The sequence below is a fragment of the Heterodontus francisci genome, chromosome 29, assembly GCF_036365525.1.
Source record: "Heterodontus francisci isolate sHetFra1 chromosome 29, sHetFra1.hap1, whole genome shotgun sequence".
In the NCBI taxonomy this organism is placed as follows: Eukaryota; Metazoa; Chordata; class Chondrichthyes; order Heterodontiformes; family Heterodontidae; genus Heterodontus; species Heterodontus francisci.
In genome coordinates this window covers 41287269-41359357 of record NC_090399.1, presented here as the reverse complement: position 1 = coordinate 41359357, position 72089 = coordinate 41287269, and the positions used below count along the sequence as shown (strand labels likewise).

At 45.7% G+C, this 72089-nt stretch overlaps 1 protein-coding gene across 1 annotated transcript; it reads right to left on the bottom strand.

Annotated features, from left to right (window-relative positions):
- Nucleotides 1-51971: 51971 nt before the first annotated feature.
- Nucleotides 51972-59717, bottom strand: LOC137346019 (probable G-protein coupled receptor 139). Its single transcript, XM_068009317.1, has 2 exons — nucleotides 59618-59717; nucleotides 51972-53813 (listed from the first exon to the last, which is right to left on the bottom strand). The coding sequence occupies exons 1-2, from the start codon at nucleotides 59682-59684 to the stop codon at nucleotides 52903-52905; spliced, it is 978 nt and encodes a 325-aa protein (XP_067865418.1). The 5' UTR covers nucleotides 59685-59717; the 3' UTR covers nucleotides 51972-52902.
- Between the last annotated feature and the right edge of the window lie 12372 nt (nucleotides 59718-72089).

The following is a 72089-nucleotide window of genomic DNA, read 5'->3' as shown; positions in this document are numbered from 1 at the left end:
TCTGACTGTGGGGGAGGAGTCTTGTTACTCTCCCCTTTGTTCTCTGGGGCACTCCTCCGTGTAGGTATTTGTGCAGACTTGGCTGTACTATCCGGTGGCACTTCAACTAGGTGAGGCATCACACTCATGGTTTCTCTACCCCCTAGAGGTCTCTCTTTGTTTCTACAAGTTCCTGAAAATGCTGTTAGCAACTCTGGTGGGGTGCTTCTAGAGTCTGCATTTACATAGGAGGATGTGGGGTCTAACTTTTCACATTTTTAGGGGCTGGTTGAGCAGACAGTAGGGGTTTACATCTGGGATTCTTCCCGGACTTCCTCTAATGTGAGTTCTTGGTCACTTTTTCCCCTTCTCTTTCTAAACTTTTTCCAGCCATGTGCCTGCCTGTCCTCTTTGTTCTTGGCGGGGATCACTTACAGTTCAGCAACACTCTGCTGGAGGATCCTCCTAACCCCAGTACTGGACTTCGGGGTGCAGGTTTCACTGCAGGTTGCGGTTTCCCCTCAACGTGGCACACTTGGCAACTCTTGCAATATTCCACCACACTTTTGTGGAGTTTTGGTCAGTCAAACGGCTGTCTTATGTGGGCTTTGGTCTTCGTACACTGGCATATACAGCTATTGTATTCTCGTGGCCCCTTCTTAATATTTCTTCTCAGTACCTCTGTGGCACCACTAACTGGTGAACTACTGTCCACTCCTTGCCCTCAGGTCTGTGAGGAGGACTCCATTTCCTCATCAATACCACATTCTTTAAATAGTAGCAATCAGGGACTCCCTCTGCTTCACTTTCAGACTGGGCAGCCTGTGCTAACTCTCGCAATACTGTGTCGACAAGTTAAGCCTCACCTAGGTAAAATCCATTAAATTAATTCCTTGGGTCTCCTAACTTTCCAAAGAAAGTCTTGGACAGGCAGACCTCATGGTTATTGGCCTGCAGTGCCAATGCAGTCTCCTCTGGGGGAGCTGGTTTGATCATGGCCAGATCCATGGGAATCCATTCAGGGACACATTCAGAGAAACTGCAGGGGACTGTCTCCTGCTACCGCCCTGTCCCTCTGACCTCCTGCAGTCTTTCTTTCGCTACTGGGGGTCTACCATCTTCATCCCCACCAGATCATCACCTAGGAGCAGGTCAACCCCATCCACAGACAAACTAGGGACAATCCCTACGGTCACTGGTCCCAAAACTAGGTCGCAATCTAGGTGTGCCCGGTATACAGGGACAGGCATACACTGCCCTCCAATGCCTTTCATCACCATTTTGGTTTCACTGCACTCTCTGGGGCAAAGGTCAGGCCTTTTCCTAGTAAAAGGAATCTGGTGGCCCCTGTGTCCCTGAGAATTACTATGGGATTGCTTGCCCCACTCGAGGCATATGGGGTTACTTTCCCTTCAAATACAAAATGCTGATAACCTTCAGGAATCCTATTAATTTTTCCTGCACTGGCCGTAGTAAGCTTCCTGGGTTGAACTCTTATTGCAGTTAAAGCTGCAGCTTGTTCTGTGTGTTCCATCAGGGTCCCATCTGCACTGAGCGGGTGTGCCTTGATTAACCCTACCGGTTTTCCCTTTAGTTTCCAGCAGTCAGCTTTTAAATGCCCTGCCTTATTGCAATGGAAGAACACAGGTCTCTGGGTCTCACAATTGCTCACAGCACCTTCCTTTTTGGCTGGAGGAGGTATCCCTGTGTCTCCTGCTTTCCTTTCTCTTCCAGGCCTGCCTGGGCAGAGATCACCGTCCCACCCTTTGTCTTTTTTGTATTTGCGGGGGTGATTGGGAGAGGTTCTCTGCTGGGAAACTGACTCATAAACTAAAGCAAAGCCATCGGCCAGAACAGCCGCTTGCCGGGCTCCCTGAACCCACTGCTCCTCTCACATGGGTCTTTATTGAAAAAGGGAGAGAGTTTTTAAAGTCCTCTAACAGGATTACTTCTCTGAGAGTCTCATAGCTGAGCTGCATTTTAAAGCCCTCAGTCACTGGTCAAAAGCCAGCTGCTTACTTCTTTCTAACTCCAGATAGGTTTGATGGGCTTGCTTTTTGAGGGTTCTAAACTGTTAGTGATAGGCTTCGGGTACTAATTCATATGCCCTGAGGATAGCATTTTTGATCAGTTCATAATTTGATGAAGTCTCATCTGGCAACAGAGAATAAACCTCATGGGCTTTTCCGGTTTGTTTGCTTTGCAATAAGAGACACCATATTTCAGCTGGTCATTTTAGCTGCCTTGCCAGTTTCTCAAACGACACCAAAAAATGCTTCCACATCTTTCTCATTGAAGTTTGGAGTTAATTGAGATACTTTTACCAAACTCGTTTCCAGCCCTGAATTGCACTCCTCAATATTGGCCATGCTTTCACTCTAGTCGCCCTCTAGTTAACTCAAGCCACCTCAGCTCTCTTTGGATACTTTCCGGAATATTCTTTCTCTCTCTCTCTCTCTCTCTCCTGCCTTTCTTTCTCTTCACGTTCCTTTTGGAAGGCTCTTTTTTTCTCCCTCTCCTGCCTCTCTCTGTTTCCTGACTCTCTCTTTTTCCTCTAATTCAAGTTTCCTTTGTTCCAATTGTAACTTTGGTAGCAGTACCCTGTCAGGGTCTACTTCCAACACTGCTTCTGCTGCTTCAGATTCAAGGGAAAAATGGTGGCCACTAGCTTTAGGAGTTCAGACTTCCTAGCTCACCTGCAGTGATCCCACGTTGCTCAGCCATTTTCCTCAAGTCCTCCATAGACAGTGCTTTTATTTTATCCCAAGTTACTTCACCCTGGCTTGGAGAGCTGCTAGTTTCAGTTGCAGACATGTTAGTAATAAATCACACACAACCACAAGAAAACCTGTTTTAAAACCTAGCTCTTTTTGATTGGGTACGATTTGGCTTCCCACTTCCAATTTCACTTGTTTGTCTGTGGGTAAAATTCCAGATGCAAGCACCCAAATTTCTGTTATGTACAGGTGAGAAAGGTGTCGAGGGGTCTTTTACTATCTTCATCTGGTCTTATTGTGACATGGTTTAATTTTAAACACACTGGGTTTTGAGCTCCCCCTTTGTGAATCCTTGTTCACAGCTTTCCAATTATAAGACAAAGAAATGAGCATAAAAAGGCTTTCTTCATGTAAAGAAGAAAAATGAAATTTAGTAAACCTTAAACTTAAACTCTAATACTGTTAACGCCTATGGATATATGATGTGCCCACACTAGCATGCACACACAATACATGCACGTAAATATGGAGACAAAAAAAAGCAGAAGAAAAAATAAAGTAAAAAGTTTGATGCTATCTCTGAAGAGGGGTTTTTACTGTGCTTCAAGTTCGCTGTAATACTTGATTCCAGGTAGTCTTGCTTTTGGTTGGGGCCCTGTATTCTTCTTAAACCATGTTCACTGAGGAGACTTTTCTCTCTTAGTGTTCGTATGTCTTCAATGGCTTCCGATGCCAGTGTGAGCGCGATGACAGCAGTCAGAAGGGAGGTCTTATCAGTCCAGGAGAAAAGTGCTTTCTGATTCCAAATACTGTTTTCTCAAATTTAAAACTCTCAATTCAAACCGCTTCAAGAACCAGTTAGTCGTGTGACTAAAACTGGTCTGACCACTTCTCCTGTGTACTGGGGAAGCAACAAAAGGGTCCCCATTGTTCCAACACTGTCTGTTACTATGCAAATGTTTCTCTGGTCAGGGGCTTGCAATTTTTAAGTTTTAATGTTCATGTGGCGAAATCATGCATGCCTCAGTCTTGCCGGGTGGAGGGTTTGCCTGACACCATGTATTAATGGGAGTATCTGTTACTGTGGAATTGTACTGAGTGTGGGTCACTAACCGAAGTGGAACACCTGATCCCAGTGACCATGTATTACAGGGAGGATCTGTTATTGTGGAATTATACTGAGTGTGGGGCACTAATCGGAGTGGAAGACCTGTTCCCAGTGACCATGTATTACTGGGAGTATCTGTCACTGTGGAATTGTATTGCATGCAATTGTACAACCCAGTTCTATTTTGAAATCACTGTTTCATGTATCTGATATCTCCATTGCATGAAGCTACCTCTGTGTTTTAACAATGTAATTGATTGCAAAGTGGTGTTTGCTGATGTTTGGTAATAAGTGTGTAAAGTGAAATGTATTGATATTGCTCTGCCTCCTATTGAACTGCTCCAACAGAAACAGATGTTAACAACTTACTGACAGTTAAACAGCAGGACAGCACTGTTACAGCATCTTAATCCTCTGTATAATGACGTTTCTTACACTTAAAATCCTCAGAACATAATGTCTATCTCTTTCCTACGTTTTAGAGTTTGTCTGGATGCAATGCATCCAAACCAGAGCGTTTACCATCTCTTTTATTATCAAATATCTCCCCACTTTCTCGCTTAAATGTCTGTTACTGACAGGATTGAGAAAAAACTGAAACCCCAGTTCCTTTCCCTTTACTTTCGTAATCAGTGTGTTTTTGACAAGAAAGTTGCTGTGCTTTTTAACCCTCCATTGTTGGCCAACTTGAATAATCAGCAGCACGCTTTTTGTAGGTTCATATAAACAGGATTAATTTTATTCACATGTGCACCCAGAAACTCTAACGCAATGTCACTCACTCACCACACACACACCCGAGAAAGAAAGTCGTTTTAGAGGATAATGCACTTTTACAAATTGCCAACAAAGAAATAGTTTGTAAGTCATGTGATTTATCTCATCTTGGGGAAAAGGGATGCGTTATGGTCCTGGTGATAAAGGTGTTGTTAATCCTGAAATGCAGTTATGTGGATTTGATAGCCGGAGTAGTAAATCAAAGTTATTGCCAGATTTTCTCGATGAGGTGGATTTTCAGCAGGTCATGAAGTTAGTTTCTTGTAGTCTCATCACTCAAGGTCAGTTTTCTGGACTGGTGAACTTGAAAAGGAACAGGCTTGGAGACCTTAGAATAATACAGCCTCTAGTTTTAAGGTATAGGTGCTCTGCCTCTGTTGTTGTCTCTCCAGCTGCTGTTTTCAGAATGACCAGTTTCTCCCTGCTGCTTGGAATAATAAGATTCATTATTTGTGATGAGTTTCAGTCAGGTGACCACCTGATCAATGCTTCCATTGTCCACCCAGAATGATTTGAAGGTCGAAGCCATTTCTACACAATGGGGTTGGATGGTGACCATTTCACACCTACTTATGATTTAACTGTTTTCTTATTGCTCTCTTTGTTAGGTTTTGAGCTCGGAGACAGTGAGTTCATAGATATTGAGTTTTGGGTCAGACCACAAACAATCGGAGGTGTGAAGTCCACAAATGGTTTTGTCTTTGTTATGTCCATTAAAGGGAGGCACTCCACCCATGGCCATTCAATTAGGAACTTTCCGGAGGATGGAGATAACTCCGAGTCTGGGCTGAAATTGCAAAAGTCACCTGACCTTTGGCAGCCATCTTGTGTAGCCTTGTTATGTCCATTGTGGTTCATTAGAAGGAAAATTAAGTTCCAGAAGGTTCTATGCAGAATCCAGTTCATGTTTAAAGTTGTGAATAGGCCATACCTTTACTGGACATGACACACCTCCACCACATAGAAAAGCAATGGAATATCTTTTTCTTTTACATTGCTTTCCCGGTAAAGCAAGAAAAATACAAACACACTTTCTGTACACACATTACAAAATCCACACCAGGAACTGTCAGTGAGGAACATCCCGGTTGGTCACTGGACACTTCTTTAAACTCCCTGTGCAGGCTGGTTATGTCTTTCTTCTGGTCGTCAGATAAATAGGTCACCATGGTGTTTAAACGCTCCAACATATTGTCTTTTCCAGTCTTACCGTCGGGACTTCAACCTGTGAGTTTTCTAGTCCTTTTTCCTCGTCTATCCCGCCCTTGCTGACACTGCTGTCCTCTTCTACCTTCTGACAAACACTGACTGGTTGGCTGGGTTCTTGGCTATAATATCTTTCTAACATGTACAGGTGGTTCAACGAGTGTTTCTATCTCCAGTCTGGGGTATGAATCAGATAATTTACCTCATTGATCCTTTTGATCACACTGTACGGGACACTAAACTTTGCACCAAGACCTGATCTCCTGGCTGGGGAGTTTCTGTCTCAGTCTGTCTGTTTACCTGCTTCTTCATGATTTGCTGTGAATCTTTTAAATGCTCTTTGGCCACAGACAGGCGTTAAAGAACCATTATAGAAACGTGGACAGGTATCTAATAGTGAGACCTCCTCTCGTAGCTCCAGAAATGTATCTTTTACTGCCTTCAGAAGGCCTCGCACCTCATGTCCATAAATTAATTGGAATGGGCTGAAGCCTGTGGATTCATTAAGTGAATCTCTTGTGGTGAACATCAAGGATCCTAATCCCTTATCCCAATCATGAGGATATTCAAGGCAGTATGTTCAGATCATGGTTCTGAGGGTCTGATGATACCGTTCTAACACTCCTTAGGTCTATGGTTGGGAGGCTGAGGATTTTAACTGTATTATACCTCGGTAGTGGACAACCTCTTGGAACACACGGGACATGAAATTCATTCCCTGATCCGATTGGATCTCTCTTGGCAGGCCATACAGGGTAAAGAACTGGATCAGACCCTCAATCACATCTTTGGTTGTGATTTAGTTGAGGGCGGGGGGCGGCCTCAGGGTATCAGGTGACCAGGTCCATTATAGTGAGTAGGGACTGATACCCTGACCTGGTTCTGGGTGAGGATCCTGCACAGTCTATCAGGATTCTGTTAAAGGGTTCACTAAACACTAGTATGGGTTTTATTGGGGCAGGTTTCATTGTGGACTGTGGCTTTCCCACAGACTAATAAGTGTGACAGGTCTTGCAGAATTCGGCCACATCAGACCGGAGCTGAGGCCAGTAAAAATGGCTGCTTATTCGGGCTGGGGTCTTGTGCCCCCGTCGCCCACCCCCTCCTTGTCCAGCCATTCGAAGGACACGGACAATTTGTTAGATTTCCTTACAGTACTCTGGAGGCACTACAATCTGGTGGAGCACTGTCCACTCCTCTTCTACCAGTCTCCGAGGGAATCTCCACATTGGCATTACTATCCCGTCTCCCAGGTAATAGCATTCTGGGACCTGGATGGATTCTTGCCTCAGAGCAGGCAGTCTGTGCTTATCGACTTTAGGGTAGGGTCTGCCTGCTGAGTCTTAGCTAAGGAGGCCCGGCTGAGCACCTCCCCACCTTCATTCAGGTTCCCAAAGAAGCTCTCAGACAGCCAGACCTCTGGCTGATCTAACCGAGTTCCTGGCTTCTCATTATTTAAACTTGCCTGCCTGGTTTGGGATTGGCTCAGTACACAGTCTGGGAAGATCCCCAGGACTTCCTCCTGTAACTGCTCTGTTTCTCTCTTCTCACTGGTCTTGGATTATGGGGTATGTTACCACCTTACTGCCAGTCTAATTATTACGCAGCAGGAACTTTATCTCAGCCACCCACAGCTCAGGGACAATCCCTAAAGTGACTGGTCCAGAGACTAGGTCACATTGTAAATGAACCCAAAAGAGGGGAATGGACATGTATCCTCCTCCAATCCCATTGATTAGGGTCTTGACATTCGTGGAGCTTTCTGGGAGAAGTGTCAAGTCTTTTTCCAACAGCAGGGAATGAGTGGCCCTGATATCCCTGAGCAGTAAGATGGACTTGCTCATTTCCATAGGGGGATATGGGGATACTGTTCCCTGGAGGACCAAACTTCAGTAACTTTCAGGGATTTTGTCCAGTTCTACCATGCACAGAGCAGTACTGATAGAGGGGTCAATTTTGGGAGTTAGGGCCACAATCTGATCTGCTACACCACCCACAGGTGTATCCTTCTCATGACTGCTTTTGTGGATCCCTATTAAGCTGACGGGCTTCCCCTTGAGTTTCCAGCAGTCTGAGCCTGTGTATCCTGTTTTACTGCAATGGGAACACACAGGTCCTCAGGTGCCAGTCCTGCTCCCTGTGCCTTCTCTTCTAGCTTGCGGGGGGAACATCTCACACCCTCATTCCTAGTTTCTTTCCCCTGGCTACCCCATCTCCTATCGTATTCCTCTTTTCTGTCTTTTCTGAATTTCTGGGGGTTATTAGGTAAAGGTTTGCCTGTGCTCCTGGGTCTATGCGGAAGCTCGTAATCAGCAGTCAGGGTTGTAGTATTCCTGGCTGTTCGAACCCTCTGCTCTTCCACATGAGTCTTCAGGTTGTGCGGAAGACAGATTTTGAAATCCGAACAGGATTTTTTTTTATTTGTTCATGGATGTGGGCGTCGCTGGCGAGGCCAGCATTTATTGCCCATCCCTAATTACCCTTGAACTGAGTGTCTTGCGACACCATCTCAGAGGGCATTTAAGAGTCAACCACATTGCTGTGGATCTGCAGTGATGTGTAGGCCAGACCAGGTTACCTCTCTTAATCCCTAGTGGTTAATTTTGAACTCTCGCACCCACTGATAACTTTTGATGATATGCTTCTGGTGTTAATTCATAAACTCTCAGGATAGTATTTTTCATTTGCAGCTGATCAAATCTTCTATTGTCCACCCAGAATGATTTGAAGGTTGAAGCCATTTCTACACAATGAGGATGGATGGTAACCATTCACATCTACTTGTGATTTAACTGTTTTCTTACAGCTCTCTTTGTTACATATCGAGCTCGGAGACAGTGGGAGACAGTGGGCTGCATTTTACCAGCTCACCGCCGGTCTTGAGTGCAGCGGTTCATTAACATACTCGTGATGCGCAGACCCATGATGTGCCGCCCACCCCACCAAAAGATGTGGAGGGGGTGGGATTTCCAGTACTGTGATTGGCGTTGGGTTATATGATAAACAGGTGCTGGGGCCTATTTAAAAGGCAGCCAGTCCCGCATTAATTTTAAAACCTAAAAAAAAACAACTTGCAGCCGGAAGTTCGAGCAGTTACATTGCGGAACAACCTGTGCATTTAAAGGACCAGACAAAAATACAAAACTGGCAGAGGGGCGCTCCAGGGTGGCCCCACAGTTCAGCGAAGCCTCCGTACTCACTCTCTTCCAGGCTGTGCGGGCAAGGTGGGAGGTCCTTTTCCCCAGCGATGGTAAGAAGAGGCCCTCCCGCCCGAACAAGGCAGCCTGGCTGGAGGCGGCAGAAGAGGTCAGTAGCCATGAGGTCATCCGGTGTGACTGGTTTCAGCATGGATAGAGGATGAATGAACTTCTCCACTCCGCAAAAGTAAGTGGCACCTTGTATCGTGGCTCCACTGAGCCTGGCTGTCCCCACACAAAGTGACACATGTGTACCACTGCCATGACAAAGACAGTGAGTTTGGGCAGGGAGGAATGACGTGATATAAATGGATGAATGTATTGTCATGCCCGGCCCCCACCTGCCAAGAAAGGGGCACATTGATTTTCTCATGAACATTGATTTTAAACTGTTACTGGAGTTTAAAGAGGACTTGTTGAACAGATCAGTCAAAGAACAAAGAACAAAGAACAGTACAGCACAGGAACAGGCCATTCGGCCCTCCAAGCCTGCGCCGATCTTGATGCCTGCCTAAATTAACACCTTCTGCACTTCCGGGGACCGTATCCCTCTATTCCCTTGCTATTCATACATTTGTCAAGATGTCCCTTAAACGTCGCTATCGTATCTGCTTCCACCACCTCCCCTGGCAGCAAGTTCCAGGCACTCACCACACTGTGTAAAAAACTTGCTTCGCACATCCACTCTAAACTTTGCCCCTCGCACCTTAAACCTATGTCCCCTAGTAACTGACTCTTCCACCCTGGGAAAAAGCTTCTGACTATCCACTCTGTCCATGCCGCTCATAACTTTGTAAACCTCTATCATGTCGCCTCTCCACCTCTGTCGTTCCAGTGACAACAATCCGAGTTTTTCCAACCTCTCCTCATAGCTAATGCCCTCCAGACCAGGCAACATCCTGGTAAACCTCCTCTGTACCCTCTGCAAAGCCTCCACGTCCTTCTGGTAGTGTGGCGACCAGAATTTCACGCAATATTCTAAGTGTGGCCTAACTAAGGTTCTGTACAGCTGCAGCATGACTTGACAATTTTTATACTCTATGCCCCGACTGATGAAGGCAAGCATGCCTTATGCCTTCTTAACTACCTTATCCACCTGCATTGCCACTTTCAGTGACCTGTGGACCTGTACACCCAGATCTCTCTGCCTGTCAATACTCCTAAGGGATCTGCCAGTTCCTGTAAACTTCCCACCTGCATTAGACCTTCCAAAATGCATTACCTCACATTTGTCCGGATTAAACTCCATCTGCCATTTCTCCGCCCAAGTCTCCAACCGATCTACATCCTGCTGTATCCTCTGACAATCCTCATCATTATCCGCAACTCCACCAAACTTTGTGTCGTCCGCAAACTTACTAATCAGACCAGCTACATTTTCCTCCAAATCATTTATATATACTACAAACAGCAAAGGTCCCAGCACTGATCCCTGCGGAACAGCACTAGTCACATCCCTCCATTCAGAAAAACACCCATCCACTGCTACCCTCTATCTTCTATGACCGAGTCAGTTCTGTATCCATCTTGCCAGCTCACCTCTGCTCCCGTGTGCCTTCACCTTTTGTACCAGTCTGCCATGCGGGACCTTGTCAAAGGCTTTCTAAAGTCCATATAGATAACATCCACTGCCCTTCCTTCATCAATGATCTTCGTCACTTCCTCAAAAAACTCAATTAAATTAGTAAGACACGACCTTCCCTTCACAAAACCATGCTGTCTCTCGCTAATACGTTCGTTTGTTTCCAAATGGGAGTAAATCCCGTCCCGAATAATCCTCTCTAATAGTTTCCCTACCACTGACGTAAGGCTCACCGGCCTATAATTTCCTGGATTATCCTTGCCACCCTTCTTAAACAATGGCACAACATTGGCTATTCTCCAGTCCTCTGGGACCTCACCTGTAGCCAATGAGGATGTAAAGATTTCTGTCAAGGCCCCAGCAATTTCTTCCCTTGCCTCCCTCAGTATTCTAGGATAGATCCCATCAGGCCCTGGGGACTTATCTACCTTAATGCTTTGCAAGACACCCAACACCTCCTCCTTTTTGATAATGAGATGACTGAGACTATCTGCACTCCCTTCCCTCGGCTCATCATCCACCAAGTCCTTCTCTTTGGTGAATACTGATGCAAAGTACTCATTTAGCACCTCGCCCATTTCCTCTGGCTCCACACATAGACTCCCATCTCTGTCCTTGAGTGGGCCAACCCTTTCCCTGGTTACCCTCTTGCTCTTTATATACGTATAAAAAGCCTTGGGATTTTCCTTAATCCAGTTTGCCAATGACTTTTCATGACCCATTTTAGCCCTCCTAATTCCTTGCTTAAGTCGTGGCTGGAAAATACTAACAGACAGTGTTTGGAAGGACAAAGCTGTCATTTTCTGACATTCAACCCACAATGGACTTTTGATCACCAGACGTTGAAGGTGGGGGAGCTCGCATTCCAGGTTGACTAAGATGACCGAATACACAAACGAACACGGTCAAACCAGCTCGTCATATGACTAACCAGCTGGGCAACCTGAGTTTTTAAAATTTTTACAAATGGTTTGGACAGAAAGCTGTTTGCTCCTGGACTGGGAGATCTCTCTCCTGTTTGCTTCCATCTCTTTCTCACAAGCCTCTGAATCCACTGACAACACATGAACCCCAAGAGAGAAAAGCCTCCTATGGAGAACAAGGTTTAAGGAGAATACTGGACCCCAATGAAAAGCCAGATCTACCTACATTCAAGGACTCTAGAGTGAGCTTGAAGAACCGCAACAACTCTTCAGATATCGCATCAAACTTTTCCAGTTTAATTTTCTTCTCTTTTCTGCCCCTAATTGCATGTGTGTATTGCGTATGCATGCTAGTGTGGTGCGTGGCATGTATCCATAGGTGTTAACCGAATTAGAGTTTATGTTTAATAAATTTCAACTTTTCTTCTTTAAACCCAAGAATGCCTGTTTGTGCTGGTTTCTTTGCCTTATAATTGGAAAGCGGTGAACAAGGATTCACCAAGGGGGAGCTAAAAACATGGTGTGTTTTAAATTAAACCCTTTTACATTAAGACCAGGTGAAGGCTGAAAGGGAACCCTAGACCTCTTTCTCACCTGATCGTAACAGAAATTTGGGTGCCATTGTCCGGAATTGACCCACAGGCAAGCCAGTGAAATTGGAAGTGGGAAGTCAAATTGTTCCCAATCAAAAAAGAGCATGATTTTAGTAGTGGTTTTCTCGTGGTTGTGTGTGCTTGAATACTAACATGTCTGTGACTGAAGCTAGTAGCTCTCCAAGCCAGGGTGAAGTAACTTGGGATAAGTTAAAAACACTGTCGATGGATGAGTTAAGGAAAATGGCTGAGCAGTGTGGGATCACTGTACATGGCAAGGAGAGGAAGTCTGAAATCCTAAGGCTAGTGGTAAACTATTTCTCCCTTGAATCTGAAGAAACTGAAACAGGGTTAGAAGCAGACCCAGACAGGGTACTGCCAGGAAAGATAAAACTGGAACAAAATAAATTTGAATTAGAAGACAGGGAAAGAGAAAGAGAGAGACAGGAAAGGGAGAAAGAGAGACCTTTCCAGAAGGAACGTGAAGAAAAAGAGAGGAAAGAAAGAAAGACAGGAGAAGGAACGAGAGAGAGAGGAGAGAGAGAGTGAAAGAATATTCCAGAAAGAATGTGAAGAAAGAGAGCTGAAGTGGCTTGAGTTAACTCAGGGACGAAAGAGTAACCCCAGTGAAAGCATGGCCAAGATGGTGGAGTGCAATTCAGAGAGGGTCCAGAATTGTTAAAACTAGCTCAATTAATTCCAAAATTCAATGAGGAAGATGTCGAAGTATTTTTGGGTCCTTTGAGAAACTGGCAAGGCAATTAAAATGACCAGCTGAGACCTGGCCTCTTTTATTGCAAAGCAAGCTAACTGAAAAAGTCCATGAGGTTTATTCCCTATTGCTAGATGAGAGTTCATCAAATTATGAACTGACAAAAAAAGTACCCGAAGCCTATCGCCAAAAGCAAACTAATCAAACTTATCTGGAGTTTGAAAGAAGTAAGCAGCTGGCTACTGACCAGTGGCTGATCGCTCTTAAAATACAGCTCAGCTACGAGAATCTCAGAGAATTAATTCTGTTAGAGGAATTTAAACACTCTTGCACTCTCGATAAAGACCTATGTAGAGGAACGGCGGGTTCAGAGAGCCCGGCAAGTGGCTGTTCTGGCTGTTGAATTTGCTTTAATTTATAAGTTCTTTTCACCCCCACAAATCCGAAAAGGACAAAGGGTGGGAAGATGATATCTGTCCAAGCAGTCCTGGGAGAGAAAGGAAAGCAGGAGACACAGGGGCCACTCCTGTAGCCAAAAAGGAAGTGCTGTAAGCAAGAGTGAGACCCGGAGACCTGTGTGCTTCCATTGTAATAAAGCAGGGCATTTAAAAGCTGACTGCTGGAAACTAAAGGGAAAACCTGTAGGATTAATCAGGGCACACCCACTCAGTGAAGAAGGAACCCCGATGGAAAGCACAGCAGAACAAGCTGTGGCTTTAACTACAGTAAGAGTGAGGTACAGGAAGGTTAGGGCTGCAAGTGCAGGAAAATGTAATAGGATTCCTGAAGGTTATCAAGGGTTTGTGTCCGAAGGGAAAGTAACCCCATATCCCTCGAGTAGGGCAAGCAAGCCCATAGTGATTCTCAGGGACACAGGGGTCACTAGATCCCTTTTACTGGGAAAAGGACTGACCTTTCCCCCAGAGACTGCAGTGGACACTAAAATGGTGGTGAATGGTATTGGAGGGCATTGTATGCCTGTACCAGTACACTGTGTACACCTGGAGTGCGACCTAGTTTTGGGACCAGTGACCGTAGAGATTGCCCTTAGTTTGCCTGTGGATGGGGTTGACTTGCTCCTAAGTAATGATCTGGCGGGTGTGGAGGTGGTAGCCCACCCCCCTCCCCCCACCAGTAGTGAAGAAAAGAACACAGCACGTCAGAGAGACAGGGCAGTGGCAGGAGACGGAACCCTGCAGTTTCCCTGAATGTGTAGTGAATCTGGCCATGAGCAAACCAGCTCCCCCAGAGGAGACTGAATTAGCACTGTCGACAGATGACCATGAGGTCTGTCTGTCTGAGACTTTCTTTGGAAAGTTAGGAGTCCCAGGGAATGAATTAAATGGATTTTCCCTAGTTGAGGCTCAGCGAGCTGACCCAGTATCGCAAGAGTTAGCACAGGCTGCCCAGTCTGAAAATGAAGCAGAGGGAGTCCCTGATTGATACTATTTAAAGAATAAGGTACTGATGAGGAAATGGAGTTCTCCTCACAGATCTGAGAGCAAGGAATGGGCAGTAGTTCACCAGTAAGTGGTAACGGAGAGAAATATTAAGAAGGGCTCATGAGACTACAGAGGCTGCACATGCCGGTATATTAAAGACCAAATCCTGCATAAGACAACAGCTGGACTGGCCAAAACTCCACAAAGATGTGGTGAAGCACTGCAGGAGTTGGCAGATGTGCCAAGTTGAGGGAAAATGCCAACCTTAAGTGAAACCTGCACCCCTAAGTTCTGATGAAGAGTCACTGACCTGAAACGTTAACTCTACTTTTCTCTCCACAAATGCTGCCTGACCTGCTGAGTATTTCCAGCATTTCTTGTTTCTTTAACCCCTAAATCCTGTACTAGTGTTAGGAGGACACTCCAGCAGAGGGCTGGTGAACTGTAAGGGACCCCAGCAGAGAACAAAAATGAACAGGCAGGCACAAGGCTGGCAAGAGGTTAGACAGAGGAGGGGGAAAAAGTGACCAAGAGGAAATCCGGGAGGAATCCCAGATGAAAACCCCTTCTGTCTGGTCAGCCAAATCTGGAAAATGTGGAAAATTAGACCTCAAATCCTCCTAAGTAAATGCAGACACTAGAAGCACCCCACCAGAGTTGCTAACAGCATTTACAGGGTGCTGCAGAGACAAAGAAAGACCTCTGGGGGGGTGGGGGGCACAGAGAAACAATGTGGATGATGCCTCGCCTAGTCCAAGTGCCACAAATACCTGCAGGCAGGAGTGTCCTCTGGGACAAAGGGGAGATTAACAAAGAATCCTCCCCCAAAGTCAGAAAAAAAGCCAACCACTCATCTGCTGAAGTCCAAAGCCTTTGCATGACTCAGCAAAGCACTGAAAGAGAGTTCAGGATAGACCCACCCACTACTGACTCTTTCAAAATAAAATTACCTCAGCAGGAACAAAGACACTACGCAGCCATGGAAATGGGCAAACGGAAGAGAAACCTCCCAAAAATAAAAGAGCCACATGTTTATTGGGATGCCAAAAAGGGGGCAATAGCACTGGCACCACGAGAAGACAGTTTTAATAAGTTTTGGGATTTATGAATGAATGGGAATGAATGAGAGAAATGTGTGGGTTTTTCTGTATCTTACATTTCTCGACCCTTTTAACGAAATGTGCTTTTCTCAAATTGCATTTCATTCCACTGGGTGTGGAGTTGTTGTGCTCGGCCCCCACCTGCCAAGAACAGGGCACATTGATTTTGTTATGAACATTGATTTTAAACTGTTACTGGAGTTAAGCAGTACTTATTGAACAGATCAGCCATGGCTGGAAAAGACATTTGCATATTAACAAATGGTGTCTGGAAGGACAAAGCAGCCATTCCCTGACATTCAACCCACAATGGACTTTTGATCACCAGACGTTGAAGGTGGAGAAGCTCGCATTCCAAGTTGACTGCTAAGATGGCAGAATACACAAACAGACATGGTCAAACCAGCTAGTCACATGACTAACCTGCTGGGCAACCTGAGTTTTTGGAATTTGTAAAATGGTTTGGGAAGAAAGCTGATTGTTCTCGGACTGAGAGGTCTCTCTCCTGTCTGCTCCCATCTCTTTCTCACAAGCCTCTGAATCCACTGAAGACACATGATCCCCAAGAGAGAAAAGTCTCCGACAGCAAACAAGGTTTAAGAAGAATACTGGGCCCCAACGAAAAGCCAGATCTACCTACAATCAAGGACTCTAAAGTGAACTCGAAGAACCGTAACAACAACTCTTCAGATATTGCCTCAAACCTTTCCACTATTTTACTTCTGTTCTCTTCTGTCTCTATTTGCATGTCTGATCACGTATGCATGCTCGTGTGGGGTGCGGTGTGTATCCATACGTGTTAACCGAATTATAGTTTAAGTTTATGTTTAATAAATTTCAACTTTTGGCTTGAAACCTAAGAAAGCCTGTTTGTGCTGGTTTCTTTGCCTTATAATTGGAAAGCGGTGAACAGGGAGTCACCAAGGGGGAGCTAAAAACATGGTGTGTTTAAAATTGAACCCTGATACCATAAGACCAGGTGAAAGCTGAAAGGGAAACCTAGACCTCTTTTTCACCTGGTCATAACAGAATGAAAGAACTCACCCTTGTCTGCTGCTCAGAGCATGGCATCTACATGGGTGGCTCACTCAGTAGTGCACACCGAGCATCAGCCATGTGACATGTGTCATCTTGTTGAGCTATCGTTCTTAATATCTACCTCCTTGCTCCATCATCCAGGGAGCAGAGTCCAATAGATGGCAGGGGTATGATTGAGGGGTGGTGGGGTCCTGCTTGGGGGTGGTGAGGTCTGATGCTTGGCAATGCAGTTTGATCCTCGGGCATGGTGGTGTGAGATCCCGGGGAGTGGTGGTGTGAGATCCCGGGGAGTGGTGGTGTGAGATCCCGGGTAGTAGTGGTGTGAGATCCCGGGTAGTAGTGGTGTGTGATCCCGGGGAGTGGTGGTGTGAGAACCCGGGGAGTAGTGGTGTGTGATCCCGGGGAGTGGTGGGGTGAGATCCCGGGGAGAGGTGGTGTGAGATCCCGGGGAGTAGTGGTGTGACATCCCACGGAGTGGTGGAGTGAGATCCCGGGGAGAGGTGGTGTGAGATCCCGGGGAGTAGTGGTGTGAGATCCCGGGAAGTGGTGGAGTGAGATCCCGGGGAGTAGTGGGGTGAGATCCCGGGGAGTAGTGGTGTGAGATCCCGGGGAGTAGTGGTGTGTCATCCTGGGGAGTGGTGGGGTGAGATCCCAGGGAGAGGAGGTGTGAGATCCCGGGGAGTGGTGGAGTGAGATCCCGGGAAGTCGTGGGGTGAGATCCCGGGGAGTAGTGGTGTGTGATCCCGGGGAGTAGTGGTGTGAGATCCCGGGGAGTGGTGGAGTGAGATCCCGGGAAGTCGTGGGGTGAGATCCCGGGGAGTAGTGGTGTGTGATCCCGGGGAGTAGTGGTGTGAGATCCCGGGGAGTGGTGGTGTGTGATCCCGGGAAGTGGTGGGGTGAGATCCCGGGGAGTAGTGGTGTGAGATTCCGGGGTGTAGTGGTGTGAGATCCCGGGGAGTGGTGGAGTGAGATCCCGGGAAGTGGTGGGGTGAGATCCCGGGGAGTGGTGGAGTGAGATCCCGGGAAGTGGTGATGTGAGATACCGGAGAGTGGCGGGGTGAGATCCCGGGGAGTAGTGGTGTGTGATCCTGGGAAGTGGTGGGGTGAGATCCCGGGGAGTGGTGGAGTGAGATCCCAGGAAGTGGTGATGTGAGATACCGGAGAGTGGCGGGGTGAGATCCCGGGGAGTAGTGGTGTGAGATCCCGGGAAGTGGTGATGTGAGATACCGGAGAGTGGCGGGGTGAGATCCCGGGGAGTAGTGGTGTGAGATACCAGGGTGGGGAGAGTCCAATGCTGGGGGTGCAGTTTGATCCCGGGCAGTGATGGGGTCCTATGGTGCGGAATGTAGGGTGTGGTTCCAGGGTGGGGGGAATGATCCCAATGTAGCAGTCCGTCCCAGAGGTGGGGCTGTTCCAATCGCCAATCCCAGGAGTCTTTGTATGTGATTTGGGGTACAACAGGGAAACACAGCCGGACAGAGTAAAACCTGTAAAACAGATTAAATCAGAGACTTTCAGCCGATTCAAATATTTAAATTACCAACCCGCCTCCTGGGAGCGGTTGTCGGTCCGTCCCCTTTCCCAGCTCAATTGAATCCGGAAGTGAGTGGGTCAGAGGTCGTTTGGGGTCGGGGTTGAGATTTTAAAATTTTAACCTCTGACCTGCCGCCTGTTTTTGTTGCTAAAATCCTGCCCTTACTGTCTGGGTCAGACATGGAGAATGTTTGATCAGTAATTTTCATTCTCTTTTCCCTTCTCTCTCTTGCAGTTAATTTACTGGCGATTGTGATCCTGTCCCGGGGAAAGTGCGGCCTCTCCAACTGCACCACTTGCTACCTGGTGGCCATGGCAACGGTGGATCTACTGGTCATTATCATTAATGTCATATTGTTCAATTTCAAATATTTTTTCCCGGTGGACTTCCTGGACATCACCCCTGTGTGTAGTGTTCACAATGTACTGATTCAGATATCCAGAGATTGTTCTGTCTGGTTCACCATCATTTTCACCTTTGATCGATTTGTGGCCATTTGTTGCCAGAAGCTGAAAACAAAATATTGCACCGAGAAAATTGCGGCTGTGGTTCTAGCAACAACCTGCATTCTGCCTTGTTCAAAAAACATCCCCATCTACTTTACATACGAACCTGGAGAGATAATCGACAATGTACCGTGGTTCTGTGTTACAAAGCCAGGCTATTATACAGAGCCCGGATGGATGGGTTTTGACAGGTTCGATACAGTTTTAACCCCGTTGCTCCCATTTGCTTTAATTCTGTTGCTCAATGCTCTGACAGTCAGACACATTTTAGTGGCCAGTCGAGTCCGTAAGGGACTGAGGGGTCAGAGCAAGGGAGAGAATCGCAGTGACCCAGAGATGGAGAGCAGAAGGAATTCTGTGATTTTACTCTTTACCATATCCGGCAACTTCATACTTCTGTGGTTGGTGTATGTTTTATATTACTTGAGAGTCGCATATCACTTCGATTCTGATTCTAATTATACATTTAAAGAAGTCGGATGGATGCTTTCGAATTTAAGTTGCTGCACAAACACATTTATTTATGTGGTGACTCAGTCCAAGTTCAGAGAGCAGGTCAAGATCGCGGTGAAATATCCAGTTAAAGCAATTATTCAATTAATCAACAAACAAAGCATCTGAGAGCAGCCCAGCGGCAGGTCCCAGTGTTTCCAGTCCATGAATGGAATATTTATCCCCAGACTTCCATCAACTGAATGACAGCAGGAATCGCTGGGAATGTGAAAATACCCCCAGCGGCGGAGTGGGGGCTAGAAGAGACTAACACCACCCCTTGCAGGACAGGAGGGGAAACAGCAGCCACAGTCTCTCCATTGGTTCAATTCTCAGCTCCTCACATTTTCAAAAGCAAAATGCAACAGATGGTGGAAATCTTCTCGTTTGAATTGATTTTATTCTGGAGACACTTTATTGAGTCCGTCTCCTTTCTTTTCCCCCCACCTGGTCCTACCATCTCCCCTTCTCCCTCACTTTCTGTGTTGTGTTGTGGGGGGTTTGCATCAGGAAAAGCTCTGCCGAGTGACTAGGATAGGATGTCAGGACCCAGGGCAAGGGAGTGGGGTCGGGCTCGGCACATGGGCCTCAGCTCCACGATGCTCGGCTGAACAAGGCCGAGACCCTTCCTGGCTCTCACGTTAGCTAATATTATTAACAGTTTCCTCTCCTCAGGTTCTGTCCCTCTTTTTAGTTCATTCATGGGATGTGGGCATCACTGGCAAGGCCAGTATTTATTGCCCATCCCTAATTGCCCTGGAGAAGGTGGTGGTGAGCTGCATTCTTGAACTGCTACAGTCCTTGGGGTGTTTGTACAACCACAGTGCAATTAGGAAGGGAGTTACAAGATTTTGACCCAGTGACAGTGAAGGAACGGCGATATAGTTCTAAGTCAGGATGGTGTGAGGCTTGTGGAGGTTCTTGCAGGTGGTGGTATTCCCATGCATTTACAAATTGGACGGTCTACACCTGGGCCGGACTGGAACCGATGTCCTTGGGGGTGCTTTTGCTAACGCTGTTGGGGAGGGTTTAAACTAATGTGGCAGGGGGATGGGGACCAAATGAGGTCAGTGGAGAGTAAGGATGTAGTAACTAAAGCCTGTAAGGAACTAGATAATGAAGTCAGCATGACTAAGGGAAAGAGTAGGCAGGGAGCAGATGATGAAAGCAAAGGGACTGGTGGTCTGAGGTGTATTTGTTTTAATGCAAGAAGTGTAGTAGGTAAGGCAGATGAACTTAAGGCTTGGATTAGTACCTAGGAGTATGATGTTATTGCTATTACTGAGACTTGGTTAAGGGAAGGGCATGATTGGCAACTAAATATCCCAGGATACCGATGCTTCAGGTGGGATAGAGAGGGAGGTAAAAGGGGTGGAGGAGTTGCATTACTGGTCAAAGAGGATATCACAGCTGTGCTGAAGGAAGGCACTATGGAGGACTCAAGCTGTGAGGCAATATGGGCAGAACTCAGAAATAGGAAGAGTGCGGTAACAATGTTGGGGCTGTACTACAGGTCTCCCAACAGCGAGCGTGAGATAGAGGTACAAATATGTAAACAGATTATGGAAAGATGTAGGAGCAACAGGGTGGTGGTGATAGGAGATTTTAATTTTCCCAACATTGACTGGGATTCACTTAATGTTAGAGGTCTAGATGGAGCAGAATTTGTAAGGAGCATCCAGGAGGGTTTTCTAGAGCAGTATGTAAATAGTCCAACTCGGGAAGGGGCCATACTGGACCTGGTGTTGGGAAATGAGCCAGGCCAGGTGGTTGACGTTTCAGTAGGGGACTACTTTGGGAATAGTGATCACAATTCCGTAAGTTTTAGATTACTCATGGACAAAGACGAGAGTGGTCCGAAAGGAAGAGTGCTAAATTGGGGGAAGGCCAACTATACCAAAATTCGGCAGGAGCTGGGGAATGTAGATTGGGAGCAGCTGTTTGAAGGTAAATCCACTTTTGATATGTGGGAGGCTTTTAAAGAGAGGTTGATTAGCGTGCAGGAGAGACATGTTCCTGTGAAAATGAGGGGTAGAAATGGCAAGATTAGGGAACCATGGATGACAGGTGAAATTGTGAGACTAGCTAAGAGGAAAAAGGAAGCACACATAAGGTCTAGGCGGCTGAAGAAAGACGAAGCTTTGAAAGAATATCGGGATTGTAGGCGCAATCTGAAACGAGGAATTAAGAGGGCTAAAAGGGGTCATGAAATATCTTTAGAAAACAGGGTTAAGGAAAATCCCAAAGACTTTTATTCATATATCAGGAGCAAGAGGGTAACTAGAGAAAGGATTGGCCCACTCAAGGACAAAGGAGGAATGTTATGCTTGGACTCAGAGAAAATGGGTGAGATTCTAAACGAGTACTTTGCATCGGTATTCACCGAGGAGAGGGACATGACGGATGTTGAGGTTAGGGACAGATGTTTGATTACTCTAGGTCAAGTCGGCATAAGGAGGGAGGAAGTGTTGGGTATTCTAAAAGGCATTAAGGTGGACAAGTCCCCAGGTCCGGATGGGATCTATCCCAGGTTACTGTGGGAAGCGAGAGAGGAAATAGTTGGGGCCTTAACATATATCTTTGCAACATCCTTAAACACGGGTGAGGATCCTGAGGACTGGAGAATTGCTAATGTTGTCCCCTTGCTTAAGAAGGGTAGCAGGGAAAATACAGGTAATTATAGACCGGTGAGCCTGACGTCAGTGGTAGGGAAGCTGCTGGAGAAGATACTGAGGGATAGGACCTATTCCCATCTGGAAGAAAATGGGCTTATCAGTGATAGGCAACATGGTTTTGTGCAGGGAAGGTCATGTCTTACCAACTTAATAGAATTCTTTGAGGAAGTGACAAAGTTGATTGATGAGGGAAGGGCTGTAGATGTCATATACATGGACTTCAGTAAGGCGTTTGATAAGGTTCCCCATGGTTGGCTGATGGAGAAAGTGAAGGCGCATGGGGTCCAAGGTGTACTAGCTAGATGGATAAAGAACTGGCTGGGCAACAGGAGACAGAGAGTAGCAGTGGAAGGGAGTTTCTCAAAATGGAGACGTGTGACCAGTGGTGTTCCACAGGGATTTGTGCTGGGACCACTGTTGTTTGTGATATACATAAATGATTTGGAGGAAAGTATAGGTGGTCTGATTAGCAAGTTTGCAGACGACACTAAGATTGGTGGAGTAGCAGATACTGAAGGGGACTGTCAGAGAATACAGCAGAATATAGATAGACTGGAGAGTTGGTCAGAGAAATGGCAGATGGAGTTCAATCAGGGCAAATGCGAGGTGATGCATTTTGGAAGATCCAATTCAAGAGTGAACCATACAGTAAATGGAAAAGTCCTGGGGAAAATTGATGTACAGAGAGATTTGGGTGTTCAGGTCCATTGTTCCCTGAAGGTGGCAACGCAAATCAATAGAGCGGTCAAGAAGGCATACGGCATGCTTTCCTTCATCGGACGGGGTATTGAGTACAAGAGTTGGCAGGTCATGTTACAGTTGTATAGGACTTTGGTTCGGCCACATTTGGAATACTACGTGCAGTTCTGGTCGCCACATTACCAAAAGGATGTGGATGCTTTGGAGAGGGTGCAGAGGAGGTTCACCAGGATGTTGCCTGGTATGGAGGGCGCTAGCTATGAAGAGAGGTTGAGTAGATTAGGATTATTTTCATTAGAAAGACGGAGGTTGAGGGGGGACCTGATTGAGGTGCACAAAATCATGAGAGGTATAGACAGGGTGGATAGCAAGAAGCTTTTTCCCCCAGAGTGGGGGATTCAATTACAAGGGGACACGAGTTCAAAGTGAAAGGGGAAAAGTTTAGGGGGGATAGCGTGGAAAGTTCTTTACGCAGAGGGTAGTGGGTGCATGGAACGTATTACCAGCGGAGGTGGTAGACGCGGGCACGATAGCGTCTTTTAAGATGTATCTGGACAGATACATGAATGGGCAGGAAGTAAAGAGATACAGACCCTTAGAAAATAGGCGACAGGTTTAGATAGAGGATTTGGATCGGCGTAGGCTTGGAGGGCCGAAGGGCCTGTTCCTGTGCTGTAATTTTCTTTGTTCTTGGTTCTTTATTTGCTGCCCTTGTCCTTCTAGGTGGTAGAGGTTGTGTGTTTGGAAGGTGCTGTCGAAGGAGCCTTGGTGCATTGCTGCAATGCATCTTGTATATGGTACACAGTGCTGCCACTGTGTGTCAGTGGTGGAGGGAGTGAATGTTTGTAGATGGGGTGCCAATCAAGTGAGATGCTTTGTCCTGGATGGTTTCGAGCTTCTTGAGTGTTGTTGGAGCTGCAGCCATCCAGCCAAGTGGAGAGTATTCCATCACACTCCTGACTTGTGCCTTGTAGATGGTGGACAGGCATTGTGGAGACAGGAGGTGAGTTGCTCACTGCCGAATTCCCAGCCTCTGACCTGCTCTTGTAATCGCAGCACAGAGCTGGCTTGTCCAGTTCAATTTCTGGTCAATGGTGTTACCTAGGATGTTGATAGTGAGGGATTCAGCGATGTTAATGCCATTGAACTTAAAGGGGAGATGATTAGATTTTCTCTTATTGAGATGACCATTGCCTGGCACTTGCATGGCTTGAATGTTACTTGCCACTTATGAGCCCAAGCCTGGATATTGTCCAGATCTTGCTGCATATGGACATGGGCTGCTTCAGTACCTGAAGAGTCACAAATGTTGCTGAATATTGTGCAATCATCAGTGAGCATCTCCATTTCTGACCTTATGATGGAGGGAAGGTCAATGACGAAGCAGCTGGAATGGTTAGGCCGAGGACACTATCCTAAGGAACTCCTGCGGTGATGTCCTGGGACTGAGATGATTGACCTCCAACAACCACAGCCATCTCTCTTTGTGCTAGGTATGACTCCAAGCAGTGGAGAGTTTTCCCCCAGATTCCAACTGACTCCAGTTTTGCTCGTACTCCTTGATGCCAAACTCGGTCAAATACTGCTTTGATGTGAAGGGCAATCACTCTAGCCTCACCTCTGGAGTTCAGCTCTTTTGTCCAAGTTTGGATCAAGGATATCATGAGGTCAGGAGCTGAGTGGCCCTTGTGGAACCCAAACTGAGCATCAATGAGCAGGTTATTGCTGAGCAAATGTCTCTTTATAGCACTGTTAATGACCCCTTTCATCACTTTACTGATGATCGGGAGCAGACTGATGAGGCGGTAATTGGCTGGATTGGATTTGTCCTGCTTGTTGTGTACAGGATATACCTGGGAAATTTTCCACATTGCTGGGCAGATGCCAGTGTTGTAGCTGTACTGGAATAGATTGGCTAGGGGCGTAGCTAGTTCTGGAGCACAAGTCTTTCGTACTATTGCTGGAATGCTGTCAGCGCCCAACTCCATTGCAGTATCCTGTACCTTCAGCCATTTCTTGATATCATGTAGAGTGAATCAGATTGACTGAAGACTGGCATCTGTGATGCTGGGGAACTCAGGAGGAGGCCGAGTTGGATCATCCACCCTGCATTTCTGGCTGAAGAAGGATGCAAATGCTTCAGCCTTGTCTTTTGTACCAGAGAGCCGGGGATGTTTGTGGAGCCTCCTCCTGCTGTCAGTTGTTTAATTATCCACCACTATTCCCGAATGGATGCGACAGGACTGCAGAGCTTAACTCTGTCTATCACATGCTGCTTCTGCTGTTTGGCATGCAAGTAGTCCTGTGTTGTAGTTTCACCAGGCTGACACCTCATTTTTAGGTATTGCTAGTGCTGCCTCTGGTATGCCCTCCTGCACTCTTCATTGACCCAGGGTTGATCCCCCGGTTTGATGGTAATGGTAGAGTGGGGGATATGCTGGGCCATGAGGTTGCAGATTGTGGTTGAGTACAATTCTGCTGCTGCTGCTGATGTTCCACAGTGGCTCATGGATGCCCAGTTTTGCATTGCCAGATCTGTTCGAAATCTGTCCCATTTAGCACAGTGGTAGTGCCACACAACATGTTGGAAGGTATCCTCAATGTGAAGAGGGGACTTCCCTCACCACCTGCTGCAGATCCAGTCTAACAGCCATGTCCTTTAGGACTCAGCCAGCTTGGTCAGTAGTGGTGCTAGAGAACCACTGTTGGTTATGGGTATTGAAGGCCCCCACCCAGAGTACATTCTATGCCCTTGTCACCCTCAGTACTTCCTCCAAGTGGTGTTCAACATGGAGAAGCGCTGATTCATCAGCTGGGGTGGGGCAGGGGCAGAGTCGTAGGTGGGAATCAGCAGGAGGTTTCCTTGTCCATGTTTGACCAGCTGTCATTAGACTTCACAGGGACCAGAGTCAATGTTGAGGACTCCGAGGGTAACTCCCTCCTGACTGTATACCAATGTGCTGCCACTTCTGGTGGTTCTGTCCTGCCCATGGGACAGCACATACCCAGGAATGGTGGTAGTTATTTCTGGGATATTGTCTGCAAGGTATTATTCTGTGAGTATAACTATACCAGGCTGTTGCCTGACTAGTCTGTGGGACAGTTCTCCCAACTTTGGTCGAAGCCCCCAAATGTTTGTAAGGAGGACTTTGCAGGGTCGACAGGGCTGGGTTTGCCATTCTCGGTGCCTAGGGCCAATGGCGGGTTGTCCATCCGGTTTCATTATTTTCTGAGTCTTTGCACCAGTTTGATACAACTGAGTGGCTTACTAGATCATTGTAGAGGGCATTTAAGAGTCAACCACATTGCTGTGGGTCTGGAGTCACATGTAGGCCAGAGCAGGTAAGGACAGCAGATTTCCTTCCCGAAAGGACATTATTGAAGCAGATGCTGATGGGTTTTTACAACAATCAATAATGGTTTCATGATCACCATGAGACTATATTTTTAATTCCAGATTATTATTAATTGAATTCAAATTCTACCATCTGCTGTGGTAGGATTTGAACACATGTCCCCAGAGCATTAGCCTGGGGCTCTGGGTTACTAGTCCAGTAACATCACCACTATACCACCACCTCCCCAAATCCGTGGTTATCACCCTTCTCCTAAAAAACAGACAACCCTTGGCCCACTCTGTCCTTACACACTAACGCGTCATCTCCAAACTCCCTTTCCTCTCCAAAGTCCTTGAACATGTTGTCACCTCCCAAATCCATGACCATCTTTCCTGGAACACCATGTTTGAATCCTCCCATCAGGTTTCTACCCCTGTCACCGTACTGAAACAGCTCTTATCAAAGTCACAAATGACATCCTATGTGACTGTGACAAAGGTAAACTTTCCCTCCTCATCCTTCTCGACCTGTCTGCAGCCTTTGACACAGTTGACCACACCATCCTCCTCCAACGCCTCTGCACTGTCGTCCAGCTGGGTGGGACTGCTCTCACCTGGTTCCATGCTTATCTATCTAATTGTAGTTAGAGAATCACTTGCAATGGCTTCTCTTCCTGGTCCCACACCGTTAACTCTGGTGTCCCCCAATGATCTATCCTTGGCCCCCTCCTATTTCTCATCTACATGCTGCCCCTCAGCCACACCAAAAAACACATTCTATCCCCAACACCCCTCCCTATCTCTAACTTCCTTCAGTCCCTACACCCGTCTGCAACTCTGTAACCTCCAGATTTACACCCCTCACTATCTCTGTCACGTCCTTTAACTCTACAGCTTTCCTTATCTCTAACATCCTTCATCCCCGACAACCCTCCCTTTCACCGTAACCTCCTCCAGCCGCTACACCTCTCCCTATCACAATCATCCTCCAGCCCCTGCACCTCTCACTATCTCTAACCTCCTCTGGACCCTACACCCCTCCCTATCACTGTAACCTCCGCCAGCCCCTACACCCCTCCCTTTCTCTGTAACCTCCGCCAGCCCCTACACCCCTCCCTTTCTCTAACCTCCGCCAGCCCCTACACCTCCCTATCTCTGGAGACTCCTCCAGCCCCTACACTCCTCCCTATCTCTGTAACCTCCTCCAGCCCTACACCCTCCTTATCACTGTAACCTCCTCCAGCCCTACACCCCACCCTATCTCTAACCTCCTCCAGCCCTACACCCTCCCTATCTCTAACCTCCACCAGCCCTGTACACCGCCCTGTCTCTGTAACCTCCTCCAGCCCCTACATCTCTCCCTATCTCTGTAACCTCCTCCAGCCCTACACCCCTCCTATCTCTGTAACCTCCTCCAACCCTACACCCTCCCTATCTCTGTAACCTCCACCAGCCCTGTACACCTCCCTATCTCTGTAACCTCCTCCAGGCCCTACACCCCTCCCTATCTCTGTAACCTCCTCCAGGCCCTACACCCCTCCCAATCCCTGTAACCTCCTCCAGTCCCTACACCCCCCCTATCTCTGTAAGCTCCTCTAGCTGTACCAATTTCTGAGATCTCTGCTCTCCTCTAATTCTGTGTCGTTAATCTTCCCTGATTTTAATCGCTGAGGCATTAGCAGTTGCGGTTTTAGTTGGTGGGCCCTAAGCTCTGGAATTCGCTCCCTAAATCTCTCCACCTCTCTCTCTGTCTCCTTAAGGACACCACTTAACACCCGTCTGTTCATCCGAATATCACTTTATGTGGCTTTGCGTAAAATGTTGCTGTATGATGCTTCTGGGAAGCACCTTTGGATGTTCTAGAACATTAAACGAGTTATATAAAAGATAACCTGTCACCCCACTGCCCCTCTCACACCCACACCCTCTCCCTGTCTCCCCTTTCCCTCCTCCTTCTCCTCTCTCGACTTCCTTACCGCTATATCCTCCCTCACCCTGTCCCACTCCCCTTCTCTCATCCTGAACCTACTCTCACTCTACCCAATCTGTCTCTCATCCTCACTCACCACCCTCCCTCACCATTTCCCCATCCCAACCCCTGTCCCACACACTGACTGTCCCCCTCCCATTCCCTGCGTCCCTCCCTCTTTCACTCCTCCCTCTCCATCCAGTCCTCTGCACTGCGTTTGTTATGAAAGTGTACAGAGAGCTTGACTGTGTATCTAACCTTTATTTCTTCTCCAAGCTCCCTTTATGTGTATTTTCACTAAATGAAGAATTAGTGAAGAACCTCACAAGGATGTGGTGCTCAGTAAAATGCTCAATTATGTCAGGAATGGCTGGTCTAAATATCACTTTATGTGGCTTTGTGCAAAATGTTGCTTTATGATGCTTCTGGGAAGCACCTTTGGATGTTTTTTGAACATTAAACGAGTGGTGAGAAATTGCAGGAGTATTTCACATGTAGAAGTGAACTGAGTGTAGATCAAGGCTGTCTCCTATGAGGTTTAACAGTCATTATTCTGCCCATGTTTAGAGAGAGATTGTTAGAGGAACTTCATCAAGAGCACACAGGGATAGTCTGTTTGAAAGCAGTAGCAAGAAGCTATTATTGGTCTCCAAAGATAGATCGAGATATTGAAGAATTGGTGAAAAATTGTGGTGTGTCTCAGAATGAGAAATGATCCAACCAGATTCCTTTCATTCCATGGTCAAACACAAGAAAACCGTAGAAATGAGTACATGTCGATTTCTTTGAAGTGGAAGGGAAAGAGTATTTTGTTGTCGTCGATAGATATAACAAGTGGATTAATGTCGAATGAAGCAGAGTTAGCGTTTCGGGTCAGTGACCCTTCATCGGAACTGACAAATATTAGAAAAGTCACAGGTTATAAGCAAGTGAGGTGGGGGTGGGGCAAGAGATAACAAAGGAGGTCTAGATTGGACCAGGCCACATAGCTGACCAAAAGGTCACAGAGCAAAGGCAAACAATATGTTAATGGTGTGTTGAAAGACAAAGCATTAGTACAGATTAGCTGTTAATATACTGAATACTGAACAGCAGCAAGTGCAAACCTGAAAAAAAAAAACAGTGGGTAAGCAAACTGAACAAACTAAGATGAAACGAAAAAAAATGCAAAAAAAAGATTGTAAAAAAAAAGGGAAGAAAAAAATAACTAAAAATGAAAGTAAAATGGGGGGCTGTCATGTTCTGAAATTATTGAACTCAATGTTCAGTCCGGCAGGCTGTAGTGTGCCTGATCGGGAGATGAGATGTTGTTCCTCGAGCTTGCGTTGATGTTCACTGGAACACTGCAGCAAGCCCAGGACAGAGATGTGAGCATGAGAGCAGGGGGGAGTGTTGAAATGGCAAGCAACCGGAAGCTCAGGGTCCTGCTTGCGGACCGAGCAGAGGTGTTCCGCAAACGGTCACCCAGTCTGTGCTTGGTCTCCCCAATGTAGAGGAGACCACATTGTGAGCAGCGAATACAGTATACTACATTGAAAGAAGTACACGTAAATCGCTGCTTCACCTGAAAGGAGCGTTTGGGGCCTGGGATAGTAATCTGTAACCTCATGGCCTGGCATATCCCCCACTCTCCCATTACCATCAAGTCAGGAGACCAACCCTGGTTCAATGAAGAGTGCAGGAGGGCATGCCAGGAGCAGCACCAGGCATACCTCAAATGAGGTGTCAACCTGGTGAAGCTACAACCCAGGACTACTTGCATGCCAAACTGCATCAGCAGCATGCAATAGACAGAGCTAAGCGATCCCATAACCAACGGATCAGATCTAAGCTCTGCAGTCCTGCCACATCCAGTCGTGAATGGTGGTGGACAATTAAACAACTAACTGGAGGAGGTGGCTCCACAAATATCCCCATCCTCAATGATGGGGGAGCCCAGCACATCAGTGCAAAAGATAAGGCAGAAGTATTTGCAATAATCTTCAACCAGAAGTGCTGAGTTGATGATCCATCTCAGCCCCTCCTCAAGTCCCCAGCATTACAGATGCCAGACTTCAGCCAATTCAATTCACTCTGCGTGATATCAACAAACGACTGAAGACACTGGATACTGCAAAGGCTATAGGTCCTGACAATAATCCGGCAATAGTGCTGAAAACCTGTGCTCCAGAACTTGCCGCACCCCTAGCCAAGCTGTTCCAGTACAGCCACAACACTGGCATCTACCCAGCAATGTGGAAAATTGCCCGGGTATGTCCTGTACATAAAAAGCAGGACAAATCCAACCCGGCCAATTACTGCCCCATCAGTCTACTCTCAATCACTAAAGTGATGGAAGGTGTCATCAACAGTGCCATCAAGGAGCACTTGCTTAGCTATAACCTGCTCAGTTTGGGCCTCTCAGCTCCTGACCTCACTACAGCCTTGGTTCAAACATGGACAAAAGAGGTGCACTCAAGAGGTGAGGTGAGGGAGTGACTGCCCTTGACATCAAGGCAGCATTTGACCGAGTTTGGCGTCAAGGAGCAAAACTGGAGTCAATAGCAACCAGGGGGAAAACACTCTGCCGGTTGGAGTCATACCTAGCGCAAAGGAAGATGGCTGTGGTTGTTGGAGATCAATCATCTGAGCTCCAGGACATCACTGCAGGAGTTCCTCAGGGTGGTGTCCGAGGCCAAACCATCTTCAGCTGCTTCATCAATGACCTTCCTTCAATCATAAGGTCAGAAGTGGGATGTTCGCTGATGCTTGCACAATCTTCAGCACCACTCGTGACTCCTCAGATACTGAAACAGTCCGTGTAGAAATGCAGCAAGACCTGGACAATATTCAAGCTTGGGCTGATACGTGGCAACATTCACGCTGCACAAGTGCCAGGCAATGACCATCTCCAACAAGAGAGAAACTAACCACCTCCCCTTGACATTCAATGGCATTACCATCACTGAATCTGCCACTATCAACATCCTAGGGGCTACCATTGACCAGAAACTGAACTGAAGCAGACATATAAATACCATGGCTCCAAGAGCAGGTCAGAGGCTAGGAATGCTGCAGCGAGTAACTCGCCTCTTGACTCCCCAAGGCCTGTCCTCTACCTACAAGGCACAAGTCAGGAGGTGTGATGGAATACTCTCCACTTGCCTGGATGGGTGCAGCTCCATCAACACTCAAGAAGCTCGACACCATCCAGAACAAAGCAGACTGCTTGATTGTTTGTGGATGGTGTGCTATTCACTCCCTTCACCACTGATGCACAGTGGCAGCAGTGTGTACCATCGACAAGACGCACTGCAGCAACACAACAAGGCAACTTAGACAACACCTTCCAAACCCGTGACCTCAACCAACTAGAAGGACAAGAGCAGCAGATGCATAGAACATCACCACCTGTGAGTTCCTGTCCTAGTTACACACCATCCTGACTTGGAACTGTATCGCCATTCCTTCACCGTCGCTGGGTCAAAATTCTGGAACTATCTTCCTAACAGCAATGTGAGTGTACCGACCTCACATGGACTGCAGCAGTTCAAGAAGGCAGCTCACCACCACCTTCTTAAGGGCAACTAGGGATGGGCAAAAAATGCTGGCCTGGCCAGCGATGCCCACATCCCATGAAGGAAGAAAAGAAAAATACAGGTTACCGTCAGCCCAGCTGATCCATATTGGTATTTACCCTCCTGTCCTCCCTCCATGAGGGAATAGTCCTAATCACACATCCCTTCATCCACCTCACCAACCTAACCTCGAATGTCGACAGTTTCTGTGTCAAACCATTAACATTGTAAGTGAATTCTACAGACACAACTTGGGAAAGAATCATTTACAATTGAACACAGGCTGGGAGTTCCATCACCCCTGTTGACCTGGATACAGGATTACTGGTGGAGGCAATGTCATTCATTCATTTACCTTGATGGATGATTTCCTTCATTTCTCTCCATCGTTTATACTGTAAAGGACCTTTGTATGTCCCCAGGCACACATTCCCAGACATAGCAGTGGGCGTCTCCTCAGAAAACCTGCCAATAGCATTAATATCTGTCAGAGAACACAAGGACAGAAGAACATCAAGAACTAGGAGCAGGAGTAGGCTATACACCCCCTTGAGCCTGCACCACCATTCAATAAGACCAGGGCTGATCCTCAACCTCAACTCCACTTCTCCACCCCATCCCCATATCCCTCGATCCCTTAAAGTCCCAAAATCTATTGATCTCAGCCTTGAATATTATCAGTGACTGAACATCCACAGTCCTCAGAGGTAGAAAATTCCAAAGATTTACAACCTTTGAAGAAATTTCTCGTCTCAGTCCTAAGTGGCCACTCCTTTACCCCCTCGTTTGAGACTCTTCAGCCAGGGGGAAAACAGCTTCTTCACATCCACCCTGTCACACCCCCTCATTGAAACAGAAGATTGAGATCAGCTCTAAATCCTGTGAACTTTTGTTCTACTTTGTCTGTGGCATGTAGGTCTGGAGACCAAAACTGTACACAGGGCAGCACAGTGGCGCAGTGGTTAGCACCGCAGCCTCACAGCTCCAGCGACTCGCGTTCAATTCTGGGTACTGCCTGTGTGGAGTTTGCAAATTCTCCCTGTGTCTGCATGGGTTTTCTCCGGGTGCTACGGTTTCCTCCCACAGCCAAAAGACTTGCAGGTTGCTAGGTTAATTGGCCATTAGAAATTGCCCCTAGTATAGGTAGGTGGTAGGGAAATATAGGGACAGGTGGGGATGTGGTAGCAATATAGGATTAGTGTAGGATTAGTATAAATGGGTGGTTGATGGTCGGCACAGACTCAGTGGGCCGAAGGGCCTGTTTCAGTGCTGTATCTCTATACTAAACTAAACACTCTCGGTGTGGCCAAAGCCCTGTACAATTGCAGCAAGACTTCCTTCCTCTTGTACTCCAAGCCCCTGCAATAAAGGCCAATTTTATATGAAGTGAGTTAACACTACAGGATTCAGACTAGAGAACACAGTGGGATGTGGAACTGCTACATCAGCAATAGTTCATTATTGACAATACATATCTGTCCCTCCAAGAACTAACCTCCTTGAAGATAAAACAGAAACAAAGTTAGTTTGTTGTTGCAGCTTCATGGAATACAAAAGCACGTTGAAGTGAATTAAAAGCAAAATGCTGCGGATGCTGGAAATCTGAAATAAAAACAAGAAATGCTGGAAATACGCAGCAGGTCTGGCAGCATCTGTGGAGAGAGAAGCAGAGTTAAAGTTTCAGATCTGACCTGCTGCATATTTCCAGCATTTCTTGTGTTTATTACTGAAGTGAATTAAACTGGGTGAGGTGAAAACCAACTTGGGACAGTGCATTCTCATCAATTCCACACTCAATGTACCCTGGACATACATTCCCAATAGATTTCATCACTTCACTGAAGCTTCACTTTGTTTTTATACTTTACAAGAAGTCCTCTGAACAATTAGAGTTATTAATTAATATCGGCACGTGAGAAAGAATCAAAGTGGATTTTTTATAATCCGTTCATATGATGTGAGCATTATTGGTAAGGCCAGCATTTATTGCCCATCCCTAATTGCCCTTGAGAAGTTGGGGTGAGCTGCTTTCTTGAACTGCTGCAGTCCGTGTGGTGTAGGTGCACTGACAGTGCTGTCAGGGAAGGAGTTTCAGGATTTTGACCCATGACAGTGAAGGAATGGTGATATAGTTCCAAGTCAGGATGGTGTGGGGCATGAAGGGGAACTTGCAGGTGGTGGTGTTCCCATGTGTCTTCTGCCGTTGTTCTTCCAGTTGGAAGAGTTCACAGGATCTGGCTAGAATTCCAGGACCAACATAAAGCTGGTTTGTGCTGAGGAATGTCAGGTTGGCAGCTCAGCTCCAAGTCAGAAATATGTGGGGCTCGAGATGGGAAATCAGGATAAGAAGCACTGCAGCCCAGTGCTGAGGGGCTGCTTTGCTGCCAGAGGTGCTGTCCTCATCCAGCAGTGATAAGCCAAGGCCCCTCTCCCCTCATTTTCCCCATTCCAGTAATTAATATCAGGATGTTAAAGATTCTATCACACCATTCCCCCCTGAAGTGATGCTAAACCTTTATAAAATACTAGTTTGGCCCCAGCTGAAGAATTGTGACCAATTCTGGGCCCCACACTTTATGAAGGATTTGGTGAATGTACAGAAGAGATTTACTAAAATGGTTCCAGGAATGAGGTTATTACAGTTACACAGATAGACTGGAGAAGCTTGGGTTGTTCTCCTTAGAGCAGAGAAACCTAAAAGGAGATTTTATCGAGGTGTTTAAAATCATGAAAAGGTAAATCAGGAGAAACTGTTTCCAATGGCTGAAGGATCGATAAGCAGAGGGCACAGATTTAAAGTGATTGGCTGAAGAACCAGATACGACATGAGGAAAACATTTTACACAACGAGTGCTCAGGGTTTGAAATGTACTGCCTGATACCCCCTTTTAAACCCATTTAATGCTTCAAAAAATAATAAATAAATAAATTAGAATTCAGCAAAGTTGAGCCAGAGGAAGGGAAACTACGAGTCACTGTTCAGACTTCTAAGGAGGGAGCAAGTGAGAGTTGAGAAGTTATGTGATATAATGGGTGACATTAAGAGATGAATGAAGATGAATTCAAGGTAAATGATGACAGGTGGATAAAGGGACACATATTAAACAGGGGGAAGTTAAATTTAGGATGGTCAGGAAGTTCTTCACTCATTGAGGACACATGGGATGGATTTCCAGATAGAGGGTGGAGTGAAGAATCCAGGAACCATTGCACAGACAGATCAGTGTGATCATTGAGCAAAGTGAAGAAGAAGAACTGGAGATTCTGGAGCTGGGATGGGGAAAATGGCTCCCCCTCCCCCACCCATCAGCTCAGAGTGTTCAGATGGATTTACTCTGCTGTTATTATGTAATTATTTTTGTTTTAAAGAGTAAAGTATAAGTTTGGAATGTAATAAACAGCTAATATACTGGTAACAAAATTAAACCCCATGGGATTAATAGGGATATTGGGTGCATGGATATAAAATTAACAAAAAGACAGAAAGCAGAGAGTAATGGTCAATGGTTGTTTTTCATTCTGGAGAGAGGTTATACAGTGGTGTCCCCCAGGAGTCAGTATTAGGAAACTGCTCTTTTTGATAGATTAATGACTTGGAGTTGGGTTGACAGGGCATCATTTCAGTTTATAAAGGACATAAAATTCAAATGTAGTAAACAGTGAGAGGGACAGTAACAGGACATGGACTGGTAAAATGGGTAGAAACATGGCTGGTGAAATGTAACAGAGAAATGTAAAAAATTGCATTTTGGGAGGAAGAATAAAGTGAGACAGTATAAACAGATTGAAACCAATGGATGTCAGCAGCAGAAACCCTGGCTTAGGTTCCCCTTTGTTGCTGAGCAACCTGGAAGCCAAGTTACAGATATCCACCATTGCCATGGCAACGAATCATTGGGAAGGGACAGATACCTTCAACCAGAATCAAGGGGAGGTGGGGAGGGAGAGGAGAAGAGCACAGTGTGGACCTTCAGAACGGTCAAGTCACTTTGATCCAGTTTGACCTCAATGTTAGTGATGTCCAGCTCAGTGGAGAAGAATATCATGTGCATTTCTGTCAGGTGTCTTTCCATTCCGGTCAAGTTACTTTCCACCTGAGCTTCCAGCTTTTCCATCAACCATTGCTCTTGGTCATTGAGGAACTGGTGCAGGTCAGCAAACTGCTGTGTAACATGGAAGATCAGATTACACCCCATTTCCTTAATGAAAGAGGAAGAAATATACACAGGTACTTTAGAATTAAGCAGAATTGACAGAGAGATCACTGGTTTCCAGTCAAGAAGAAAATAAGACAAGTCCTACAATATCCTCAACATTCTCCAAACTAAACAATTGTGAGACCCACACTTGCAGCCTTGGCCCAATTGGCAGCCTCTCTGACAAAAGTTCATGGTTTCATGACCCACTCAAGAGACTGGAGCACATGATCTTGGCTGAAACCTTCAGTTCCGTACCGAGGGAGAGCTGCACTGTCAGAGCTACCAACCTTTGGATAAAATATTAACCTGAGGCCCTTTCTGCTCTCCCAGGCAGATGTTCAAGATCCCTTGGTCCTATTGAAAAGAGCAAGGAGTCCTCCCAATGCCCCAACTGACATCCCTCCTTCAAAACTGTATCAGAAACAGATTAACTACTCAGTCATTTATTTCACTAGCACATGCAAAATGGCTGCCTCATTGAAGGAAAACTTGCATTAATATTACACCTTTTACAACCTTGAAACTTCCCAAAGCACCAAGTGTAGTCACTGTTGTCATGCAGACATTAGCCTGTGTAACAGCCACAACACACACACAGTGACTGCAGATTGTAAACCTCTCTGGACACAGGTAGATCAGACCAACTTACTTCAGTTTGTAGAATCTCAAGTCCTTGTTTCTGCAGCACAACTTTCAAAGAGAGCACCTTCTGGTTTAGTGAGTTTAAGAAAGCAACTCCTTTATTCTGCAGTGGAGACAGGAATGACATGTCATGAACTGTGATATCTGGATACCAGACTCGTTCTGTAAAGTTACTAAGTAGAATAGAAGTCAGAATTACCCCATGATAAAGTATACAGGAGACCCCAGTCCACCTTCATGTACTGACTGAGTTGTACATTTCCACCATTCCCCCCATCACCATTCTCACCATTGAGAAGGGATCCCATACCTTACATTTTGCGATGAATTCAATTCTCTCTCTAAATTTGTGCTGCTTGCAAAGTTTCGAGTCCCTGCACACCAGGCAGATGAACATCCCATCCAACTCACAGATCAGGGTCAGTTTCTCTTGGTGTTCCTGGCACAGACGCCTCTCCTCCTCAGTCACCTCCTGTGGACCGGTCAGCCTGTGAATCTTGTCCACCACATTCCTCAACACACAGTTGGGCTGCAGGGTCAACTCTGCAGCATCCTCACTGCAATGGGAACAACAGACAGACCCTCCCTGCATCTTCCTGTCGGACACAATATCGGAGCAGCAGAAATTACACTCACAGACCACTAGGACAGGATCAACAAATAACCCGAAGCAAAGGGGACAGATGAGGACTTCTCCATAACTCCTATTCTCTGCACTACAATCCATGAAACAATCAATCCTGAACCTAGACAGTTACTCATATTAACCCAACAGCTCTTCCCCTCCTTTTAACAAACTGTGCACTCACAGCAGAGGAATAAATCAGATACATTCCTTCCACATGAATGTACTTTACTGGATCCCTTTCCATCTAATTGAGTTTAATTCATTCCCCAATGCTGCAAAGTTGGGTTGCCTGGTAAAGTGGATCTCAGAACTCAGCTCCAATGATGATTGACAGATGTAGCAACTTCCCCATTAACCCTGTCAGTACCTTTGACTGGAACCTGTTGAAGGGGCCAATTGTCCCAATCTCTCCAGCACAGGAGCAATACATTCTACAAGTGCCCTTCCTGAGATACAATTGGACCTGACAAACTAAAATGATATTGTGATGTTAAATGAGGATTTGATTCTGCCGCTCAATGACACCGTCTGTATCCAGCGGAGCTCACTGGTCATGGAGTCTCTTGGATTGGGGAATGAAGCCGCTGACATTGGTGCCAAAAAGCTGGATCTCCTGCAGTTACAAAGTGGTGAAGTGTCTGTGTTCCCAGTTAACAGTCTGCAGGACTATAATAACAGGGTGATAATCACTGTGGAGGATGTTTAACTCCTTTCCTCAGCTGTCGGTGCATCTCAATCTGAAATGTGATGCTTTGATACCTATTAAATGTTAAAGATTGAATTTTCACTGAATGAATGTGGCCCCTGTATGATTTGATACTGATGTGACCCTGAATGATTGTGTTCCATACATACATGGCTCTACAACATTCCCACAGTGTGATGTGCCAGGATATATCTTCAAGGCAATTAATGAAAACAGGGAGATTCATAGAAGGAGGCCATTCGGCCCATCGTACATTTTAAAGAGCTATCCAATTATTCCCACTCCCTTGTTCTTTTCCAGAGCCTTGAAAATGTTCCTTTTTCATTTATCCAATTCCCTTTGGAAAGTTACTATTGAATCTACTTCCACTGCCCTTTGAGGCCATACATTCCACATCAAAACAAACTCAATCCAGTCCGGATGGGATGCATCCTCAGTCACTGAGGGAAGTAAGCATGGAAATTGTGGAGGCTCTGGCCACAATCTTCCAATCCTCCATGGATATGGGGGTGGTCCAGAGGACTGGACGATTGCAACTGTTACACCCTGTTAAAAAAGGGGAGATGGAGAAATCTGTCAAATACAGGTCAGTCAGTTTAACGTCAGTGATGGGGAAACCTTTAGAGGCAATTGTCTGGGACAAAATTATTGCCATTTGATAAAATATGAAATGAAAGCCAGCATGGATCTGTTAAAGACAAATTGTGTTTGACTAACTTGATTGAGTTCTCTGATTCAGTGAGGGAGAGGGTTGATGAGCCTAGTCCGGTTGATGGGTGGTACAGTGGCGCAGTGGTTAGCACTGCAGCCTCACAGCTCCAGTGACCTGGGTTCAATTCTGGGTACTCCCTGTGTCTGCGTAGGTTTTCGCCGGCTACTCTGGTTTCCTCCCACCACCAAAAGACTTGCAGGTTGTTAGGTAAATTGACCATTATAAATTGCCCCTCGTATAGGTAGGTGGTATAGATAGTATAGGTAGGTGGGAGGGGAATAGAGGGACAGGTGGGGATATGGTATGAATATGGGATTTGTGTAGGACTAGTATACATGGGTGGTTGATGGTCGGCACAGACTCGGTGGGCCGAAGGGCCTGTTTCAGTGCTGTATCTCTAAATAAAAAAAATGGTGTGTAGATGGACTTTGAAAACACGTTTGACAAGTTCCACATGATAAATTTGTTTGCAAAATTAAAGCCCATGGTATTAAAGAAACAGCATGGATACAAACTTGTCTAAGGAACAGAAAGTAGAGAATAGTGGTGAGTGGTTGTATTTCAGATTGGAGAGAAGTATACAGTGGTGTTCCCCAGGGGGGTGGTATTAGGATCACTGCTCTTCTTGATATTTATTAATCACCTGGGCTTGGGTTTACAGGGAATAGTTTTAAAGTTTACAACTGATACAAAACTCTGAAATGTAGTCAATAATGAGGCAGATAATCACAACGTCAGGAGGACAGAGATAAACTGATGAAATAACAGATGAAATTTAACACAGAGAAGTGTGAAGTGATACATTTTGGTCGGAAGAATAAGGAGAGACAATATGAACGAAATGGTACAATTTTAAAAGGGGGGCAGGAACAAAGAGAGTGGGTGTTTGTACACAAATCTCTGAAGGTGAGAGGACAAGTTGAAAAGGCTGTTAAAAGATCCTCAGCTTTATGAATAGAGGTGTTGAGTACAAAAGTAAGTTGTTGTTGTTATGCGAAAGTTCTGCTAAATCTTTATAAAACACTGGTTAGGCCTCAGCTGGAATATTGCATTCAATTCAATTCAATTGAGGGCACCACACTTTATAAAGGATGTCAAGACCCTGAGGAGAGTGAAGAAGAGTCAGAGAGGCATAACAGCACAGAAGGAGGCCATTCAGCCCATCGAGTACATGCTGGCTGTCAATAGAGCAATCCAGTCAGTCCCATCACCCGCTCTAGCCCCGTAGCCCTGTAAACGTATTTCCGTCAAATGCCCATAAAATATTCTTTTGAAATCATTCATCATCTCCATTTCCACCAACCTCATAGGCAGTGAGTTCCAGGTCATTACCACTCGCTATGGAGGAAATGTTCTTCCTCATATTCCCCCTGCACAAAACCTTAAATCTGTGTCCTTTATGTTTGATCAGCGAATGGGAACAGATTTTCTTTGTCTACCTTATCTGCAGTTATATGGAGACAGTGGAGAAGCTGGGATTGTTCTCCTTAGAGCAGAGAAGGTTAAGGGGATATTTAATAGAGATGTTTAAAATTATAAATGATTTTGATGGAGTATATAAGGAAAAGCTGTTTCCACTGGTAGGAAGGTCAAAAACAGAGGACACAGATTGAATATGAATGAGAGAGGAGGAAGAGAGAGAGTGAGAGAGAGAGTGAGAGAGAGAGGGACAGAGAGAGAGCGACAGAGAGAGAGGGTCAAAGAGATGTGGGAACAGAGAGCCAGGGGGGACAGAAAGAGAAGAGACAGAGAGAGGGAGGGATCTGGGGACAGAAAGAGTGTGATGTGGGAACAGAGAGAGAGAGATAGATGTGGGGACAGAGATGGGGTGATGGTGGTGGTGGACAGAGAGAAACAGGGAGACAGAGACAGGGATCAAGATAATTCCTGACAGATGGACATCTATCTGGAATACTCTGTATCGTTACATCAAGCATGCAGGCAGACATTGTCTACTTCTGCAAGCAGAAACAATGCGAAGTCTTCCACTACATCAATGTTAAACATAGTGATGAGAAAGTTAATAAATTAGTCTTCTCATTTAAACCTTGTTCACAAAATAGCACATTTTTTGTGATTTTGATGAATAGTAAAATACATTTCTAATGCCTTTATCTTTCCGAAACTTGCTCACGGACCCCCTGTGTAGAACAACAATTATTACGCGGCCCCTCATGCAAAAACGTTGGACACCACTGGGTTAGAGTCACACCTAATAGTAAGGAGGATGGTTATGGTTGTTGGAGGCCAATCATCTCAGCTCCAGGCAATCATTGCAGGTGTTCCTCAGTCCAGGGTTCTCGGCCAAACCATCTTCAGCAGCTTCCTTAATGACCTTTGTCCGTCATAAGGTCAGAAATGGGGATGTTCACTGATGATTGCACAATGTTCAACAACAATCGCAATTGTTCAGACACTGAAGCAATTCATATCTATATGCCGTTAGACATGGACAACATTCATGACTGGGCTGATAAATGGCAAGCCGCATTTGCACCACACAAGTGCCAGGCAATGACCATCTCCAAAAAGAGAGAATCTAAACATCTCCCCTCAATGTTCAATGGCATTAACATCACCGAATCCCCCATTATCAACATCCTGAGTGTTATTATTGACTGAAGCTTAACTGTACCAGCCCAAATAAATACTGAGGTCAAAGAGCAGGTCAGAGACTGGGAATTCTGCAATGAGTAACTCACATCCTGACTCCCCAGTGCCTGTCTATCATCTCCAAGGCACAAGTCAGGAATCTGATGGAATAATCTCCACTTGCCTGGATGGGCACAGCTCCAACAACACTCAAGAAGCTTGACACCGTCCAGGACAAAACAGCCCACTCGATTGGCACTCCATTCATCCCCTCCATCACCAACGCACAGTGTAGCAGTGTGTACCATCTACAAGATGCACTGCAACAACGCACCAAGGCTCCTTCGACAGCATCTTCCAAACTCGCAACCTCTACCACCGAGAAGGACAAGAGCGGCAGACACATGGGAACACCACCACCTGCACATTCCCCTCCAAGTCACACACCATCCTGACCTGGAAATATAACGCCGTTCCTTCACTATCACTGGATCAAAATCCTGGAACTCTCTTCCTAACAACACTTTGAGGGTACCTACACCACATGGACTCTTGTGGTTCTAGAAGGCAGCTCACCACCACCTTCTCAAGGGCAATTAGGAATGTGCAATAAATGCTGGCCTTGCCAGTGATGCCCACAAACCATGATTGAAAGAAATAACCTTTCCGCCTCTCTATTTTCCTTTGAGGCCCTCCTTAAAACCAACCTTTTTGACTCAGCTTTTGGTCATCTGCCCTCCTATCTGCTGTTGTAGCTTGGTGTAAAAGTTTGTTTGATAGTCACTCCTGTGAATCATCTCTGGAGGTTTTACTATGTTAGTGATGCCCTATAAATACAAGTTGTTGTTGTTGATTAGAATGATTAAAATTTACTTGGGAGGGTGGGGAATTGGGACAGCTGGAAGTCAGGGGGATTCCTATAAAATTAAAGACCAATCATATCTCAGGATTTGGTGTGTTAGTGCTGTATAATCTCCCAAATTAAAGCCTGGCTTTCCCTCTGACTGATGCTGATGGGGAAGGGGCCTGTGGGCTCAGTGTCCACTGCCGGAAGTGACCTCACTGCATAGACACCATGGTCAATATGATCACTGCTGCCTCTTCCCCTCTTCAGTCACCATCTTGTCAATACCCGGAAGTTATTTCACCATGCAGACATTACTTTTTTCCAAAAATATAGTTTATTCATAAAATTTGTAAAATTATATTACTTAGCAGTTCAAACTTACATTACATAAAAGTGCAATACAATTGAATTTCTTTCAATACAGTATGTGTCAATCTGAGGTGCTACACCACACTGACTTATATCATGTGTACAAGGTGTGTGATGATAATAAAAATTACTGACAAAATCTGAAGAGTTATCAAAAACTGACTTGGTCTTTTAAAAAATGGACCTTTCTTTAAAAACTGAGCAATGCTCCAAAATGGCCACCAAAGGCCAACTTGGCCTTTGGACATTTAAACTGTCTGACAGGGCCAAATGAAAATGTTCAAAGCTCAGGGGTGTCAATCGCATCTATCCTACACCCATTCTAAAATATTTCAGAATTGAATGGGTTCTTCATAAACAAAGAAGGTGTGAAGTAGCCACATCCTGCGCCACTGTGCGATCACCATGGGTAGAGACCAATGCATCTCCCACCCAGAGGTGAGATGTAACACATCTTTACTTTGGAAAAAGCAGCCTAGAGAGAGAGAGGATGAGAGACACCCAGAACGCAGCATCCAAGAAGCTTGTTACCAGCAAACCAGAAGGCATGTAGAATTCTACATCTGCACCTATACAACAGTGAATTATAAGTAATCCACTGACTTTACCTGAACTTTCAACCAAGAGAGAAATCTACAATCACGTCAGGCCTGCAACCAATGAGAACTTGACTTCCAAAAGAATTCAACAGGTTATCATGAGTCACCCAAAACCTACCCCCCACCTGGCCACTTATAATTGCTCACCCCTTTTTTCTTCTCCATCAGCGTCTTCGTGTCTGTGTGTGTTTGTGAGCATGCACAAGCGAATGCAAGAGTGGATGTGGATGCAAACATTTCAGATTAAGGTGTATTCTTCTGTTTGTTCTCTACAGTGTTAGAAACTAAAGAGATGCACCAGATAGACTAATAACTACACTTCTTAAAGAAGCAACATGATAAAAACATAAATGGGTGTGAATCTAAACCAAAGACCTTTTGATGGCCACATTTAATGCTCAGATGTTTGTAAATCAGGAAGAGATATCCCATGACAAGTTAAACAAATTAAGTATTGAAGATTTAAAAAACATAGCTACAGATATGGGAATCACTTTCAAAAAAAAGGAAAGGAACTTGAACTGGTGAAAAGTTTAGCTAACCATTTTAAACTTACCACTGAACCAGAAGAAGAAAGCCTGGAATCAGAGTGCAAAAAAAATAATTCTAGCTGGAATTCAGTTGCAGATGAAAAGGGAGGAGATGCAGTTTCAAAAGGAAAAGGAAGAGATAGAGTTTCAGCTTCAGAAGGAAAGTGAATAAAGGGAGTTTCAGCTTCAAAAGGAATGAGGAAAAAAGAGAGTTTCAGAGGGAGAAAAAGGAAAGAGAGGCAAAACAGTTTGAGTCAGCAAAGCTGCAAATCCAAAATGAGAATGCTACCAGCCACTCAAAACTTATCCTCAATTCAGAGCAAAACTTTGATGTATTGAGAAATAAGTTCCAACATTTAATGAGGAGGAGGTGGAGTCATATTTTATTTCATTTGAGAAAATAGCTACCAGGCTAAAATGGCCAAATGAATTTTGGACTCTCCTCTTACAAGGTAGGTTCATGGGTAGGGCTCGTCAAACTTTTTCTCTGTTATCAGATGAAAGTTCTTCTGATTATGAACAAACTAAAACTGCAATTCTATATCCATATGAGCTCGTACTGGAAGCAGATAGATAGAAATTCAGATACAGCTGGAAAAGACTCACAAAGACTTACATTGAATTCGAAAGAATTAAACACATGGCTTTTAATCACTGGATACGATCTCTCAAGCTAGAACCCTCATATGAGAATTTGAGAGAAGTGATGTTGCTGGGCCTTCCAGCCACGGACTTAATTTGGGTGGAGGTGGGAAGGTGGCGGGGTCCCCATGTTCTTCCTACCTCCAAACTCACTGCGGGGGAGAGAATAAAATTCCCAAAACTGAACCAATCAACTGGTAAGACTCGATAAAATACCAAATAAATCAGATCTCCTACTGAGGTCCCTGGCATCACAGATGCCAGTTTTCAGTCAATTCGATTCACTCCATGTGATATTGTTAGAATTTGCTTGCATCCTATCAAAGTTAATCACATCTCAATGTGATTGTCAGGTAAGGATTTGTGTTAACATTGGAGATTAGTCAGAATAATGGAAGTAGCAACTAGCAGACATATTGTCTACATCCCATGTGAGGTGGGAGTGTGAGGTATTGGCCAGAACACTGGAACATCACAAGAAGTATTGCATTAACTATCTGCTATTGTCTAGGTCGTCCTGTTCAGGTCAGGTTGAACTGCTTCACAGTTAAACTATCAAGATGGCAATGATCTCAAGTCTGGCGTTTCGCCGAGAAGGAACCTAGTTTCAATATGCATTCTGGGCATCGTGTGATATGACTCACAAAAAAGGGGTTACAATGATCAGGGAACAGCCTTCTAGAGAGGGAGAGCTCTCAGGACGATTAGAACTTCAACCCGTACGGAGGCCAAGCTTGATCATCTCGGGTCTTCAGGAAACCAGGTTGCATGAGTCCATTGGACAACTGTAATAGTTATTGTACTATTAGTGTCTGAGTAATAAACTTGCATTTGAACAATGTGCTCAAGCCTAAATCACGGAAATCATTTAATTGAGTTTAAGAGATTTCCTAACATACTGGCATCCCCGGGTGGGCCTTGAGTAAAAGTGTTGAAAGAAACACAAGGTGTTTTGCTAGCCATGGTTCCGAAGAAAGGGGTATGGGTCGTTACCAAGTGAAATAAATGAATGGACGGTCTCTCAGTCTCAGTTACCAGTTGAGTACAGGAGGTAGGTGTCATAGTAGAAGAGTTAGTCATTACTATTCAGAAATATGTGGACAAGAAGCTAGGAGCAGGTAAATCATCAGTGCCTGAGGTAAACAGTCTGGGACAGGGGTCAGAACTACATCAAAGGTTACAGAAGGAAAAGAAAATTAACGAGCATGATTGAAACACCATGATTATTCTGTGGCAAATGCAGAAAATAACCAAATTAAAAGATGAATTAAAAGGACAAAAGGGAGTGTTGGAGATGAACCAGAGTCAGGTTGAGTGAGGTTAAGAAGCAGTTAGAAGATAAAAAGCAGCGATGTGAGTCTCTGTCCAGATCACTTTCTTATTTAAAGATTGAGATTGGTGCTAAGATCAGAAAATTGATGCAGTGTGAGGCAGAGCTGGGAGAAAAGAGAGGGCTGGTAGAACAATACCAAAGGAAAACCCATGAGCTTAGTCCTGTCCTAAGGGGTGTTCTTAGGCAACGTGTGGAGGAGCAGAAAATTACTGGAAAGGGAGACAATCATGTTGTTTGTCAAAAACAGATTTGGGAGTTGAAGGATAATTTGGAGCAACAGCGGGGTCTAATGTTCACTGTATCGGGGCGACAGGTTGGGAAGCAGGAAGGTTTCATGGGAGGAATAGAGTGCAATGATCTCACATGCTCTACATGGGAATATGAATGTAGAAGGGAAGAACAGGGTGATCTGAATGTGAGTTATGATAACAGTGGCTTAGAGGGAAAAGGGGTGATGATGCCCCTTGAGGTAACAAAGAGGGGAGGATGTGGGAACCACCACAGTACTGTTTGATGTTCTGCAGTTAAAAGAGAGAGCTCAGAATATCCCACAGATTAGACATAGGGAGGATCTGAGTCCCAGTATAACAGCAATAGAGCAAGTAGCTGACTTATATAATTGTGATGAGGGAGAGAGGGTGAAATTGGTACTGCATGTGTGCCATCCAGATGTGTATAAGTCTCTTCCTACCTCCATTAAGAAAGGCACTGGGACCTGGAGAGGGGTGAAAGAGGCAGTGTGGAAAGCCACAGGTCATGGGTCAGCATCTGATCACAGCTCCCTGAAGGGCCTGCTGGAATGCAAGCAGGAGGCTAGCGAGTCCCCGAATGTGTTTACAGACTGATTATGGAATCACTATCAGGCAGCCTTTCCTGGGCACGATCGTGATAGTGATGACCCTTTCAAAGTGAGAGGGGAAAAGTTTAGGGGGGATATGCGTGGAAAGTTCTTTACGCAGAGGGTGGTGGGTGCCTGGAACGCGTTGCCAGCGGATGTGGTAGACGTGGGCACGATAGCGTCTTTTAAGATGTATCTAGACAGATACATGAATGGGCAGGAAGCAAAGAGATACAGACCCTTAGAAAATAGGCAACATGTTTAGATAGAGGATCTGGATCGGCGTAGGCTTGGAGGGCCGAAGGGCCTGTTCCTGTGCTGTAATTTTCTTTGTTCTTTGTTCTTTTTTTAAAACACTGGATTCAATACCTGATTGGGGCTGTGTATGAAAGATATAATGTGATTAATGATGGTTATGATCCCTCTAATAAAAACCACAATGAGGAGTGGGTAAAGGGGTGGATAAACCAGAAGTGGGAACAAGTAAAATCCCAAAAGGCAAAGATCCATGTGATCCAGCCCCCAGGTGTACGTCCCACAGCGCCCCCATGGAGAAACGAGGGGAGCCCACAGTATGGGCCTCCTGCCCGGCACTCCCCTAAAACCCAGACTCGGTTATCTCCAGGGTGTTGGAACTGTGGCCAAAGGGGCCATTTTTCCAGGCAATGTCCAAATGGGGGATCTAGCAGGCCTCATGGGAAGGCCTGGATAGGAAGAAGGACCGATGAGGTGGAATGTTTATGGAAAGAAATTGAGGAATTAAAACGATATGTGAGCGAATCCAGGAAGGTGGGAGACCAGGTGATGGCCCAGGTCGATTGTCAAGAGGGGAAATGGAACCCAAAGTTCCAGCGTCCTTACCCGATTATTGACAAATTAAATCCACAAGTATATAAAATACACTGTCCAGGGTCCAAACGGAAAAATGCAGACTGGTGGATCCATGTTAACCAGCTGAAACTGTATAAAGGTCCTGTACCTAAGGGGAAAGTAGACAGTTTAAAAATGATCATGCTGGATAATGCTGATGAATGGTGACCACATGATGAACCAATGGCCATTACTGACAGGGAGCTGTGGCCCCGTCCAACTACCCAGCCCGTGTGGGTACGGTCCGGTGACTATACGGCCCCGGGACCCTCTCCTTCACCCCAGTTACCCTCACACCAACCAAAACAGGGCCAGAGGCGAGGCCAGAAGAAACAGTAAACAGACTGATCAGTAACCAGATACTGTGTTTGATCACTTCCCAGGTATGGTGAGAATCATTGGGTGTATGTGTGTGATAATCGAATTGAGCCTGCTTCATATGTGCCACTCAGCAGTGATTAAGGGTTGGTGCCGGAGTGACCCTCAAGATGAGCGATATAAATACAATCCGACCAGAGAAGAAGAAAGGGTGAGAGAAATTGAGGAACGACTGAGTCGACAGTGGAACTGCCGCTGGGAGGTGGCAAGTCCTGGTTACATGGAGGAACTGTTGGATGGGAATCGAACTATTGGTGCACGTGTGGAGGAAGGCAATGGGGTTCGGGTAAAATGTATTTGTAATGGTAATGGAACAGCAGTGGGGATCCGGTGGCGGTGGTTTCAAACCAATTCAGCATGTTTGCTCCTCCTGTAGGGGATGTCGGGGTGCCCTATAAGGGGAAAATATCCAGACAATCTGATGGAAAGAGTGGCCTGCTACTAATTCAAACACTAAACTGGTCTCAGTTCTGGAATAGACACAGTGGTAACGTCCGTTGTGAACCGGGTGTTGACAGTGCCTATGTCAGCTCTCGGGTGAGGTTAGAGACCATTGGGAAACCAGGTCAAATCATGGCCGGAAGTCCGGCTCCTCCTTGTCCCATGTTACTCCATAATCCACAAACAAATGAATTAGAAGTGATGGAATCAGGTGATTTGCTCTATAATGATGTGCGCTTTGAAATTGTTCTGGTTGTTTTTAATTTAACCTCTCTGCCTGTGCCTGACGGATTGTGTCACAGTAACTACCTGAACTTGTTTCACCTCATGTTAAATGAAGTGTTCGGGGAGGTGCAGGTGAGGAACCACAGGACAGATTGGAGGAGCCCTGACTCAGACATGGGTGAAGGGCTGAAGACCCAACACAAACGAGGTTTAGCCGAATGGGTAGGGATAGGAGTCACCGCCGGTGTGGCCGGCCTGAATTGTATAGATGTCGAGTCTATGTGGGAACATGATGAAGTCATGTGGAGGCAACTGAAGGGGCTTTTAACCAAATTAAATGACCAAAGTGGGATCTAATCCATGAACAAGGTAAAACCCTGTTATCCACCCGAGAGATAGTAGCGGCCATGCAGTCCCTCTCGGATAAGTTCAATGAGATTATTGGTTCTGATGCAACATGAATGAGATGCATGGAGTCCATTTGGTTTAAGATCTCTAACAGCTTTATTACAGTTAATCTGTTAGCTACAGTACAGAGCAATCTATTTCCAGAACCTTCATTTGGGTGTTACATTTGCAGAGTGACTCTGGCTTTGAGTCACATGACTGCATCCTGGTATTTAACTCATTTTCATACTGAGATCTGAAAGGGACATCACTCTTCAGGCGTTCACACAACATTCAATTTATTTCCAAATATAAGTCTTGCATGCTAAAAGTAAAATCACACAATATTACATCACATCAAAATTAGTTATACGGGATATAGATTATAACATTTACAGGTATAAGGATAGGAATTGTGAAATTTACAAGTGCAGAGGCTTAACGATCCATATATCCTTTCAGTGGTTTGACAACACTTGCTTGGGGAATTTGCATCTCAGCTGTTGCTGTTTTTTTGAGGTTTCTCTCTTTCTGCATTCAGTTTCTGTTGTTCTGCCTTCAGCCTGCTGACATACTCTGTTGCTTTTCTCAAGGTGACCATTTCTGAGGCCTTGTCATTCTTGGAAAGTTCCGGCACCTCATCTTGAAGAGCCAGGAGACAATGCTTCAACTCATTCCTCCTCTGCTTCTTCAGGGCATTGTGTGTCCTTTGCCTCTCCTCATCCACCACGACAGAAGGCCTGCGGCTCAAGGTTGAGGACTTATCGAGGGAGCAGCCCTTGGCCTCGTGGAGGTACCTGTCAATTCTGGTTTGTTGTGGTGCTGGCAGTTCTCTAGAGAGCAGAAGTGAAGGCGCAGTACAGTTGTGCTGTCGTTGCATTTGCAGACTGCACCGTTTGATGCTGATGAGAGTCTGCGAGCAGGATCTGGTCCTTGGAGATTTCCCCTTGGCAAAGCTCCCCACTACCAGCCTTTGCTTCTCAGTAGTGACAATGTCAATCTCTTCTTCTGAGTCGCTGGAGGAAACACTGCCTGTTGACAAAGAACTTTCACCATCTGAGTTTGGATCTTCATTCTCTTGGTGTGGCGTCTCTGAGATGAAGCTGATACATTCCAAACCAGAAGCACTGAGATCCTGGAGGAACTGGGACTCAATGCAGACACCATTGGTCTCTTCTGCTATAATTGGTACCTTCATGACCTCGTGGATGGTTATAATGTTGAGGTCCTTACATGCTGGTAGTCCTGTCACTGCTGGTTTGCTCATGTCAACCAGGTAACATATTAGTGATTTCCATGCTGACTTGCCATAGCAGCATTTCATTGTCAGTGTGTCACTGCAAGGGATGGGTGACCCATTGTATGTAGATAACTTGGCAGTTGCCGGTTGTATTATTAATTTCCAACGACTCTGGTACATATCCTTCAGGATTTGGACTGGTAGGATATTTGCACGAGCCTGGGTGTCATTCTCAACCCTGAGTCTTATCGAGTCATAGAGTTATACAGCACAGAAACAGGCCCTTTGGCCTATCGTTTCTGTGCCGGCCATCAAGCACTTAACTATTCTAATCCTATTTTCCATGGGTTTGGATATGCGGCACTGGTGGATCAGGAGGGGTGCTAGGTTATGTCAAAGCAGGTCATGTGCCTTCTCTCGCAGCTGGCCTGTTATTTGAGACGGCGGTAGGGTTTGGTGCCTACCGAATCACACAAGAACATATGGTTATTTCTGATTGCTTCAGGAGCACTGACTGGAATAATAGGATTGAGATTCTACAATTGAGGAAATTTTGTGTTGTCATGGAACTGTATTTAATTTCTCCTTGGATTATAACAGTGTGCCTTTAAGAATCTGTTAAAAACAGTGCACCTTTAAGAGAGAGAGGGAAGTGTGCCACAGCTGCATTTTTTGCCTAGGCAACAGCAGGAGAGTGAGGAGATCACATGGTATAATGTTTCAATTTAACTGTGCAAAAACCAGCAAAAAACAGTTTTGAAAGACACCAGTGAAGCATGCTTACTGAAAAAAGAGCTGTCTATTTCTCTCAGCAGAAATTCTACAAGGAGCTACAGGCCTAGTTACCTGCCTAAGGAGGGAAAATCCCTTTGAAGAGACCATTTGTATTCCTGAGGCAAAGTTTCGACTGAGAGACTGTTGATTTTAAAATTCAAGTAGACCTATTGCTGTGCTCATCATTGAAAGAACTGTTTGATGTCTGCTGCAGCTGAAGTGTTTTGAATGCCTATCTATTGAAGGACTATTTCATCAAATCTGCATGGAGACTTCAACTGGCACCCGATTATTTTTACAGTAAGATACCTTACCCATCAGGAATCTAACCCACAAAGACTGATAACCCAGTTATTAATTTATTCTTAAGAAACAGCTCTTTTTGAAAAAATTGTTCCTTTTTAAAACCGGTTAACTGTAGATTTTTGAGTGTATGTGTGTGAATAGGGGAAGTTAGGTTAAAATAAGAAGTTATAAGGTCTTTAGACATAGGTTAATCTTAATAGTGTTTAAAATTTAGTTTCATAAATAGTTAACTCTTTGTTGTCGAAGGATAGCTGGTTTGATCTATTTTATTCCAGGGGTTACAAAAGTGTTTAATTTGGCTGTTTTCTGGTTGGGTGGGAAAACTTCAATATGCTGCGACATGTGGAGTGACGGGACTGAATTGACAGTGTGTTGCTCCCATCTCAGTCGTAACAGTGTGTTTGCCAGCTTTCTTTGGGCACATGGTGTTAATAGCGGCAAAAAGTTCCAGTTGTTTGACTTCATCAACGTTATGTATCAGGTTCACAAAGCGAAATCCCTGTTTGCCCTCGGGCTGAAAATTGTTCCATTCTATGTCTTGTCTCAGGTCTGTTGCACTGTGGACTTAATGTATCAGCTTGCATTTTTGTCGGTCTTTGGAGCTCTCCTTGCTGCTGTTGCCCTGTTTCTGCACCTGCCCTCTGTTTGTCTGTGGTCTACTGTGAATTCTGGCAGCGTCTTTGGAGACAGATTTATTGCATAGGCAGGCCAGTGTCCTTTTGCACTGTATGCCTTGCACAGGTCTTGAAATGCAGGACAACTTTGCTGTGAGTGGGACCAAGTACACTTACCACACAGCTTGCTTGCTCTTTTCGACCTGGTCATGGTCCCAATACTGTTAGCTTCACCGAATGCTTGCAGGTGCTGTTGTCCAGCTACAATGGCTCCATATTTCCTGCCATCTTCTAGCAGTGCATGAATGCTGTGATATTTCTTTTTCCACAAGAGGTCTTTATGAAATATTTCAATGGGTATTGATGCAATAAACAGCTCTATTATTCGGTCAGGCAGCTCACTTCCTGAAAAATCACATTTGTTGCCATTAATACTGGTCTGTTGATTCCTGGGGCTGTTGCCTGTAGGACATAAATTCCAGGCAGTGAATTCTAAAATTCACTCATTACCTCTTCCAGCCCTACATCCCTCCCTAGCTCTGTAGCCTTCTCCAGTCCTTCAAGCCATCTGTAACATTTTGCTTTTGTAAGAATAAATTTGTTTTCTGAGCAGATGTGAGGAGCTGAGAATCGAACCAGTGGAGGTGGAGGACAGACTTCTGCTGCAGTTTCCGTACCTGTCCTGCAGGGGGCACTCTGACTCTCCTCCAGCCCCCTTTCTGTCATCTCCTCTCAAGGTCACCTCTTACATGCAGCCTCAATGCTGTTTGCTGTGTGTAAGCCACACCACTGGCCCCTTCCTGCCAGTGTACTTTGGGTTGTCCAGTTGACAGTCGCCTCTTGCCGGCTGCCCTGCTGCTCTTCGCCATGTGTGACCCACCCCACCCCCGTCACCCCATTCCCCACCCCCACGGGCCTGCCGCGTCAGTGTTTAGTTTAGTTTAATTTAGTTTAGAGATACAGCACTGAAACAGGCCCTTCGGCCCACCGAGTCTGTGCCGACCATCAACCACCCATTTATACTAATCCTACACTAATTCCATATTCCTACCACATCCCCACCTGTCCCTATATTTCCCTACCACCTACCAATACTAGGGGCAATTTATAATGGCCAATTTACCTATCAGCTTATGTGGGACCTTATCAAAAACCTTCTGAAAATCCAAATACACCACATCCACTGGTTCTCCCTTATCTATTTTACTGGTTACATCCTCAAAAACTCCAGTAGATTTGTGAAGCATGATTTCCCCTTCGTTAAACCATGCTGACTTTGTCCAATCCTGTTTATGCTTTCCAGGTGTTCTGCTATCACATCTTTTATAATAGACTCTCGCATTTTCCCCACTGCTGATGTAAGACTAACTGGTCTGTAATTCCCCGTGTTTTCTCTCCCTCCTCTTTTAAATAGTAGGCTTACATTTGCCACACTCCAGTCTGTAGGAACTGCTCCAGAGTTTGTAGAATTTTGGAAGATGACCACCAATTGATTCACTATTTCCAGGGCCACTTCCTTTACTACTCTGGGATGTAGATTATCAGGCCCTGGGGATTTGTCAGCCTTCAACCCCATTAATCAACCAGCAAGTCTTTGGCATGTGGGAGGAAACCGGAGCACTCGGAGGAAACCCACGCAGACACAGGGAGAATTTGCAAACTCCACACAGGCAGTACCCAGAATTGAACCCGGGTCGCTGGAGCTGTGAGGCTGCGGTGCTAACCACTGTGCCGCCTCACGTTCGACTCCTCACACAGCCTCCACTCCCAATGCTGGGGGTATTTTCACATCCCAGCGATTCCTGCTGTCATTCTGTTGATGGAAGTCTGGGGATAAAATATGCCATTCATGGACTGGAAACACTGGGACCTGCCTCTGGGCTGTTCTCAGTTGTTTTGTTCATTCATTAATTGAATAATTGATGTAACTGGATATTTCACCGCACTCTTGACCTGCTCTCTGAACTTGGACTGAGTCGCCCCGTAAATAAATGTGTTTGTGCAGCAACTTAAAGTCAGCAGCATCCATCCGACTTGTTGAAATATAGATTCCGAATCGGTGTAATCCATGTGTTCTGTTCCTGTAATGTGATAATATAAGAATTCGATAACATTTACCAACCACAGAAGTGTGAAGTTGCCGGATATGGTGAAGAGTAAAATCACAGACTTCCTTCTGCTCTCCATCTCTGGGTCACTGTGATTCTCTCCCTTGCTCTGACCCCTCAGTTCCTTACGGACTTGACTGGCCACTAAAATGTATCTGACTGTCAGAGCGTTGAACAACAGGATTAAAGCGAATGGGATCAATGGGGTTAAAATCTTATCAAACCAGTCAAATCCCACCCATTCGGGCTCTGAAAAATAGCTTTGCTTGACAACACAGAACCACGGTACATTGTCAATTATCTTTCCAGGTTCATATGTAAAGTAGAAAGTGACATTTTTTGAACAGAGCAGAATGCAGGTTGTTGCCAGAACCACAGCCGCAGTTTTCTCGGTGCAATATTTTGTTTTCAGCTTCTGGCAACAAATGGCCACAAATCGATCAAAGGTGAAAGTGATGGTGAACCAGACAGAACAGTCTATGGCTGCAAAGAGTAGGACAGCGTTAACACTACACACAGGGGTGATGTCCAAGAAAGATCCTGGGAAATAATAATAACTGATTTGCCACAGTATGACCTCAGTGATGATGACCAGCAGATCCGCCATTGCCATGGCCACCAGGTAGCGAGTGGTGCAGGTGGAGAGGCCGCACTTTCCCCGGGACAGGATCACAATCGCCAGTAAATTAACTGTAAGAGAGAGAAGGGAAAAGAGTCTGGAAATTACTGATCAAACATTCTCCGTGTCTGACCCAGACAGTAAGGGCAGGATTTTAGCACCAAAAACAGGGGGGAATTGGGGGTGGTTCAGAGGTTAAAATTTTAAAATCTCAATTCCGACCGCAAGCAACCTCCAGCGCGCCTACTTCCGGGTTTAATGGAGTCGGGAATGAGGATCATTCCCCCATCGTGTCTTGCATCAGACACTACGCCTGCCTGCTTCACGAACCAGATTGCGACCACTCTCCAGAATAGGAGACGCCTCCCCGGGGTTGAGGATCGACAGACCAGTGATTGGAGATGTCACCACTCTCAACCCCTCTGGAGATACTGACTGGACACCCCCCGATATCAGGCATTTCCCCAAAACACTGGGGTCAGCATTTGGACCGCCCTGGTCCTGAGGCCTGCTCCAGAGACTGCCCGGCCCAACTGAAAGCCAAGCCTGTCAATCAGGCTGACTTCAGGGCGGGGAACCTGTCAAGGATAAAAGAGGCAGTCTGTGGAGTTAAAACTCTGAAACTCCGCTCCCCACCTATGTCACTCACCCCTGTTAATAACCAGGCCAAAACATTGGAGTAAAAACAAAATACTGAAACTGCTGTAAATCTGATAAAAATAGGAGAATGTTGAAAACACTCAGCAGGTCAGGCAGCATCTGTGGAGAGAGAAACAGAGGTAATGTTTCAGGATGATAGACTTTCATCAGAACTGGAAGATATCAGAGATTAACAGTTTTAAAGCAATCATGTAGTCAGTGAAAAGTGGGGTAGAGGGGAAGGAAAGAACAAAAGGGAAGGTCTGTGATCGGGTGGAGGGCAGGAGTGATTCAATGAGAAAAGGGATGATGGTGCAAGGAAAATAGGATAATTAAAGAAACAGAGGATGGGTCCAGAGGAGGTGTAAATGGTTACAGCAGAATAACAGAGGGAGAGGGGAGCATGGAAAATCTGGCAAAGAGGAGAAGGCTCCAGTGGCCTGGAAAAGTGATGGAGAATGGTGGGTAGACCCCAGGGGTGTGGAGCAGCCTGCCAGCTGTGTATCAATAGGGGGATCCCCACCCCAAGCACCAGCCCACACCCCCTCCACTCCCAGTGACTCTGGTGTCGCCATCCTCCATTACCAGCACAGGCTGTCCCAGAAAGTGGGAGTAGTGGTTACAATCTGAAGTTTTTAATCTCAGTGTTGAGTCTGAGAGGCAATAAAATGGTGAATTAAAAAAATACAATACTGCTCCTCGTTAAACTTCAGTGGAAGAGTGTAGGAGGTCGGAGATAGAGAGGTCAGAGTGGGAGTGGGATGTAGAATTAAAATGGCAAGTGACCAGAAGCTCAGGGTTACACTTGCAGACTGAACGGAGGAGTTCAGCAAAGTAATCACTCAATCTGTGTTTGCTCCTCTCCCAATGTCCAGGAGATTCCATCGTGAGCAGCGAATACTGTAAATAAATTGAAAGAAATCCAAGTAAATCACTGTTTCACCTGGAAGGAGTATTTGGGACCTTGGACAGTGGGAAGGGAGAAGGTAAAAGAGCAGGTGTTTACATCTCCTGTGCTTGCACGGGGAGCTTCCTGGGGAAAAGGAGCTGATGTTGAGGGTGATTGAGGAGTGGATCAGGGTGTCACAATGAGTGCAGGGGAAGGGAGGGGATCAGAATATATGTTTGATGTTGGACTTAGCTGGATGTGGCAGAAATGTTGGAGGATGATGTGTTGAACGTGGAGGCTGGTGGGGTGGAAGGTGAGGACAAGGGGAACCTTATCATGGTTCTGGCAGGGAGGGAAGGGGTGAAGGCAGTAACATGGGAAATAGGATGGACATGGTCGAGGGTCCTGTTAACCACAGTGGAGGGGAATCCTCAGCTGAGGAATAATGAAGACATTTCAGAAGCACTGGTGTGGAAGGTATCATTGTCAGAACAGATGGAACGAAGGAGGAGAAACTGGGAGAATGGAACAGAGTCTTTACAGGAGGCCAGGTGGGTGGAAATATAATCAAGGTAGCTGTGGGAGTCGGTGGGATTATAGTAGATATTGGTGGACAGCCAATCCCCTGAAATGGAGATAGAGAAGTCGGGCAAAGGAAGGGAAGTGTCAGAGACGGACCATGTGAAGACGAGGGAGGGCTGGAAATTAGAAACAAGGTTGATGAAATTTTCCTATTCAAGGCAAAATAAGGAAATGACACCAGCACAGTTATCAAAGTATCAGAAAAATTTGTGAAGGAGGGGAGCTGAGTAGAATTGGAACAAAGAATGGTTCACGTATCCTTCACAAAAGGCAGCATAGCTAGGACCCACACTGCTCCCATAGTGACAACATTAGAGTGTGGAATATCCCAGTGTTTACACCCAAGGTCCACACACCTATACTTTACAACAGGGTCCAAGCACATGGATCACGATCAGGAACCTGTGAGGGTTTTCATTCCCAGACTAGAGCCGGTGAGGAAGAGAGGAATTCCAGTGGGAAAGGTGAGTGAATTAAACAAAATGAATCAATTCCAAATGGGGCTCTCGGAATGTCCCAGCTGGAGATGGTGGAGGGAAACTGGCCGGGAAACGGCCTCATGGTGTCTGTCAGGCAAGATCCCATCCACTGTGAGTTTAAGGAGAGCTCGGGTTTACTGGACTTTGGAGCAGAGAGAGGCTGATTGACAGGGAGAGAAATGTAAATGGAATTCTGCAGCACAAAATACAAAAAAAGAAAAAAAGAGGTAAAGATAGCAGATGCATGAATACCTATTCATTAATCATCATCAGAACATAGAACAATTCCAAAAAACTACAGACCAGTTAGCATAATGTCAGTGATAGGAAAAATAATGGAATCCTTATTCAAAGATGTAACAGAAAAACATCTAGAAACACATAATATAATAAATAGTAGTCAGCACATATTCCAAAAGGAAGGTCATACTTGATCAACCTTATTCAATTCTTTGAATATCAGAAAGAGTGGATAAGACTAATACAGATGTCATATACATTGATTTTCTAAAGGTCATTGATAAGGGTCCACACAGCAGACTCACGACTAATCTCAGAGTAAGTGTCTGGGACCAATGTCCCAGACACTGCCATCACAATGCCCGGGTATGTCCTGTTCCACTGGCAGGAGAGACCAGCAGAGGTGGCGGCACAGTGGGATACAGTCGGGAGGGAGTCACCCTGGGAGTCATCAACATCAACTGCGGACCCCATGAAGTATCATGGCATCAGGTCAAACATGGACAAGGAAACCTCCTGATACCCACCTACTGCCCTCCTCAGCTGAGTCAGTACTCCATGTTGAACACCACTTGGAGGAAGGGTGGCAAGAGCACAAAATGTACTCTGGGTGGGGGACTTCAATGTCCATTACCAAGAATGGCTCGGTAGCACCATGACTGACGGAGCTGGCCAAGTCTGAAAGGACATAGTTGCTTGACTGGGTCTGTGGCAGGCTGTGAGGGAACCAACGCAAGTGAAAAACACACTTAATATCGTGCTCAATCTGCCTGCCACAGTTGCATCTGTCCATGACAGTACTGGTAGGAGTGACCACCGCACTGTCTTTGTGGAGACAAAGACCCGCCGTCACATTGAGGATACCCTCCTTAGTGTTGTGTGGCACTCCCACCATGCTAAATAGGATAGATTTCAGCCAAATCTAGCAATGCAAAACTGGGCATCCATGAGGTGCTGTGGGCCATCAGCAGCAGCAGAATTGTACTCAACCACATTCGGTAACCTCCTTGCCAGGCATATTCCCCACTCTACCATTACCATCAAGCTGGGAGACAAATCCTGGTTCAATGAAGAGTGCAGGAAGGCATGCCAGGAGCAGCACCAGGCATACCTCAAAATGGTGTCAACCTGGTAGAGCTACAAGCTAGGAATAATTGCGTGCCAAACTGCGTCCCTATCTAACATGGACTGCAGTGGTTCAAGAAGGCAGCTCACCACCACCTTCAAGGACAATTAGAGATGGGCAACAAATGCTGGCCTTGCCAGATATGCACACATCCCATGAATGAATAAGAAAAAAAGTGGAGTTAGGGGACAAGCAGCAGAATGGACAGTGAGTTGGCTACAGAAACAGAAAACGGAGTAGGTGCAAAAGGTATTTCTTCAGATTAGCGGAAGTTGGGAAGTGGTGTTCCACAAGGATCAACGCTGGGAACATTGTCGTTCACCATTTACATAAACAATATGGACTCGGGAAACAGAAGCACGATGTCAAAATTTGCAGAGGAATCCGAGTTGTGAGTGCAGTTAATACTGAGAAAGAAAGCTTCAAAATAGCTGAAGACATTATTAATAATCATTCATAAACTGTGCAACGGACATTTAAATGAAAACATGAATTTCAGTCAAGAGAAGTGAGGTGCTGAATATTGGTCAGAAGAATAAGGCTCTGCTTGGAAAATAAGCAGCTGAATGGTGTCAAGGGGAAAAAGGGGTTCAGGGGGACAGATTCACAAATCATTTAAAGTAGCAACACAGGTTAACAGGGCTATAAAAATACCAACAAAGCACTGGAGTTCATTTCTAGAGGAATGGAATTGAAAAAGAAAGGAGCTGATATTAAACTAATATCGAACCTTGGTTATACAACACTAAGTGTGCTGTGTAAAGTTCTGGTCTCCATATTACAAAAAGGATATTAATGCACTGGAGAAGGTGCAATTATTTTAACCAGAATGATACCAGAACTGAGAGAAGTGTATAATTTATATCATTAACAGTTTATTAATATTATTTACAGATCTCTGTCTGATCTCTATTCTGAAAACTCGATATGTCTGTTCCTCAGTTATAGGTGTCTCTCCTCACAGGAAGACACCTCACTGAGTTAAGAGTGGGGATTGGTACAGGTTACATGTGTCGAGACTTTGAATGATATTTAAGAACTGATCCGTCACACCATAATCAGTTACAGAAGTGGATGATTCAATAAACACAGCCCAATATTCATCCTGTGTAAAAGGCAGATAATAAAATTCACCACTCATGACCCACAGATTCTCAGGACCAAGTTGGGGGAAGGGGATTAATCATCACTAAAATACCTAAAGTGTTTACAGTAACTATACTCAGAAAGAAATGTCATTATCCAGAGGATTAGAATGCAGTAACAGTGCTGCCCTGCTGTTTCACTGTCAGTAAGTAGTTAACATCTGTTTCTGTTGGAGCAGTTCAATCGGAGACAGAGCAATATCAATACATTTCACTTTATACACTTATTACCAAACATCAGCAAAAGCCACTTTGCAATCAATTACATTGTTAAAACAGAGGTAGCTTCATGGAATGGCAAGATCAGATACCTGAAACTACGATTTCAAAATAGAACCAAGTTGTACAATTGTGCTCAGTACAATTCCACAGTGACAGATACTCCCAGTAATACACGGTCACTGGGATCAGGTATTCCACTCTGGTTAGTGACCCACACATTTTAATTTTGCACTGACTGAAACTCGCACTAATACCTTCACTCAGAGTTGCCTTCACTGAGGTCTATTTCAGCATTAGACAATATTCTACTAAATGCAATAACTTGGTAATTCAGAGAGCCTGTCAGTTACAAACAGAGGTTTATTATCAGCTGAGACAATGGAATAAAACTGCAGAGATAATTCAGGATATTTGACGTATGAAACTGATATCACTGATCGGGTGTCTGTATAACGGTGACCACTAGATCAGCATTTAACATTTATCAGTCACAGTAAACCAGATACCAGCTCACACACAGATTTGCACAACTTCAATGGTTATAGTCACTTACCAACAACACCAACGACAGCAAGAAACGGGTAATATATTTTCAAGATACTGTCAATTGGAAGATACATTTTCTGTGTGAAGTGTTGTGTCCCTTCGTGCTGCAGACAATCTCTCCGTAGTAAACTGAGGCAATACATTGCCAGAGCCTGTAATTTATACCCTGTGGGATCTCCCCAGGGATAATGAGGTTGCAACATTTTTCAAACTGTTATTTTTTTTTAAATTGAACAAACAGATTACGACATCGAGTTCAGTCCGTGTTGTGATATATATTTATTTCGGAGATTGATTTGGAAAACTCCAAAGACTGGACAATTCTGATCACATTAATTAACCAATGAAAATTCAAAACTGTATTCTCCCAGCAATGAGGTTGTTCTTTCAAACACCATCATCCCATCTCTAGATCTCATGTTGTTTCAGTGATGTCCTTCACTCGACTGTGGTTTGGCTGGTGAAGAGCAGATTGTGGCCATCGTCCATCTGAGCCTTGAGCTACAGGCTCTCATTGTAAAGCACAGAGAACTGGGACTGCAGGCAGTGAAACTCTGGGGAGTCCTTCACCATCTCACTGGCAAGAGTCTTCAGCTGTTCCTGGGGAGGGGAGAGTGGGGAGGAGACACAGGACAAGGACAAGGTTAACCAGAGAGAGATTCACTGCCTCACACCACGTCTCTCCAATCAGAGTAAGTAATGGAACAGGAGGAGGCCATACAGCCCCAAGAGAGTGTTACACAGGAACAGGAAGAGGCTATTCAGCTCCTTGAGTCTGTTCTGTCTTTTGAAGGAAGTTGCAGGGAAGTCGTGGGGGAGGTAATTGGGGAATAAATGAAGAGTGTTAAAGCTACAGAGGATCTCTTGACAGGGAGGATGGGCTGTGGAATATTCTAATTTCACCTCAGAGGACAAACAGGACCTCGGTATGCAGGAGTGAGGTGATTTTATCATAGGAATGTTTGAACTTAGTTGTTATATCCTTAAGTATGATGGTTAAAATTGTTTTCTCTATTTAACAACCACAGAGCATGATGTTAGCTAAAGTTCTGTACAAGCCGCGACATCTCAGAAACGATGGAAAGAGTTAATTCAAACTATCCAAAGACACTTTGTTTCAAGCTGCGTTTGCTGAAAACACAGCCACTAGGTGGCGCAGTACTGGCACATGTGCAAATGCAGCCTCTTCCACTGAAAAGTCACCGTCTGCGACATCTCAGTCAGCTGCCAGGAATAAAGATGGTGCTGCTCAATTTATCACAAAAAAAGACATGAAACACAAACCCCCTCAGTGACTGCGATCGCCACCTCCATCGCACCTCCAGTCTCTCGCTCCCTCACAATCACGCTTCTCTTTCCTACTCCCTCCCGCACCAATCTGCTTGCCGCTTGCTCCCCCAGGCCATTCCCTCCCTGCGTCATCGTTGCCTCACCATAGCCACACCCTCCCTGTCTTGCTGCCACCTCCCCTCAGCCACTCCCTCACAGAATCACAGAATAATACAGCGCAGAAGAGGCCCTTTGGCCCATCGAGCCTGCACCGATACATTAAAACACATGACTTGTCTACCTAATCCCATTTGCCAGCACTTGGCCCATAGCCTTGAATCTTATGACGTGCCAAGTGTTCATCCAGATACTTTTTAAAAGGATGTGAGGCAACCTGCCTCTACCAGCCTCTCAGGCAGTGCATTCCAGACCGTCACCACCCTCTGGGTAAAAAAGTTCTTCCTCAAATCCCCCTTGAACCTCCCGCCCTCACCTTAAACTTGTGACCCCTCGTAACTGACCCTGCAACTAAGGGGAATAGCTGTTCCCTATCCATCCTGTTCATGCCCCTCAATCTTGTACACCTCGATCAGGTCACCCCTCATTCTTCTCTGCTCCAGTGAGAACAACCCAAGCCTATCCAACCTCTTTTCACAGCTTAAATGTTCCATCCCAGGCACCATCCTGGTGAATCGCCTCTGCACCCCCTCCAATGCAATCACATCCTTCCTATAATGTGGTGACCAGAATTGTACACAGTACTCTAGCTGTGGCTTTACCAAAGTTCTATACAACTCCAACATGACCTCCCTGCTTTTGTAATCTATGCCTCGATTAATAAAGGCAAGTGTCCCATATGCCTTTTTCACCACCCTATTAACCTGCCCTTCTGCCTTCAGAGATCTATGGACAAACACACCAAGGTCTCTTTGTTCCTCGGAACATCCCAGTGTCAGGCTATTCATTGAATACTTCCATGTCACATTACTCCTTCCAAAGTGCATCACCTCACACTTTTCAGCGTTAAATTCCATCTGTCATTTTTCTGCCCATTTGACCATCCCATCGATATCTTCGTGTAACCTAAGACACTCCACTTCACTGTTAACCACTCGGCCAATCTTTGTGTCATCCGCGAACTTACTGATCCTACCCCCCACATAGTCATCTACGTCGTTTATGTAAATGACAAACAATAGGGGACCCAGCACAGATCCCTGTGGTACGCCACTGGACACTGGCTTCCAGTCACTAAAACAGCCATCTGTTATCACTCTGTCTCCTACAGCTAAGCCAATTTTGAATCCACCTTATCAAGTTACCCTGTATCCCATGTGCATTCGCTTTCTTGATAAGTCTCCCATGTGAGACCTTGTCAAAGGCTTTGCTGAAATCCATGTAAACTACATCAACTGCATTACCCTCATCGACACACCTGGTCACATGCTCAAAAAATTCAGTCAAATTTGTTAGGCATGACCTCCCTCTGACAAAGCCATGCTGACTATTCCTAATCAAACTTTGCCTCTCCAAGTGGTGATAGATTCTCTCCTTCAGAATTTTCTCCAATAGTTTCCCTACCACTGACGTGAGACTCACTGGTCTGTCGTTCCCTGGTGTGAGAACAGAATTTTTGAGAACAATTTTAAATTTCTAAATTGACAGATATAAGTGGACAAATTAACCCATTGGGCTCAGGGGCAGAGCCACGATGGATTCTTTGTGGGTTTTTTTAAGCAGGTGACGGCAGTTTCCAAGGCCACATGAGAACTGATGCCACAGCAAGAGATCCAGCAGCTTTGAGAATTTAAGAACTGAATTGGAGACATCAAATGTCACAGCATCTTTATCAATGAGACAAAGTGCTTGAGAAGGAGAGATAGTTGCAAGCACTTCTGTCTTTAACGCACAAAAAAATACCACCAAGTCTGGGCATAGGAAATTGGAATCAATAAACAAAATTTAACTGATATGAGTGGTTATTTAAAGCACTCAAAGGGAAATTTATCTGATATTTAAGAGGACAATCAAAGTTTTAGAAAATAACAAAACAGTGGTTTACTGTGTTGGACATTAGCAATGGGTTCTGGTCCATACTGTTGGCACAAGAGTGTCAATATAAATTTGCGTTTACGTTCAAGGGACAACAGTACATCTGGACATGTCTCCCCCAGGGATTTTATAATAATCCATCGATATTCCACCTTCCTTCAGAAGGTCAGAGTGAAAGTTAGGCTGAAAATGACACAGATAATGAAGGAAAAGGTTTCTTATTTGGGAATAGTAATAACACAGGGAAAACATGAGATAGAGCAAAAGTGAGTGCAGACAATCCTCGAACTCCCCCAGCGCAAGATATTAAAGCTCTAAGATAAAAAAGGACAGTTCCTATTCCAGGTTGTGAGATTAAACAGACAAGAAGCACCAAACCCTACGGTTACCCCCACATCCGAATCACCGACGAGTAAGGTTACGACCCAGCAGCCACAAGTGACTGATCTCCCTTGCCCTACCTTAACTGCAGGACCAGAAAATGGACTTGCGATAATAAAAACTAATAAAATTGTATATGATAATATAAAGCTTGAGTTGGTACCAGTAATATTGAATATCTCAGATATCCAGCTACCTGGCTGATGCCCTGAGAAGACCCGAAAGTTGTACAAGGTATTACTGTAACAACTGCTAAGACAAGAATTTGGTGATGAAGGAATAATAAAGGGAAAGAGACGTAAACGTAGTTTAGTGATTAATACGGGATCCTCAATTGTCAATACTATAGATTTGGAAAAGGTGGACCAGAAGGTTAGAACTCTTAGTCAGCCAGTAAAGGATATTTTGAAAAAGGATCAAAAGGGACAGAGTGGTGTAGCTAAAGTAGGAAAGGACTTGATGAATACGGTGACAGGAAGGGTGATGAGACTGCCAAGGTATGTCATAGCAGGTAGTAAGGAAGTAGGACCCATGAGAGGAAGGGTGATTTGTGAAGGAGCTGTGCAGGCAACTGTATGAGCTGAGGCAGGAGATTCTATAGAAACAGACATGAAAGAGGAACAGACAAAAGTGCCTGTTGTGGGAGACAAAGTAATGGTAAAAGGGAAGGGCCGATGGAAACACTGGTCCCAAATGAAGGTATATAAAGTCTACAGCAAATGACAGACTCCAAAATAAAAACCACTTGGTATGCAAAGAGATACCAGGAATAGAAGAAAATGTGATTTATTACATGCAGAGCAACTGAACTAATTACAGGACTGATGGGAGTACCAGAAGGTCATGCTCATACTATTAATGATATCATGTCAAATAATGAAAGTGTTTGTAATACATACAGTTCGTGAATGTTAGAACAAATAAAGGAAAATTTGAGGCAAATTGATGCGGGACAGGTGCCAGTTTGGATCAATGACACCCAGTTGGAGGACTTAGCTAGTTACACAAATGATAAAATTACCAGGTGCCAAATCAGAAAATTTAAGTTATGGAAAGGTCAGGAATGTGTAAATACAGGATCTATGAGTATTGGAGTAGTGTTGGAAATACCTGTAATTTTGAGAGATAAGTTAGGGATGCAATTATACAAAGTAGAAAATATAGGGGTGATAAGGGGAAAAGATTACATAAAATACGATGATATATTACCCTATGTTATGGAAATGTTGTGGAAATTGGAAAAGAGGTAATTGGAACAACATTGTCCATTGTCTGAGTGGAGTCTGGAAAACCAGGTGGTCATATGTCCTCATCCTATAAATAAAATGGCAGAATCAAAATGTGGATTTAATGCCACTGTAAATTGCACCATGAAGACTAGGAAAGCATTGTCAGGACTAACCCATGTGGCCTATATGGGAAAGGGGAGATATTGCTTAACCACCACAGCGAAGGAGTACCAGTATGGACATAAACAGACTTGTCCGGTGAGCAACAGTACATTTTGGTTCAACCCACAAATACCAACCCAAGTAGGGAAGATGGAGTTGGTAGAGATACATAAACAAAAGACAGAAACGATAACTGTGACAGAAAGTATTAAGGAGGATTTGACAAATTACCTCCGGGAATATAAATATACTATCCAGCCATTGCCCACACGCTTGGGTAAAGAGAAGTCATTGCTGTAGTGTACTACAATCTGGAACAACAGTCCAAGATGCTACAAGATAAGATTGACGAGATAAATGATTCTACCTGGCAGGAGGACTTATGGAACTGGGGGTCAGACGTGCAGATACACCCCTGGTTTAGAATTATCTCCCATGTCCTGATAGTGGTTTTGGGTATCATGGTGTTATATGTGATCTACTTAATTTGGCAACTTAAGAAATTAATTAGGCGATGTAAGAGGATGTATGAACACAGGTTGGACAGCTACCTGAAAAGCAATTAGTGTTCGAACTTGCTCTATAAAAGGAGAGACAATTAGTGATGCCATAAAAGGGGAATTGTATAACCTTTTCATATATACTTAAAATGAATTAATGAATGATCAATGTACTCTAAGAATGGAATTGTATTATGTTTGTACAATCGATAATGTAATAGTGATGCTTAAATGAAATTGTAATTGTACAAGTGTACTACCTTTTATGTTGTAAACAAGTAATTGAAGCCCCTGCAAAACTTATGCCTTTACAGAGTTCCCACGGGCCCCTCCTGTGGCACAAGCAGGCAACGTATTGAGTGTGACTCCTCCGGGTGTTGAAAGCTGTTTCTAAACAAGTAGAGACCATTAAAGGCACCGAGGTGGGATCAAGGGAATAATTCTTAAAAGTGTTTTGAAGAATCAAAGGGGGGGACTGTGAGAACAGAATTTTCGAGAACAAAATAATATGGGGACATTTAAGATGAAATATTTAATCAATCATGTATTACTAACAAAATAACCTCGGAGCTGCAGAGACAGCTTATCAGAAATGACTTCATAACTTCAGGGCTGCAGAGGCAGCTTATCAGCAGAAACTAACAGGACAGCTGCAGACTGCTTAATAATAACCCTTTGTATAACAGTCAGCCTAACGGTTCACAAGGAGATAAGGGGATGGGAGACTGAAGTAAGAAATTAAAAACAAATTGACAAGGCAGTACCCCAATCAGGCCCTGACACCAAGAAACTGCAGAAGTTTGTAGACCAATTGGGAACAAAGAGTAGGTGTTACTGATTTGTATGAATAATGTAATAAGGCTTGATTTGGCGTGAAGAGTGAGTTCAGTTCAGTGGGGGGGGGGGGGGGGGTGGTTAGTTCGGGGGTTAGTTTAGTGTGTGTGTTGCTTTTAGTTTTAGTTCAGTTCATTGTTAAGTTTTCTGAAGATGTAACAATTAAGTACTGCAATAAAGTTTCTTAAAGCTATAGTCGGACTTCGTCTCTTTTCGTGTAACCCATGAGATCATAAAAAACTGAGCTCCAACACCTGGCTTATCTCTACAACCTTTCTTAAATAGTGGGACCACATTAGCTGTTCTCCAGTCCTCTGGCACCTCCTCCGTGGCCAGAGAGGAATTAAAAATTTGGGTCAGAGCCCCTGCAATCCCCACCCTCGCCTCCCACAGCATCCTGGGACACAAATCGTCCGGACCTGGACATTTGTCCACTTTTAAGCCTGCCAAAACCTCCAATACCTATGACAATTTGCTCAAGAACCTCACAGTCTCTCCCTTTGAATTTCATATCGACATCCTCATTCTCTTAGGTGAAGACAGATGTGAAGTATTCATTCAACACCCTATCAATGTCCTCTGGCTCCACCCACAGATTTCCCCCTTGGTCCCTAATGGGTCCTACTCTTTCCCTGGTTATCCTCTTCCCATTGATATACTTATGGAATATCTTGGGATTTTCCCTACTTTTACCAGCCAGAGCTTTCTCATATCCCCTCTTTGCTCTCCTAATTGCTTTCATAAGCTCCATCCTACACTTTCTGTACTCCACTAATGCTTCCATTGATTTGCTCTCCTTGTATTTGCTAAAAGCCTCTCTTTTCCTTCTCATCATACCCTTAATGTTTCTGGTCATCCATGGTTCTCTGGGCTTGTTGCTCCTACCTATTACCCTAGAGGGAACATGTTGGGGCTGTAACCTCCCCATTTCCTTTTTGAATGCCCCCCACTGCTCTTCTGCAGATTTCCCGACAAGTAACTCTTTCTAGTCTACCTTGGCCAGATCCTGCCTTATTTTACTAAAATTTGCTCTCCCCCAATCCAAAACTTTTTTTGCAACTTGTCTATTTCTTTCTCCATAAGAAGCTTAAATTGTACTATGTTATGGTCGCTATCACCAAAATGCACCCCCACCAACACATCAACCACCTGTCCAGCTTCATTCCCCAGAATTAGGTCCAGCACTGCACCCTCCCTTGTTGGATCCTCTACATATTGAGCTAAAAAGTTCTCCTGTATACATTAAGAACTCCACTCCACCTAAGCCCTTAACACGATGACTATCCAATTAATGCTGGGAAAGTTGAAATCACTTAATATAATTACCCTATTATTTTTACACACCTCTGCAAATTGTGCACATATTTTCTCCTCAATTTCCTGCTGACTATCTGGGGGTCTATAATAAACACCGAGCAATGTGGCTGTCCCTTTTTTATTCCTAAACTAGACCCATAAAGCTTCATTTGATGCCTCCTCCAAGAGATCATCTCTCCTTACTGCAGTAACTGACTCCTTAACTAATATTGCAATGCCCTCTCCTCTTTCTCGCCTGAAGATTCTATATCCCAGGATATTGAGCTGTCAATCCTGCCCCTCCCTCAACAATGTCTCTGTGATGGCTACTATATCACAATTCCACGTGTCAATCCTTGCCCTTAACTCATCCATTTTTTTGTAATACTCCTGGCATTAAAGTAGAGGCCTTCCATCCTGGTCTTACTCCCTTGAAACTTACTTCTGCTGTATTCCCTCTGACTTGTTCACTTTCCTGTGTTTAGCTGTGTCCCTATTCTGCTAGGAGTCTGTGTCCCCTCCCCCTGCTAAATTAGTTTAAACTCCTCCCAACAGCACTAGCAAACCCGCCAGCAAGGATGTTAGTCCCCCTCTGGTTCAGATTCTGGACAGGTTCTACCTTCCCCAGAAACGGTCCCAGTGCTCCAGGAATCTAAAACCCTCCCTCCTGCACCAACTCTAAAGCCACGCATTCATCTGTGCTATTCTCCTATTTCCATACTCACTAGCACCTCGCACTGGGAATAATCCAGAGATTACAACCTGAGAGGTCCTGCTTTTAAGTCTGCTGCCTAACTCCCTGAATTCTTGATGCAAGACTTCATCCCTCTTTCTACCGATGTCATTGGTACCAACATGTACCATGACCTCTGCCTCATTACCCTCCACCTTCAGGATGCCCTGCAGCCGTTCAGTGACATCCCAGACCCTGGCACCAGGGAGGCAACACACCATCCTGGAAACATGGTGACAGCTACAGTAGCGCCTATCTGTCCCCCTGACTATAGAATCCCCTATTACTATTGCTCTTCCTCTCCTTCCCCCTTCCTGTGCAGACAGGCTGCTTGTTGTGCCAGAAGCTTGGCTCTGTCCGCACTCCCTGGAGGAACCAACCTCATCAGCCTTCAAAATGGAATACTGATTTGCAAGCGGGACTCCTGAGCTACCTGCCTGTTTCTCTTGGACTGCCTGGTGGTCACCCATTCCCTTCCTTCAAATCCCTTAAGCTGTGGTGTGACCACCTCTCTATACGTGCTATCCACAATGCTCTCAAACTCGCAGATGCTCCACGCTGTTCCAGCTCTGAAACCAGAGCTTCCAGAAGCTGCAGCTGGACACACTTCCTGCAGACATGCTGGTCCCGCACTGTAAGATGGCTCACTTTTATACTGACTGACTCTCGCCCCTGAAAACTGGTTTAAGCCAATTCTCTAATTAACAAGGTGCAGCTGCAAGCAGAGCTTGAGTGAACCCTGTTTAAAGTTGGTCTAAATCTCACCTTCTCCAACCCAAACAGCAACTGTTAAATTAATCTGCTAAATAAAAGACAGACGAGACTGAAGATAAAATTAACCCTTAATTATCCTCAGTTACCAAACTTCCACGATAGCACTCCAATGCAACCCAAGTCAGCACTCCAGTGTTCCTCCCCTCAACCACTCACTCCCTGCCTCACTGCTGCCTCCCCTCAGACACTCTCTCCTCACCTCATTGCTTCCTCCCTTCAGCCTCTCCCTCCCTGCCTCTCCCTCCCTGCCTCACTGCTGCCTCCCCTCAGCCACTCCCTCCCCACCTCACTGCTGCCTCCCCTCAGCCACTCCCTCCCCACCTCATTGCTTCCTTCCCTCAGCCAACCCCTCCCCACCTCACTCCTGTCTCCCCTCAACCACTCCCTTGCTGCCTCACTGCTGCCTCCCCTCAGCCATTCCTCCCCACCTCACTGATGCCTCCCCTCAGCCTCTCCCTCCCCGCCTCATTGCTTCCTCTCCTCAGCCACTTCCTCCCCGCCTCATTGCTTCCTCCCCTCAGCCACTCCCTCCCTGGTTCATTGCATCCTCCCCTCAGCAACTCCCTCCCTGCCTCACTGCTGCCTCCCCTCAGCCATTCCTCCCCACCTCACTGATGCCTCCCCACAGCCACTCCCTCCCCGCCTCATTGCTTCCTCCCCTCAGCCACTCCCTCCCCGCCTCATTGCTTCCTCCCCTCAGCCACTCCCTCCCTGCTTCATTGCATCCTCCCCTCAGCAACTCCCTCCCTGCCTCACTGCTGCCTCCCCTCAACCACTCACTCCCCACCTCATTGCTTCCTCCCCACCTCACTGCTTCCTCCCCTCAGCCACTCACGCCCTGCCTCACTGCTGCCTCCCCTCAGCCTCTCCCTCCCCACCTCATTGCTTCCTCTCCTCAGCCACTTCCTCCCCATCTCATTGCTTCTTCCCCTCAGCCTCTCCCTCCCTGCCTCACTGCTGCCTCCCCTCAGCCTCTCCCTCCCCACCTCATTGCTTCCTCTCCTCAGCCACTCCCTCCCCATCTCATTGCTTCTTCCCCTCAGCCTCTCCCTCCCTGCCTCACTGCTGCCTCCCCTCAGCCTCTCCCTCCCCACCTCATTGCTTCCTCTCATCAGCCACTCCCTCCCCATCTCATTGCTTCTTCCCCTCAGCCTCTCCCTCCCTGCCTCATTGCTTCCTCTCCTCAGCCACTCCCTCCCCATCTCATTGCTTCTTCCCCTCAGCCTCTCCCTCCCTGCCTCACTGCAGCCTCCCCTCAGCCTCTCCCTCCCCACCTCATTGCTTCTTCCCTCAGCCTCTCCCTCCCTGCCTCATTGCTTCCTCCCCTCAGCCACTCACTCCCTGCCTCACTGCTGCCTTCCCTCAGCCACTCCCTCCTCAATTCACTGATGCCTCCCCTCAGCCACTCCCTCCCCACCTCATTGCTTCCTCCCCTCAGCCACTCCCTCCCCACCTCATTGCTTCCTCCCCTCAGCCACTCCCTCCCCGCCTCACTGCTGCCTCCCCTCAGCCACTCCCTCCCCACCTCACTGCTGCCTCCCCTCAAGCACTTACTCCCTGCCTCACTGCTGCCTCCCCTCAACCACTCCCTCCCCACCTCACTGCTGCCTCCCCTCAGTCACTCCCTCCCTGCCTCACTGCATGCCTCTAGTCAGCCAGTCCCTCCCTGTCTCACTCCTGCCTCTCCTCAGTCACTCACTCTCCGCCTCACAGCTGCCTCTCCTCAGCCACTCACTGCCCCTGTTGCCCCGTCACCCCTCGGCCGCTCGTTCCCTGTCGCTTCTCCGGTTGGTGCAGCAAGAAGCAATTGGCCAAGGGGGGAAAGCAGTGAGACTTGCAGCGAGTGGCCGAAGGGTGGTAATATTGGGGGGAATGGAGGTGACGGTTGCAACCATTGAGGAGTGAGGCAACACTCGGACATCATTACGTCTGGCGTCAATGCATGGTGACATCCATGTGTGCATGTACAGATTAATTCTGACAAGCTGGCAAATGTTCAGACGCACTGATGACTCTGGCGATCGATATGTGCATGTTCTGCATTGTCAGGAGACACTCTGCTGTTTTGAAAGATGTTAGACTGTGAATTACCACAGGGAGACTGTTAGCTTTTGAACTGGTAAAAGACTGTAAACATGTCCAGTCAAATAGCTGTAAAACAGGACAAGTGCAGATCAGTCTCATTAAATGGTCATTGTTGATGAATAAACAGCAAGGAGCCTCCCTGAATGACAATGACAATGACCTAAACCAGGCTCAAGTTGCCTTCATAGAAGGGCAGTTGGGCAATGACTGACCAATCAGATGGTCAAATATAGGGTTATATCTAATATGGCACACAGCCAAGCTGGGAAAGGTATATACAATAAGGATTTGTAAGACACTAAGCGTGCATCATCATCAAGAAGAGAAGGAGGATCTCCAAGAGGTGAAGAGCCAGCAGGCCTCACTTTTGGCTATAGAGGCCTCCAAGATCATCTTCCGGTCCAAAGACCGCTCCGTTGAGCAGGATCAGACGTGCTGGCGTTTTTTCTTCCAGAAGATACATAGAAAGATTTCTGTGATCAGCAGCCTGAAGGAAGAGGATGGCTCGATAACATCATCGCAGTCTGACATACTAAGGATCAGCAAATCCTTTGAAGCTGGGCTGTACGATGTGAAGCCCACGGCAGCATGGTCTCCCAGTCATTCCTGTCATCTATCACGGAGGTCTTAGATGACAGTATGCAGGACAGACAGGACAAACTGCTGTCTCTGGACGAGCTGACAAAGGCTGTCAGGTCCTTCGAGATGAGTAAAACTCCCAGAAGCGACGGCTCACTGGTTGAGTTGTATTTGACTCTGTGCGATTGGATCGGCCCAGATCTGCTGGAAGTATACGAGAGTATGCTTCTGGCTGGCAGCATGTCAGAATCCATGAGGAAAGGCATCATCACCCTCATTTACAATCGGATGGGGGAGAGGGCAGAATTCACAAATTGGTGGCCCATCTCACTGCTTAATGTTGGCTCCAAGACTCTGTCCAAAGTCATAGCCAGTCGAGTCAAGTCTGCTCTGGAGTTGGTGATTCACCCTGACCAGACCTGTACTGTACCCGGCAGGAAGTCTTGCGTTACTCAGGTATACGATCACCTATGTACGGGACAGGAGGGTGGACATCTGCCTCATCAGCTTGGACCAGGAGAAGGCTTTTGACAGGATATTGCACATCTACATGATGGACGTGCTCTCCAAAATGAAGTTTGGGGA

Excerpts from the sequence above, each read along its gene's own strand:
- LOC137346019 (XM_068009317.1), bottom strand. The coding sequence starts at position 59,684 with ATGTATCTTCCAATTGACAGTATCTTGAAAATATATTACCCGTTTCTT. Across the intron at positions 53,814-59,617 it reads TGCTGTCGTTGGTGTTGTTG|TTAATTTACTGGCGATTGTG; the intron begins GTAAGTGACTAT and ends TCTCTCTTACAG.